Genomic DNA, 72,089 nt, shown 5'->3' on the forward strand with positions numbered 1-72,089 from the left:
TTTTTAAAAGGTTTGAGGTTGGCCTTTAATAATATCTTTTTTAGGGAAAATCTATCAGGTAATAAATGATAAAGATGTGAGAAAGAATGTGTGAGTGGTGAACCTGTCCACCAGATTGAGTCTGAAGCTTTACATTATGATTCCAGGTGAGGCTCTGGTTTCCAAGGTGCAGAAAAGTCATCTGACAATATTTTTTTTCTCATTTTGGAAAACTAAAAAACAGCCCCAGGAATTCCCTGGTGGTTCGGTGGTTAGGACTTTGGGCCTCCACTGTCAGGAGCGCAGGTTCCATCCCTGGTCAGGGGAACTAAGATTCCACATGCCATGTGCCGTGGCTGAAAAAGCAAACAAACAATAAAAAAACCCCAAACAGAAATCCCAAATTCAAATGCCCAAATCTTCAGAGAATCATGTGCTTGGAGCACTTTAAATATAACTGCCCCCTTGTCGTCTGCTGTTTCGGAGGAACCACAACTTTCTTTCTGAAGCTGATTCTTCATCAGCTTCCTCCCCTGTTCCTGAGTGATCTGAGCCAGCCACTGTTGTATTCTGCTGGTCTGGGGGTGCTGCAGGGAGTGGCTGGCAGGAAAGATGATCAAGGATAGTCTGTCCAGCCCACGTGGTATGTCTGGACTCCAGGGTCAGTCACTAGAAGTAGGGGGGGGTCCCTGCCCCGTGAGAGGCCACTAGGATCCAGCTGAAGACCAAGTTGGGTCAGTCAGGCCCAGCTCTCAGGGGCTGTCACTGGATAGATCAAAGCAGCTCCAAGAGTACAGAAGAGGCAGCTCCCCCTAGTTGGGTAGAAGGATAGCAAGAAAACAGTTCAGTTCAGTTGCTCAGTTGTGTCTGATTCTTTGCGACCCCATGGACCGCAGCATGCCAGGCTTCCCTGTCCATCATCAACTCCCGGAGCTTGCTCAAACTCATGTCCATCGAGTTGGTGATGACATCCAGCCATCTCATGCTCTGTTGTCCCCTTCTCCTCCTGCCTTCAATCTTCCCCAGCATCATGGTCTTTTCCAATGAGTCAGTTTTTCTTATCAGGTGACCAAAGTATTGGAGTTTCAGCTTCAGCATCAGTCCTTCCAATGAATATTCAGGACTGAATTCCTTTAAGATGGACTGCTTGGATCTCCTTGCAGTCCAAAGGACTCTCAAGAGTCTTCTCCAACACTACAGTTCAAAAGCATCAATTCTTCATCACTCAGCTTTCTTTATAGCCCGACTCTCACATCCATACATGACTACTGGAAAAACCATAACTTGGACTAGATGGAGCTTTGTTGGCAAAGTAATGTCTCAGCTTTTTAATATGCTGTCGAGAATGGTCATAACTTTCCTTCCAAGGAGCAAGCGTCTTTTAACTTCATGGCTGCAGTCACCATCTGCAGTGATTTTGGAACCAAAAAAAAATAAAGTCTGTCACTGTTTCCTTTGTTTCCCCATCCATTTGTCAGGAAGTGATAGGACCAGATGCCATGATCTTAGTTTTCTGAATGCTGAGTTTTAAGCCAGCTTTTTCACTCTCCTCTTTCACCTTCAACAAGAGACTCTTTTATTCCTGTTCGTTTTCTGTCATAAGGGTGGTATCATCTGCGTATCTGAGGTTATTGATATTTCTCCGAGCAGTCGATTCCAGCATGTGTTTCATCCCTGCCCAGCATTTCTCATGCTGTATTCTGCATATAAGTCAAATAAGCAGGGTGACAATATACACCCTTGATGTACTCCTTTCCCGATTTGGAACCAGTCTGTTGTTCCATGTCCAGTTCTAACTGTTGCTTCTTGATCTGCATACAGTTTTCTCAGAAGGCAGATAAGGTGGTCTGGTATTTCCATCTCTTTAAAAATTTGCCACAGTTTGTTGTGATCCACACAGTGAAAGGCTTTGGAGTAGTCAATAAAGCAGGAAAACAGCCCTGGAAGAAGTGTCCTAGGGTCTCACCTGAGGAGAGGACTGAGTGGAGATCTTCAGGAAGAGAAAAGTGTCCCTAAAAGGCCTTGGCTGTGAGGGGGCAGGGCTGAGAGGCTGTCTGCGAAGAAGAAAGGCTGGTCTCTAGTTGGGTGGAGGGCTTAGATAACCAATTATCAGGGAGATCAGCTGAGGCAGAAGAAGATGCTTGCAGGAAAGTCCCTGAGGAGCATGAAGGAACCACTAAATTCCCCACAGATAGCTTTTCACATGTTACCTGGAGGCCACCATTGGGAGGCTTTGAAAGAAGATACTGGATTACCCCACACAAGCACTTGCCAAGCCAGGTGACCCATTGAGAGAAGCTGCTAATTGTACTGAGGCAAAATGTTATCTGTGCTAAGTTTATAACAGTTTTCCAGGGGGAAATAAGGACAGGCCAATGCAGCCAAAAAGAGTTGGTTGTTGGCTTTGCAGAAAGTTACAACTGACAAAGAGGGTTGCCAGGTGTCCTGTACTGAACCAGACAGTGTGGTATTTTAGTTCCTGGTGTATTAAAATGCAGCAAATAGTTGTTTTCTTTTTAATCACTATTATTTCAGATGTACTTTTTCTTACATTTCGATTGATTTTTTAATCAGCAGAGGTTTGTAATTTCACCTTTTATTTACTCTTTCTGCTAAATATTAAATGGACAGCACTGCTTAAAGGAGAATTATGAGCCGTTTGAGATATGAGGAATTCTTCTGGGTATCTGTGTGCAAGTAAACTGTTCCAACACTAATGCTAAGTATTCTGTTAAATAAATATCTGTCTCTTGGGAGGGGAGGGTACACTCTACAAAACAATTTTTTTTCCCCCTCAGTCTCTGTGGGGTGGATATTTTTTACAGTCCTAGGAAATGCTTATCTTTAAGGCAATAAAAGAGCTAACATTTACTGAGGGTTTACCAAATGCTGTGTGAGCCATCAACATCCTCTATTTTTTCTCACAGTAATCCCAACACAGAGATGCTCTAATTATCCTCACATTACAGAAGAGGAAACAGGCTCAGGAAGATTAAGTATTGAGGCCAAAAACCTAGATGTTATCCTCAGTTCCTCTCCCCTCCCCCAGACCCTCATTATTAACAAGTTCTGCCATCTGTAACACCAAAATATATCTAAAAATCTGACCTTTTTTTCACCCTAACTCAAGTCCTCATTATCTTTCTTGCTTGGATGTTGCATTAGCCTCTGACTACCCCTAGGCCACTCTTACCCCTGTTATAATCTTTCTTCCACACTACAGCCAGCATGGTCTTTTTAATTAATTTATTTTATTTTTATTTTTTGGCCACACCCCAAGGCGTTCGGGATCTTAGTTCCCCAGCTCCCCAGCCAGGGATCTAACCCATGCCCTCTGCACTGGAAGCTCGAAGTCTTAACCACTGGACCACCAGGGATGTCCTAGAGTAATTTTTTTAAACTGTAAGTCAGAGCATATACTCTCCAATGACTTGTCCTTCACATTTAAGATAAAGTGGAGGACTTACAAGGCCCTACATGATCCGGTTCCTGGTTGCCTTTGTGCAAAGTCTTATTTAATTAACAAAGAATTATTGAGGGCTTCCCTGGTTGCTCAACAGTAAGGAATCAGCCTGCAATGCAGGAGCCACAGGAGACATCGGTTTGACCCCTGGGTCAGGAAGATCCCCTGTAGAGGGGCATAGCAAACCACTCCCGTATTCTTGCCTGGAGAATCCCTTGGACAGAGGAGTCTAGCAGGTTACAGTCCATAGGGTTGCAAAGAGTCGGACATGACTGAAGCGACTTAGCACGCACTACATACGTGCCAGGCACTATTCTAAACGCTGGGTGAATTGTTTCTGTCCAGAGCTTACAATGATCAAGGAAATATGTAGGATGATACGCATTATTTTGTAATAACCTATAATGGAGCATAATCTGCAAAAATACCAAAACACTATGCTATACACCTGGCAACCTACTCCAGTGTTCTTGCCTAGAGAATTCCAGGGACGAAGGAGCCTGGTGGGCTGCCGTCTATGGAGTCGCACAGAGTCAGACACGACTGAAGCGACTTAGCAACAGCAGCAGCAAGCTGTACACCTGAAGCTAACAGGATATTATAACTCAACCAAACTTTAATTAAAAAAAAAAAAAAGAAATATGTAGGCTAGCGGATAGTGGATAGGAAAACAGAAGGACTACAACAAACCAGTAACAATGTACAAGGTACAGGTCTGAAATTGGGGTACTGATCGAAGTTCATCTGTTATTTTTCAAAGAAAATGCATTAAGGCAATGCTTTTGCTAGGACTTCCCTGGTGGCTCAGTGGCTAAGACTCGGAGCTCCCCATGCAGGGGGCCTGGGTTTGATCCTTGGTGTGGGAACAAGAACCCACATGCCACAACTATGACCTGGTGCAGCCAAATAAATAAGTATATACGTGTATATTTTAAAAGGCAGTGCTTTAGAATTGAAAATGAAAAAAATACCCATTTTTTTAAAAAAGAAAAAAGAAAGGAAAACTGCAGGCAATCTGGAGGTGAAAGCAAAGGGTGCAAGTTTAAGTTGTCTTTTCTGGGAGAGCAACTGGTTTATAAGATTAAACTACGCACATGTAAAGCAAAGATTTTGAACCATTTTCTGGGTTACACTTACATCTTTAGTTTCACGAAGGATGACTTGAAGCAGCCACGTTTGTGATGTAAAGCTTATTCTTCAGTGTTATTTTCCATTTGCAAATTGGTTGGGTCCACTTGAGTCAAACTGTGCTTTTGTGGATGTCATTGCTGCTTTTGGACGTGTTCTCTCAAATTAGGTTACAGAAACAAGAGCTGAATCATACACACAGCTGCAGAAATAGATTTCTACTTGCAAGTGTAAGATGGAAAATAGGAAACTTGAGAGAGCTCCTTTAGTGCTGAAACCAATCGACCAACTTTCTGGGTAAAGTTCTGTTTCTTAACACGTTCAGAAATCGGTGGGTGGGTGTCCACATGGCCTGAGGAGGCAAGCAGTCCCCTTTTAGAGCATAAGCTGGGGTCACACAGATAGATGTTTGAATCCAGTTCTGCTCTTCCTAGTTGGATGACCCTGGTCAAGTCATTTAACCCTGTTACTTTCCTCATCTGCAAAAACCCCTGTGCCCAGAGCTCCCTCATGGGGTGGCTGTGAAGATTAACTGAGATGACTGAGTGATTTGCTTGATAAATGGAAGTCATTGTAAACTGTTAGCAGACTCCTTCTTGCTTTCATGCACTTGTGTTTTTGTTCTTGCTCTGTTCACAGGCAGCATGAACATGGAATTTATCATCCACACTGGGGCCCTTTTGAATATAAAGGCGGACACTAAACCTGAGAAGACTCCGGGCTCTTAGGAGTAGGTTGGGACTCTCACAGGCAAACAAAGATGTAGGGTCACCCTCCCGAAGACTGAGAAGCTTGTAGGAGGGGGCAGCTGCCACCACCAGGCGCCTGCTGGAGGGACAGAGAAGAAGGGGAGGAGGTAGGCAATATTAGTTGCCCAGTCGTGTCCAACTCTTTATCACCACCTGTCCTGTAGCCTTCTGGGCTCCTCTGTCCAAGGTATTATCCAGGTAAGAATACTGGAGTGGGTTGCCATTTCCTTCTCCAGGGGATCTTCCCAACCCAGGGATCAAACCCGGGTCTCCTGCACTGCAGGCAGATTCTTTACCTGCTGAGCAACCAGGGAAACCCAAGGTAGGCAAGGACGGGCCTTGTCTGGATTGGTGTGCTGGTTAGGAACTAATAGTCAGTTCGAAACAGATTAAGAACAGATGAAGCCCCATTTCCGTCCTCTCCTGCCACTTTATAATTTTGGCAACGAACCTCTCTCTGTTGTGCCCAGATTGGGCTGGAGATTAAGCCAGCACGTGCCAAGATAGCATCAGACCACAGAGGCAGGGTGAGGACCCCCAGCATGTTTATGAGTAAGCCTTTTCTTGTGAGCCGAACCATGGGGATTTATGCTACTGTGCTTATTTCTCTTTGTTACTTGCCAGTACAGTGATACACAAAACTGCCAGAATTTAAGGATAACTGACTTTATTTCCAGCTACCCGCTCCCATCCTCCACCAACATAGACCTGAATCCAAATCTCTTGACGTTCTGTATATTTAAATGAGAGTCTGGGACAGTTTCTGTGACCGGCAAGGTCAGGAAACATTGCTCTTGCCTTGAGAAAAGCCATTTAAACTTTCTGGCTTTGACTTTGCCTTTTGTCATCTCACGTCTGGGCCTCAGCTATCAAAGGAGGGATGGATCCAAGGAGGCTCTGATGGAGCAAAGACAATCAGGGTGAGATTTCCAATACAGACACATTTCCAGGACAGGGGTTAGGGTTCTGTGGTCTGTCTGCTTCTGGCCCTGCCCTCACTGGGATCTTTTTCAATGCAACTTAGGAGGAAGTGAGCCCTATGCATGCTGTGTGTGCTAAGTCACTTCAGTCGTCTTCAATTCTGTGTGACCCTATGGTCTGTAGCCTGCCAGGCTCCTCCATCCATGGAATTTTCCAGGCAAGAATACTGAAATGGGTTGGCATGCCTTCCTCCAAGGGATCTTACTGACCCAGGAATCAAACCCATGTCTCTTATATCTCCTGAATTGGCAGGCAGGTTCTTTACCACTAGAGCCACCTAGGAAGCCCCAGTGAGGCCTATATTTATTATTAAAAAGCAATGATTACGTGTCCCTACGCTCTATTTAGTTATTGCTCTTTCTCTTCTTTCCCCATCCTGCTTCCAGAAAGAATTGTTCATACCTCCTGAATGCACTTCCTTACTTCTCATTCACTCCCGACTACGGTGGGGTGAAGCCTGGCCTAGGCGATCTGCTCTGTGTGGCCCTGAGCAGGTCAGTGAACCACTCCAGCCTCGGTTTCTCCACTACACCTTCTACATGAGGTAAGGCACTTTACTCTCTTCCTACCCACCTCTCCCCCTCATCCAGAGGTGAACCTTCTTTTCCTGAAAGCATTAGAAACCTAATTGTAAGGTTTGATGGTTATTTTTCAGAGCTCAACTTGCTTTTCTTGTCAAGAGTTATGACTATATTCAGTTCTTTAGATTCTTTTTTTTCCCTTCCATCTATGTTCCTTTTCCTGGTTTTTGCCTCCTGGTTCTTTTTCCTTTCATAAACTCAACAGTTAGGTGTATTAATGGAATTATGCAGCCATCAGAAAGTATCTATAAAACTGTGGAAAGATGACAAAATGATTACCTGAACATCTTAAGTATCAATAGAAAGAGTGCAATGCAAAATACTACAAGTTAAAAATAAGTAAGGTGGGACTTCCCTGGTGATCCAGTGGTTAAGAATGCACCTGTCAATGCAGGGGACATGGGTTTGATCCCTGTTCTGGGAAGATCCCATATGCCTTGGGGCAACTAAACGTGTCTGAGCCTGCACTCTAGAGCCATGCTCTGCAAGAAGAGAAGCCACTGCAATGAGAAGCCAACTAGAGAATTGCCCCCACTCGCCACAACTAGCAAAAGCCCAGGAGCAACAATGAAGACCTAGCACAGCTAAGAATAAAAGTAAATAATAAAGGAAAAAAAAAGGTAAGGTGCTTATGCTCTTAAGAAGGCACTATGGCCACATGACCAGAGAAAACAGTGTATTAGCCTAGACTGCGGCCACACCCACACTCACACGCAAGGGCCACCAGGGACAAAGGGAACATCACAAATGAGCAAGTGTCATTTGCTATGAGCACCCTGGCAAGCTGGGTCTGAGCCCTGCTTTGGGTTTCAGATCTGAAGACTTCCTCTATCTTCCAGGCATAAATAAACTCTTACCTCTGCAGGAGCCTGTCAGATAGGTATGTCTAGTCCTCTGCCTGAGATGAATCAGATCCTAGTTTCAGCAGTGAACAAAGAGGCAGCAGAAAAGATGATAAATTCTCTTTTGGGTGTGTTGAAGCAGGCTCATAGGACTTGAGAACTGATTCTGATAACTCTCCCCAATTCTTCTCAATTCTGATAACTCTTCCCAATGTGAGTTCACTGAACTCACATTGACAGCTTAAAATCAGCCATAATGGGAGAATTTACAACATGGAAAATGGCCAACAGTACAAAGTATGGCTCTCCATGCACCGCTCCCGCCCCCAACCTTGCCCAAAGCTGAATGTTAACTGTTCATCAGCACACCATAGGAGAGGGCAGAAAACCCGTCAGCCTCCCCTACTCTGAGCTGGCCCTGGTTATATGTAACACTTTCATTATAGGAAGAGACAGGGATGTCTAGATTCATATTTGCAATAATAAAGATGACAACAATGATGATAAACGCTAACTGAACACATCTGGGCACTGTGCTTCACTGTACTAGCCAAGTGCTTCCCAGGCATGGCCTTAATTTACACTCAAATGACTTTATGAAATAGGGATTGTGATTACCTCTGTTTCACATATGAGGAAATTGAAGATCAGAATAAGTGATGTGTTAAATGTGCCACTGCTGGTGATTAGAAGATTCTGGATTCCAGGAGAGGCAAGGCCTCTCAAGTGTCTCAGCTCTCACCCTTCATCATAATCCCTTCCTGGGGAAAGGAGGAAGACAGATTGGAAAGTTTCATCCCCAACTAGCAGTTGACAGCATGTATTTCTACAATTGAAACGTTATATTAAAAAATATGCATCCTTGTATATTGTGATACAACTTAAAAAAAATTTTGTTTTTAAAAATGTTGGCTATGCTGGGTTTTCATTGCTGCGAGGGCTTTTCTCTAGTTGTGGTGAGCGAGGGCTACTCTAGTTGCCGTGCTCGGGTTCTCGTCACGGTAGCTTCTCTTGTGGAGGAACCCCCACTCTGCAATGGAGAGTAATGCTTGCTTGCTGCAACTGAGAGAAAGCCCGTGTGCCTCAATGAAGACCCTGTGCAGCCAAAAATAAGTAAATTTGATTAAAAAAAAAAAAGAGGGATCTGACATTGGCCTGGAAAATCTTGGAGAGCTAACCTGGGATGTGCCAGTTGTGCTGTGCTTGAAGGATGAGGACAAGGAGGAGGAATGTGGGGCCCAGCGAGGGGCGTTTGTTAGGGAGACAAGGAACTGTGGGAGCAACAGGAGGAACCTTGAGCAACACAAGGGCTGACTCAAACACTTGCAGAGAGGAGGACTGTGGGAGAGGAAAAAGGGCCACGCCTCCCTAAAGTGTACATAAACTTAAGAACGATGAGACTGAGGGTTATCGGTTTGTGATCTCTGCTTGGCGGGGAATGTGAGTCATTAGGTGATCAGCTGAAGTCTGGAGAGTGTCCTGAACCTGAATGTTCAAAGGATTCTAGAACTTACATTCTGGATACAAAAGGACAACCCAGCAGGAGTCCCTGAACCCGGAAAAGAAAAACTGGGTGTGAACGTGATGTTACTAAAGGCCAGGGAAAGAGGGCTTTTTAAGGAAGAGTCAGTGAGAACTGCCAAGAGACCAAAGCAAATGAAAACTGAAAAAACTGTCCGTTGAATTTTACAGCCCAGAGGTCAGTGACCTTCCCCAAATGCCCGCCCTGGGCTCATACTGTTTGACAAGTCTCTAGCATCTTCTGGATAGTGTGTCTTTTGCCGTGACTGGGAGGAGCGTGGGCTGCTTTAGATCCAGCGCAAGCTCCCGGAGACCTGGCCACCTTCTCGCCGCAACCAGGATAGTGTTGTAAACAACAAGACCATTATAAGATAAATATATATATATATCTTTAAAAAATAATTTCATTTGTTTGGTTTTGGCTGTGCCGGGTCTTCGTCGCTGCGCGGGCTCCTCTCTAGCTGCGGCGCGCGGGCTTCTCGTTGCGGTGGCTTCTCTTGTTGCAGAGCACGGGCTCCAGGGCATGTGGGCTTCAGCAGCTGTGGTTCCCGGGCTCTGGAGCGCAGGCTCAGCGGTTGTGGCACAAGGGCTCAGTTGCTCCACGGCATGTGGGATCTTTCTGATTCAGGGCTCGAGCCCCTGTCTCCCGCATTGACAGGTGGATTCTTTACCACTGAGCCACTAGGGAAACCCCGATAAGATAAATACATTTTTGACAAGGCATTTATTACCACATGCTTTGATATCAGAGAGACTCAACTGGACTCATTAAAAAACAGAAGCATATATTTCTCATGCAGTGCTGTATAGGTAGGTATCTGATACATTTAGATCTTCAGAGCCAAAGTTCTATGATGTACTACTGCCTTTACTTGAGATAAAGAAAGTGTGTTGGAAGTATAGAAATCCACCAGTTATTTAAAACTACGATATAAAACTATTGTACCCTTATTTGTGGAAGAAATATTCTAAAAATGTCTCATAGAACAGGGTGAGAGTAGTTTCCTAAATTGAAATTTAAAAATTTCTTATTATAACTGACATTTTCAAGAGAAAACTAGAGCACATGATGATTAATGAACTCAACACAAAAATTCCAAACTGAACAGTTTCTGCAAATCAAGTTCTCTTAAAAACTGCAAATATTTACCTGAATGAATCATTTCTTAAGGCCCCCATAAAATAACTCATCAAAAAAATTCTACATGTATGGGAATTAAATTTAGAAAAGATTAACATAATTGAATGTAATCATCATTAAAATATCAAAATAGAGCATTATGCTTCAAAGTAATTTTTAAAGCTCTAATGTGGAATACTCTAAAGTATAATTAATATTTAAGCAATATATTAACATTAGTCATATATGGTAAGATAAATTATATAGAATTGATATATAAATATAAATATATATATATATATACACACACACACACATATAATTTCCCCTCAGAGGACTTTAGGAGGATATTTGTCATGGTTAGTTCTTCTTCCATTTTATTTACAAATTGAGAACTTAAATAAGCAATATATTTGAAATTAAATGGTTCAATGGGATTTAACCTAGGCACACATGTTGTACTTTTTAAAAAAAATATACGTTGTACTTTTATATACATTGTTGTTGTTGTTTAGTCATTCAGTTGTACCCGACTGCATTTTTTAAAAATCTATAATTTTCAATAACCTCAAAAGTATTAAAATAAAGGAAACTTCTACCTTAGGTCTTGGCTCCTGTTACCAGATGGGTCTTCCTACAATTCTGTTTTCATCTTGTTAGTGCCATATACTATTATCCAGTGGCTTCCCGTTTCCTACAGAATGAAGTTCAACTCTGACATCAAAACATTGCACAATTTGGCCTCAGAATTTTTTTTTTTCCCTGAAACTAAGCCATGCCCCTCACTGACTTAGTATCAGTGAAGTTCATTCCCACCCTGAACTGTGTTCCTTACCTCTAATGCTCTTATTCTTTCTCATCTTCAAATCCTGTGATCTTTAAAGGTTCTGTTGGACTCCCACCTCCCCTCTGAGATCTTTGTGATGCTTCCAGGCCTTCCTCTGATCTTGTTTTCACCACTTACATTGGCTCTTAAGGAGCCACTATTACTATACTAGTTCATGCTTTTAAGAGTTGTGTCTTCAACCAATGGGAAATTCCTCATTTACTGTCTTTGGTGCCCAGCACAGTCCTGAGTATAAAATTATAAAGTGAAAGTTGTTCACTTTCTGACTCTTTACAACCCCATGGACTATACAGTCCATGGAATTCTCTAGGCCAGAATATTGGAGTGGGTGAAGAAGTGAAGTTGCTCAGTCGTGTCCAACTCTTTGCGACCCCATGGACGGTAGCCTATCAGGCTGTCCATGGGATTTTCCAAGCAAGAATACCGGAGTGGGCTGCCATTTCCTTCTCCAGGGGGTCTTCCCAACCCAGGGATCAAACCCAGGTCTCCTGCATTGCAGACAGATGCTTTACCGTCTGAGCCACCAGGAAAGCCAAAGAATATTGGAGTGGGTAGCCTATCCCCTCTCCAGCAGATCTTCCCAAGCCAGGAATCAAACCGGGGTCTCCTGCATTGCAGGCAGATTCTTTACCAATTGAGCTTACCAGGGAAGACCATAAATGTTAATATCATCTTAATTACCTCTGACATTTTACTTTATTCTTATAAATTATCTTTCCATCTAAAGAAATGGCACAACTAAAGGCTAAGTTTACTGTTGCTTAAGTATCTCTCATTCTCTCCCAAAGCTAACTGGTCTTGCTGTTTGCTCCATTTAATGTACCATCTTCACTGTGCAGTTGAAATACATGGAGCCTGGAATTCTCTTCCAACCAAGGACTAATTCCTTTAATTTCACCCAAGTCTTAGGTAAGTTTCTGTCTTTGGTGATACATGTATGTTTACAGGTTGATTTTTTTTTTCTTTTTAATGGAATGTTTTGGATGTTCCAACCATTTCACTGAAATTGTAAAGCTTTAAAAACCATTGCAAAGTCTTCCTTTCATTAAGTGAGATGTTTTTTTCTTTTTCTTCTTTCCCTAAGCACAAAGAAGAAGATAAAGAAGATACAGCAGTAGAAGGATCTGTGCCTTTAAAAGGCCACCCTGGACTGTAAAAAAGCAGAAATTATGGTGCCAGCTTCCTCAAAGAGTTGGATACGACTGAGCAACTAACGCTTTACTTTCCTCTACTGTATAGGTAGTTTACCTCTGCTTAAGATTGTTGTGCTTGATGCTCACAAATCCAAAGTATCTGTTATTCAAAACTGGCATGGTTTTCTTCTTCCATATGGCAGTAGCAGCTGTTTATTAAGCACCTCTTATATGTCAGATACCATGCTGGTTGCTTTGTACATTATCTAATTTTCCCAATCAAGTGAAACATGACCCCATTTTATAGAAGAGAAAACTGAGGCTTAGAGATGCTTAGTAATTTGAACAACTTGTATATGGCAGAGCTCGAGTTTGGATGCAGAACTGATTCCAAAGTCACTGCCCTTTTTGCTACACCGTGCGATGTCAGTGCCTTGTACTGCCAGGAATTCTTGCTGGGGAATATTGGGGCTTGCGTTCATGACTTTGGCGGCTGCTGGGAAGGGAAGGATAGAATAGTAATGAAATGTTCCAGTATATCCAGGGAGGCTCACCAGCGCCCCTCTCCTGCACATAATTGCTCCAGTCTTAATTGTTAGATGTTCCCAACTCTTGACAGTTTACACTTCGGTGTACACCAAATTTGGTGCTGTCCCTTTTGTTATCTAACATGGGATCACTTGTCTTGATAGGTGTAAGGAATGCTGGTGAATTTTAACTTCGTCAAGGCTCAGGACAAAAGCAACAGCATGAAATAAATCACAAAAAATAGGAATATTTATATATTTCAAATATATAACATTAGAAACTCTAGGGACTTCTCTGGTGGTCCAGTGCTTAAGAATCCACGTGCCAATGCAGGGGACATGGGTTTGAGCCCTGGTCTGGGAAGACCTCACGTGCTGCAGGGCACCTAGTCCCATGCACCACAGCTACCAAGCCCGTGTGCCTACAGCCCCAGCTCCACAACAAGCGAAGCCACTGCAGGCCTGCACACCACAACTAGAGAGTAGCTCCCACTCAACTGCAATGAGAGAAAGCCCATGCAGCAACGATGATCCAAAAAGTAAATATAAATAAAAATTCTAAAAAAAAAGGCAGAAAGGAATTCTACCTGTAAAAATACTTTTTTTTCATGAAAGATCAACCTACATAAGACTCTATCTTACTGCTTTGCTAACATAAGAATTCCAATATTAAGCTTAGTCTATTTATTTGAAGAATAGTCAATAGAAGGAAATTCCAGTGTGACAAGCATTTTGACAATCCCTTAGTGCTATCTCCAGTGGGATCTAGTTACACTGTGCTCTTCCAGGAAAGACAGTGCTATCTATGTATGTAGGTTTTAATCCAACAGTAATTCTCTTTTGCTAGTAGTACTGTGCGTGGTGATTGTCTGATTGTCTATTTTACAAAATTAGGGCCTTGGGAGGGAAAATAGGTCATTCTTCCTTCCCTATTTTTCTACACTTGAGAGTTTAATACACAACGTTTTCATAGAGGTTAATTTTAAAAACAATCTAAGCATTTCTACACAGATTTAACCAATGTATTCATTTAGTTGGTCAGAAGTTTATTTATTAATATCTACCACCAAGCAGAGAGATTACCTCACAGCTCAGTTTGTAAAGAATCTGCTTGCAATGCAGGAGACCCAGGTTCGATTCCTGGGTGGGAAAGATCCCCTGGAGAAGGAAATGGCAACCCACTCTAATATTCTTGCCTGGAGAATCCTAAGGACAGAGGAGCTTTGTGGGCTACAGTCCATGGGGTCGCAAGAGTCAGAGATGACTTAGCGACTAAATCACCACCACCACCAACCAGATACACATGAGTATCATATAATTACATAAGGATAATTTCTGATTTATGAATTAATAACTTTCCCCTCTTTTATCATTTTAATATTAGGGTAATTCAAAATGTTTGTACAAACAGGTGTTTTTTAAATAACACTTATTTGGTAGGCAACTGGGGTGCAGTTTTTGTACTGACAGTTACCTTGCTATAGAAAGACTGTGTACTTGGAATATGACTTCAGAGACTCAGTTCTGCCTGTTTTTTGTCTTGGAATTATCACTTCATCTGCTTCCTCATCTATAGGTTGCAGATCACAACAGCCATTCCACAGTGTTCTTATGAAGACAAAATGCCATAAATATAGGAACTCTTTGAGAAATGGAGTATTTCCTGCCATATCAATAAACAAGGATGTCACAGTTATCAGTGATTCCAGCCATCCGGGGCAACCAGGAAGGAAAATAATACCTGCTGCAGGGCAGCCATTAGGTTGCAGCTATTCCCTATCCCTATGGTGAGCACTGAGAAAAAACAGGATGTGGCCCCAGATAGCTGAGATGCATATGAAAAGAATGATTTCAGTGAGCCCAGACACTTGCATCTTTTGGTACATAGAAAACACTAAATTCCTTGGTTTTCTTTAATTCACGATTCTTTTGATGTTCAGACTACCTGGCCCTTGTTGCAAACTTCTATAACTTGATCTCCCTACCCAGCCCTACCCCCAGCAGTTCTTTCAGGGTCGCTTGAGATGCTGTCTCCCAGGCTTGAAGTCCTAAAAATTCCCACTGAATAAATCATATTTCTCAACTTTCAGATTGTGACTATATTTGACGGCAACATATTCTTCAAAGGCAAAATTGGGTTTAACAGATACACACAAAACTGGGTTTTATGGGACCTAAGCATGGTCAGGAACTGGACATCTTAGAAGGGAGTGGGGAGGAGCTTTTTACAGCGATTGAGCTAAGCAGTGTTAGTTACTGGGCCCAAGCACCAATCCTTTTCTCCAGGAATTCTACTTCCAAAGCACAGACTTCCTGTGCACAGACAGACTCAAACCCAGGGAATATTCTGTGATTTTCCTGTACTTGCTTCACATCCCTCAAGGCTGCAAGTTTGGGAGAAGCCATTCTTTCACATTTGTAATCTTGTAATTGCTCGTTTGTAAGTGCTTAACGCCTTTGCTATTAGAGAATGTCCCTATACAGGGGGCTGGACGTCAGAATACAGAGTCAGGCTAGCGGCTAATTGTATTTAAGTTCTTTCTCTCCGAAGGAAAGGGCAGTGGTGTTTTCCCTAAAAAGAAACCTTGAATTGGGTCCCTCGTGTTCAGTCTAAAGCCTGCAAAGAAACAGATGGGGAGGACGGGGGCGGCAATAGTTAACTATTTTGACTGTGCTCTGGCTGGAGCCCTTGGCTACAGCCTGGCGCTGGTCTCTGCGCAAGTGCCCGTCCCACCCACCCCGGGTTGTGGGTGCAGGCGGACAGCCGTCTCAGTCTCCCCCAAGCCGCTGAGGCGAGCTTCTGGTCGTGAGAGATGCAGATGAAGCGGTGTGAAGGGTTGGGCTTTTTTTTTTGTTCCTAAAAATGCAACGAACAAAAAAAAAAGTACAACAATCCAAACCCAACCATCTCGTCGTGCGCCGGCTTCCTTCCCAGGCGGCTCCACCGGGGACCACGCCGCCTCCTGTCGCCCGCGCTCGGCCCGGGTCCAGCCCGCGGGTCCGCGCGATCCGCGTCCCCGGCCCGGCGCCCCGGACACGGCGCCCCGCGGGCGCGCGCAGCCCTCACGAAGCAAGCGGAGCGCGCCGCCGGGAGCCCGCCCCTCGGCCCCGCGCGCCGCGCGCGCCGGCGGTTGCAGGCGGCGGTTGGAGATACCGGAAGGGCTCCCGCCTCCCCTCACCCGCGGCCTCCCTCCCCGGGGGAAAGGCGAGCCCCGGGAGGCGGAACAAAGGCGCGGCTCGGCGGGGGAGGCGGACCGAAGTGCCGGGGGAAGGAGGGCGTCGGGGCGGGGCCCGTCGGCGCCGCGAGTCCATTTTGCAGCCGTTCCCGCCTCGTAAACGCGCGGTACCCGCGGCCGGAGAACTGGCGGCTGCGCGGCTCCCGGCGGCTTCCCCTCCACCGACCCCGGAGGTCCGAGATAAGTACGCGCCGGCCGGCCTCTCCTGGGGAAGCGGGGTGGGGACTTGTCCTGGCTGGGCGGGCACCTGCGTGCGTGGGGGCTGGCGGAGAGCTCAGTCTGAGCTCTGGTCTCCGCGGAGAGCAGCCGGGCCCGGTTACCGGAGGTGGGGGGAATGGCGTGCGGGTGGGCGGCCGGGGCCGGGCCAGCGCGGCCGGGCTGCAGGAAACCTGCTCCGCTACCAAGCGCTCCTGGCTTCACCGCCGGCTCCTCGGGGTCGCCTACAAAAGAAGACGCGACCATGAACCAGAGTCGGAGCGCGCGACCACCACCCTCTGGCACTAGGCGTGGGGAGGCTGCCTGGTGCCGGGGGAGGGCGCCCTAGCCGTGAAGCTCCTTAGCACAAAAGATCGCCAGGCTCTCCCATGCTCCTGGCTTTTTCACCAGGTCCTTGCCGGCTGGCTTTATTTGTGGGGGAATGATTGGAAAAAAAAAATTAAGGGTCAAGACTAAGGATCCTGTGCAGATAAATGCATAACACTCTTCTTTGTTCTTTCTTTGCAATAGCCTCGTTTTGATTACCAGTCACGACCTGAAGAAAAAACAAACCAAAACCTGATTGCTTTGCCTTGGGAACCAGTAACCCTGACCAATACTCCTGGCTTGCAAGTGACAGAGGTAAACTATTTTTCCCTACATTAAGCAAAAAAGCACCCAATTTCTTCAGGCCCAGAACCTTTCAAAATCGAACTCTGTCGAGATTATGTGTTCCCACCCTCATAAATGGTCTTTGTTCTTTTCATATTTTGTCAAAACCCAGAAAAATAGATTCAATACTTAGACATTCTTTAAATGACAGTTATTTGAAACATAATCCAAAGATTTGTATTGCAAAGGAAGAGAGGCTACAACAACTTTTGGTTTTAAATAGGGTTTGTCTTTTTTTTTTCATTTCCTGTGTCACTGCTGCTTGGGTTTGTACAACAGGGCTTGAGTTTTCTGACCCTATAATAGGTATTTTAAAAGCAGAATTTCTTTTACATAACCAGTCCCTGTGGTAGAACTTGATGGAGTTGTTGATTAACTGGTTATACTTCTGTCTTGCACAGTAAGAAGATATATTTCTTCATACTCTCCTGTCTTTCCCTAAAAATACTGTCTGTTTTTTTTTTTTTTTTGCACCAGCTGACATACTAAGCCTCTCTGGCAAGTCTTTCTGTAACACCAGGTTATTTTTATTCTCTACATGTATTGGTTACCTGGCCCTACTGCCACAGCTGTTAAGCTATGCCCATCTCCACCAATGGTGCTTTGCACCTGGTATGCTATGTAACACTTTGCCCTCCCTTGAAATTATAGTTCAAGAGAGTCCAACTGTCTTAGGACTTTTCTTGGTTAATACACTATGCTCTAACTCACTCATGCTCACTGTAAATGTGTAGTTACAGTTTTTACAGTATCTCTACACATATGTTAATTAAATCACCTTACAATGATGTAGGTCAATAGTTTACAAGATTGTCACACATTACTTAATCTTTCCAAGAACATGAGGTAGGTATAAAAGTCCTGATGCCATAAAGGGTAGAGCTAGTGCTTGGAAAGCTAGGTAGTTAGATGCAGTTTCAGTGCTCTTTACCCTTCTTCACTGGAGAATCTGTTACAACCTACTTTGTAAAAATTATAGCATTTTAGAAGGGATTTAGAGAACTCCTGATTATATGTCTCCATTTAACAAGTGAGGATCCTGAATTCTTGACCCACTTTTCGGATAGTGCTGCTGCTGCTGCTAAGTCACTTCAGTCTTGTCTGACTCTGTGCGGCCCCATAGACGGAAGCCCACCAGGCTTCTCGGTCCATGGGATTTTCCAGGCAAGAGTACTGGAGTGGGGTGCCATTGCCTTCTCCGTCGGATAGTGCTGAGGTCTCATAATTGGGCAACTCAGGTCCTATGCCTTGCTTGCTGTGTACAGTTTGCAGGGTGGGGTGGGGCTCAGTGTTTTCACTTGTAAAGTTAGGTGTTTAGCTAAATGATCGCTAAGAGCTAAAATGTTTTTAAGCCCAGTATTTTATTCTTACCCCATAACTTTTAGCACCATATACTATATATTGGTGATATGCAGACACATACTAATATTAACTGCCTTAAACTTTAAACTTAGGTAGGTATGGTAAAATATGCCTTTTTCTTCTTCTTCTTTTTTTTTTTTTTTTACTAAGTTCTATAAAAGTATGGTTCTGTTGTAAAGTCAGGAACTACTTGGAGAGGTGGAGCACCATCATACATCATTGGTCAGAGTGCAGAAAGTGGTATACTCTTTTCTAGAGGGAAACTTGACAGTTTTTTCAGGAGCCTTGAGAATGTTTCTACTCTTTGACTCACCTGACAATACACTTAAAGGAACCATTTAAGGAAATAATTAGAGTGTTGGACTAAGACTTTGCTACATTGTTCATTAAAATGTTATAATCCCCCCAAAATAAACAGTAGGAAATAGCATATCCATAAGATGATCATGTTTTAAACAAACAGGGGAACAATAGGGGAAATGCAAGTAATAAAATAAGTGGGAAAAGTGGACACACAGTTCTGTTATGCTACCAGTTCTGTTAAAATATGGTGTGCATACACACAAGATTGGAAGAAATATGCCAAATAATGTTAGAAGAAATACACCAAAATAATAATAATGGTTATTTCTTGGCAATGTGACCATGGCTAATTTTTTCCCCTATATTTCCTGAATTTTCTGTAATCACAAATTATAATTTTAGAAAAACAAAATCCACTTGTATGGATAACCTCTCCAACATTAGTATGGTGTCAGCTTTCTATGTCCTTTTGTAAGGCATTTCTTACATCTTGTATGATAATACCTCTGTAAACGTGCTATATTTTGGAATTTAGGGCAGGAACGGATTTTTTACTATTTCATCTTTTAAAACAGCATTAGATGGTTGGATTGTCCATTTTTGTATTCATGAAAGACACTGCTGCTCTCATTACCTTGCCTTGAAACTCTCAGGTACTAGAGGAATAGCACCCCTAACAGGTAACCAAAAACAGGTGTCCTTTGACATGGAGAATAGTTACACTCTAGTCAAGCCCTTGAGGGAATCCAAGCAGATTCCCTTAATGAGGATGCTTTCTAATTCATTTGCATTATAGATGTAGATACATTTCTAAGGAAAAGTGGAACTGAAAATTTTTGCCGATAGTTTAAATCGTCTTTCCTGTGGAATAAGCACCACAAGTGTATCCTATTTGGCAATAGCCTGGCCAACCCTTCAAAATTCCCAGAGGAGCTCTTTCTTTGTTCCCCCGAATATGTGCAGATACTGAATAGGAGGGTGGAGTGTCAGCATAGTGAATAGACTATAGCCAACCTGGAAACTGCTTAAAGTTTAGCATAATCAGCTTTCTATTTGAAATATTTTCTAGATGAGTTTTACTTAGAATAAAATGTGTATGTAATTCTACACTGAACAAAGGGAACTTGGTTCAGACCAATTTTATTGGTAGGTAGTACTGATCAGTTGGCCACAGAATAACCTTTTTCTCTTGGCGCAGTATTACACACTAAGTGATTTCACTTACCAGATAGATCTAGCTTGCTGTGTACTGAATTGACAGTACTTTTCTGAAAGCTGGTATTAACCTCAAATGCAGGGCTAGATGATGAAAACTTTCAATAGATACCAATCTGTTGGGGATAATAATTTAGGCTAGTGATTGCCAAGTTTATTGTTGCAAAAGAAGATTTGTTCTAAAATTTTTTTCACCTTCATTTAAACCTCTTTACATTTATTTGGGAGATAAGAAACCAGACACGTCTGGTTCATAACCAGTTTATGTCTGTTGGTAGTTCCAATTTAAGTTAATTTTAACTCTTAACAGGTAAAGATAAATAATCTGAATCTGGTTGGTACCAGACTAGGAGAATAATTTAGGCCATATGTTATGTTTCCTTGAAATTCAGACCCTCATTTTATTCTAATTGATTGCATCTGGGTGGGAGAGAATGGGATTTCATACCATTAGATATCCTCATAGATTTCTAAATAGTTGTTCATAAATAGGATAGTGATACCTGATCTAGCTCATAATCCTAGAACTATTGATTTAATGCTACTGATTAACAGGATTACAGAATATCTTGGGTGACTATCAGGTGAGAGACAGAAGGTGTGAGATAAGGAGGGAATAAGAGGAAATCAAAAAGATTATGTTTCTTGAAGTAGAATGGGGAACATGAGATAAAAGAATAAACAAGAGTCAAGGAAAAAGAGTGGCATAGAGAAGAGAATGAAGGCAAGGAAAAAACTAATTTTTCCCAAGTTTGTCTAGACTATGAAGGTAATGACGTAGTTTTTGGTTTTTGAGATGTCATTTTAGTCCAAAAACTTGTGAACTTTTGGAGTAGGTAGGGCTTCTAAGCTGCTAGACCTTCTGTACTAGGTTTATTTTGCCCTAATCAGGAATTCTATTAGAAATACAGTGGGGGAAATTTTACCTATTATTACTTATTTACTTATTACTGCCACTTATTCTAGGACAGTGCCAGAAAAGGTAGGTTACTTATGTCTTATATGGCCACAAAGGTAAATTATATGGTGTTTGCAAGGGCCATGTAACAATTAGATAAGCTATTTTAGATACTATACGTGGTATATTTTCATATTCCTTTTTTAAGTTATCAGAAATTTTGTTTTTTTCTTAATCTCACATTATCCTGTTTGGATCATGTTTTGGCACAGTCTCTAAAAGCCAGAATGAAGTGTTAATAACATACTGATAAAGAGTACTTTGAAAAAAAACAACTTGGTAAATAGTTTTCATATATTATTAGATAACTTTCAAAACAGTTTTTCAATGAGGAGAAAAACTAACATGTGTAAGTGGTTTGTCCAAGGTCATAGATTGAGAGCAAAATGAGTATGTCAATCTACTCATACGCCTGGATCCAGAGATTTCCAGTAAGATACTTTTTATTTTATAAAAGATAAAAAAATTTATGAAGCTTATCATTGTCAGCTAGTATTTCTGAAGTTTTACCTTTTTAGCTCAATATGATTTTCTTATAACTGGTCTCACTTGATTTTTTTTTTCCCAACTTTTGTGAAAATTTTCAAATATACTAAAAATTAAAAGTACACTACAATAGATATCCTTATATCCTCCACCTAGATTCAATTATTATTAATACATCTTTAGTAAGTTTCAAGAAACCATTTAGTGGATCTCATACTAAATTATCAGTATACTACTTGAAAATAAGATTAACTAGTGGGATGAGAGGATATGAGTTTTTTAAAAGGTGAGCTCTTTTATTCTATACTTTGTTTCAAAATAAGGTTGATTGATGACTGGCTGTTTAGTAGAGTTCCCATAATTTAGTTTTGTCTGTGAAGTGAGTTTCAGTATTTTCTATCTAGTTACTTGTTAGGTATTTAGATACTGCTTTGAAATTTCTGAATTCAAAGATCAAAGCAGGATGGAAATCAGGTTTAAATTTCTAAGATACAAGGTATAATCTTTTTATTCTCTAATGGGATTTGGAAAAAAAATATTGGATATTATTTTGAACTTTATATTGCTGTCAACTAATGAAGTGCCAAGATTTAATAGGAAAGGTTCTTTTAATTAAAAGGTTTTATTAAAATTATCTTTTAAGTGAATAAAATGAACACCTCTTCATTTATAATCATTTTGAGTTGATCATATAAAAACAAAAAGGCTCCCAGGAGGGAGAAGTCAACTTTTACTTGTGTTTTATGACTGCTTTCCTTTGGGTTGTGTTAGTCCTCAGTCATGCCCGACTCTTGGGACCCCATAGACTGTAGCCCGCCAGGTTCCCCTGTCCATGGGATTCTCCAGGCAGGAGTGCTGGAGTGGGTAGCCATTCCCTTCTCCAGAGGATCTTCCTGACCCAGGGATCGAACCTGGGCTTCCTACACTGCAGGCAGATTCTTCACTGTCTGAGCCATCAGGGAAGCCTGTAACTGTTAGCTTTTCTGTCTTTTAAAATATTCTGATTGTTGTATTAAATACTCTTGTTGCTATTAATATATACCCACTCAAGGTAGTATTAATCAAACAGTTTCTATAGTCTTCCTTGAGTGGATATTTTGAAAGTTTGCTTGAAAATAAATCTGTGGTGGTGTTATACAACTGCATTTGTCAAAACTCATAGAATTATGTACCAAAAGGAGTCTTATTCTCTGCAAATTAAAAAATATTTTAAAGTATAAATACAGTAGACAAATGAAGTTGAAAACCAGAGGAGGTGGTAGGTAACTAGTTATATATTCAGCTATTTTCTTTGTTGGTATAGAACTTGGGAGATTTTTTGGAATTCCTTGGCAGTGTGATGGTTAGGACTCTGCGATTTCCTTACTACATGCCCAGGTTCAATTCCTAGTCAGGGAACTAAGATCCCACAAGCTGTGTGGAGCAGCCAAAATAAACAGAACTTGGGAAGTTTTTGATTCAAAATAAGAAATGAATCTTGGAAGACTTGTTTGCCTTTGTATACCTAGTTTGAGATTGGTTAAGTTGAAATTTTATGACTGGTGTACAGAAATTTTGTTCACATAATAAAGTTTCTTGACATCTATATTTGTCCCCCCCAAAAGGGGACGTATATTTTAGTTTCGTCTAAGAAGTAAGCTCAGGTGATTTATTTAGATTTTTATGTTAGCATACTTTTAAGAAAAGAATCTGTAAGTTCCTTTACTGTGAAGCATACCCTTCTCTTAGTGAGGCTAAAACCCTTATTGTTTTCCTTTAAAACTTCAAAGGCAGCAAACTTGCCATGGTTTCTTGGGTTGTTAGGCTAATATATCTCAGTTTTCTCTAAAAGTCAGCTAGGGAATTGGTCACAGAGTTTTGACATAAGGTTTTGAGTATAAAGCTAAGAAAATAAAATTGTTTTAATGTGGATTAAAATGAAAGTCTTTAAATTATGAACTAAAATTTATAAGTTGTATCACTAAAAGTGGAACAACAGGATCTACTATGGTTTTGATGCAATTTTTTTAGAAAAGGGACTTTCCAAATTATGTTTTTCTCTGGTTCATTTTAAGAGCTGTAAATTGATTGTGGCTTTGGGATGACTGTTATTTCTAAATTTTCCTGTGTGTGACATTTTCCTTTTTTCTTTTTGATACTTGATTGCCTTAAAATTCTTCTTGGCCGCTATTTCAGTATCCTCAGTTTTCTTCAAAGTTTCTTTGTCTTGGGTGCCTTTCTCTCCTCCTCATGACAAAACCTGGTCTCCTTTGTTCTTCCTGTTAGTTGTTTAACGTGCTTAGATAGGATTCTCTGGAAATACTAACCTGGCAAGGAAGAGTAAATTAGGTTTATCTAATTCTAGGTGAAACATGTTAGAGAGCAGGGGAGGTGACAGAACCAGGACTAGTGGTGGAAGATCATGAAAAGTTTTCTTTCTTTGCTCTAAAGAGAGTGTTCTATAACTGCTTGATAACCTTTCAGCACACTAACCTCAGTCTCGGAAGCCATTCTCTTTCCAGTGCTTTTCGAAGATTATTTGATTTGTCATGTCACAAAAGATTCTTCAGAAAATAAGCTCATCACCATTTTTGCCATAAAACACTAAAGTCTGGCAGAATACTCTACTTCAGTTCTACATTGTTGTTTAGTTGCTAAGTCATGTCTGACTCTTTGCGACCCATGGACTGTAGCCCACCAGGCACCTCTGTCCATTGGATTTCACAGTCAAGAATACTGCAGTGGGTTACCATTTCCTTCTCCAGGGGATCTTCCCGATCCAGAGATCAAACCACTGAGCCACCAAGGAAGCCCCAATTCCACATATATATGTATTATATATTTATTATACATATATCTCTCACAGCCTAAGACCATAAACTAGTTAGTCCTGCAAGTTCAGCTTATCTTTTAAGTCTTCTACATTGTAGGTCCAATTGTGATTCTTTAAATCACTGTCAAAAGGTTTACTTACTTTTGGTTATAAGATGACATAGAGATTAGTAGACCCTATTTTATTTATTTATTTATAAATTTTATTACTTTGGTGGTCATATAAATACTGAAGGATATATTTATCTTAGTAAACTGAATGGGGACATATTTAGTGCTATTTTTGTTTCTAAAACTTTAGGGATAAAAGTTTTAAGATATACATTTTTAAAAGAATAAACTTGAATTGAGAATTAGTATTCTCTAGTTCAGAGGTCTCAAATATTTTGGTCTCAGGACCCCTTTACACTTGAAAGCTGAGGCTCCCAAGAGCTTTTATTTACATGTGTATTTGAAATTAAAACTGAGAAAAAATTTAAGGTAATTCATTTAAAATTATGATAAACCTATCATGTTAACATAATTTGTGAAAAATAACTTGTCAGAACAATTGTGAGAAGGGTGGCCTTGTTTTACATATTTAGAGATCTCTGTCAAGAATCGCCATTTAGTAGACAACAGTAGGAATCTTTTCTGTATCTCTGCATTACATCTGTTACAATCAGTTATTTTGGTTGAAATATACAAAGAAAATCCAATTTGGCTTGGCACAGATACGTAGTTGGTGAAAGGAGGAATATTTTAATGCCCTTTTTGGAAAACTATCACTCTTCTTTGATACTATACCAAAACTCAACAAGGGGTAGTTTCTTAAAAGTTAGTTGAAGTATGAAATCTGAAATCATATTTTTTTAAACATAATTGGTCTTTTGATCTTTTACCCAGGCATGACCTGTAACATGCATTGGTGATTTGAACCAGTTAATTTGCTGTGTAGTGTAGATCTCCAATGCACGCATGCATGCATGCTAAGTCGCTTCAGTCGTGTCTGACTCTGTGACCCTATGGACAGCAGCCCACCAGGCTCCTGCGTCCACAGGATTCTCTGGACAAGAATAGTGGAGTGGGTTGCCATTTCCTTCTCCAGTAAATCTCCAAACAGTGACATATTTCATTATACAAAGATCTCTGTCGTAAAACAATACGCATGTTAATATTACCACTTGTTTCATTAGAAAAGTCTTCAATTAATGGTAAGCTATCAAGCTCTTTTAAGTGGCAACTATGTTTGCCAGAATCCAGTTTTCACTTAAAAATTCAACTTTTTATCATTGGCGAGAAACACTGTCATTTGTTTGCCTTGAAGTGATGGGCTCATTTTGTTTGTTTTCAGAAAAATGTCTGCCAGATACTTAAGTCTCTATACCCATAGTTTGTCATTCATTGTTTCAAGTATAAAAATGGTGTTCCCTGAAAAAAGCAGCTGATTAGCTTGTGGCTAAATTGCCTAATTGCTTTTCCTCCAGACAGTGTCTGCTGGTATGCAATAGAAATACTTTGTGGTTACTTCATATTTTGTTATATGAAAGATTTAAAAAGACATGTACACAAGGATTAAGATTTAGTACAATGAATAATTTTTACTGTTTCAAGAACATTCTAAAATGAAACTGGCTGCCCTCACCTTTGCCCAGCTGTGGGTATGTGGTGGTGAATACATTAGGAATCCAGTTTGGGGCTACCTGTGGTCTTGTTTGGTTCCTGCTAAGGCCCCAGCTGTGTCTGCTTACCATTGCTTTTTTAATGGTGCAGTGTCAACACTGCCAAAGGTAAACAGCATCTCAGTATTACTATGAAAATAGTATTGTCCTCACAGGTGCCTTGGAAGAGCTTTAGGGAGCCCAGGTTTCTCCCCATTGCATCTTGAGAACTGATTGCTCCAGACAGTGCAAACAGCTTTGATTACTGTCCCAGTGGTTTTAAAAAATACCCATTTAATTCTCTAGGGAAGAATGAATTGCAGCTCTCTCATTTTATGTTTTTACCCCTGATTTTAATAATTGTAATCTTGCCTTTGAAATAGGAAAATGTGCCAGTTTTTAATAAAAGTCTCCATGAGAGAACATGCTTGGATTTATATCTCTGCTTCTTTCTTTAAATAGCATACCATTTTATGATTGTGGGCCCAGACTAAAGAGCTCATTCTGCTCAGACACTGAGTGGCTTTGTTTCTGACAGCTAGTAGTCAGCTCTGCTTTAAAGCAAGCATTTGGGCCCCGCTGGCTCCACTTGCAGTTGTCCCAGCCCTCGCCCTGTCTCAGCCAATGCCTGCTGTTGGAGAGCCCACACAAAGGCCTTGTGTACCGGGAGCCCCACTGATAAGGAGTGTGTTCTAGTCCCAGCAGATGAAATCTGCTTTGGTGTGCATTCCCGTCCCAAATTTCTCTTATTTTCTTTGTTTGACCAGTTATTTCTGTGACAAGAGCATTTTTTAATGGCTGTGAAGATAGTTTCTTCTAATTATTTCATAGTCCAAATGGAGGGGATTCCTGATGTAAAATAAAGTGTTTCTCTCTCTCTGGTAGGAGATGTGATGGAGCTGCTTGAAGAAGACCTCACGTGCCCAATCTGTTGCAGTCTGTTTGATGATCCCCGGGTTTTGCCTTGCTCACACAACTTTTGCAAAAAGTGCTTAGAAGGGATCTTAGAGGGGAATGTGCGGAATTCCCTGTGGAGATCCTCTCCATTTAAGTGCCCCACGTGCCGGAAGGAAACTTCAGCAACGGGAGTCAATAGCCTGCAGGTTAATTACTCCCTGAAGGGTATTGTGGAAAAGTATAACAAGATTAAGATCTCTCCCAAAATGCCAGTGTGCAAAGGACACTTGGGACAGCCTCTCAACATTTTCTGCCTGACTGACATGCAGCTGATCTGTGGCATCTGTGCGACTCGGGGTGAGCACACCAAGCACGTCTTCTGTTCTATCGAAGATGCCTATGCTCAGGAAAGGGACGCCTTTGAGTCCCTCTTCCAGAGCTTTGAGACCTGGCGTCGGGGAGATGCCCTTTCTCGCTTGGATACCTTGGAAACTAGCAAAAGGAAGTCTCTACAGTTGCTGACTAAAGATTCAGATAAAGTGAAGGAGTTTTTTGAGAAGTTACAACACACGTTAGATCAAAAGAAGAATGAAATCCTGTCTGACTTTGAGACCATGAAACTTGCAGTGATGCAGGCCTATGACCCAGAGATCAACAAACTCAACACCATCTTGCAGGAACAGCGAATGGCCTTTAACATTGCTGAGGCTTTCAAAGATGTGTCAGAACCCATCATATTTCTGCAGCAGATGCAGGAGTTCAGGGAGAAAATAAAAGTCATCAAGGAAACTCCTTTGCCTCCCTCAAATTTGCCCTCAAGCCCTTTGATGAAGAACTTTGATACCAGTCAGTGGGAAGACATAAAACTAGTGGATGTGGATAAACTTTCTTTGCCTCAAGACACTGGCACGTTCATTAGCAAGATTCCCTGGAGACTTTATCCGTTATTTGTGGTGGTCATTCTACTTGGCCTTCTCATTTTCTTCAGTCCCACCATGTTCCTAGAATGGTCCCTATTTGACGAAATCGCAACTTGGAGAGAGAATCTTTCAAACTTTAGTTCCTACCTGCCTAGATCAGCTGATTTTGTAGAACAATCAGTTTTTTACTGGGAACAGTTGACAGATGGGCTTTTCATTTTCAGTGAAAGATTGAAGAGTTTTACTTTGGTGGTGCTGAATAATGTGGCAGAATTTGTGTGTAAATATAAACTATTATAAAATCTGTTTCAAGTACATAGTTCTGTGTCTTTTGTTAGAAATTGTTAGAATAGAGTGATAGTTCAGATTTGGTTAAGATTCCAGTCAGATATTGCCCTCTAAAAGTATTCCTTTCAAAAATAATGTCTTATACATGTTGAAATTAGGTAGCATAAAGATAAAAGTGAAATTTAATAGTTTAGTCTCCAGCCCTCCTTCCTTTTTAAGGTGCTTTTGAAATTAGCATCCTATCCCCAGTATCGGTTATGTTTGTGCTATGAAAGGAGGGGGTAAGAGAGTACATGATTTAATATTGTATTGATGAGGTAGTGTAATAATGATTGTTTTTAAGCATGTAATAAAGACTACTCTTGTAAAGCAGCTGTTTTTTGTTTTTTGAGAGTGAGCATTCTTTTAAAAAGGAATAAAATAAGATGGATTGAATTTGCAGCTTTTTCTGCAGAGGGTTGAGTTCCTTTTTCAATACAATGTAAATCTCATGTAAACAAAAACTGGCATTTTCTTATGCTAAGCTGACATTTTTAGGAGGGTGGAGATTTATTTCAGCTTGCCTTTTATCTGCTTTTAGGTTTTGTAAATTTATCACCAAAGGAATTTGGTGGTAAACTACAGAAGTGTTAGTGACTGTAAGCCAAGGCATGGGTTAAAAAGGACACATGGCAAAAGCAGGAAGTGAGAAGGCCTCCTTTTTACTGGCAACTAAGTGTTGTTCCAAAATATAATGGCAACTGTATAACCAACCAATCCATTTGTTTAAAAGAACTTTAGTAAGACTCATTTGACAGTAGATGAAGCAGTCTATCAGCTATTACAAAGTACAAAGTAATCAGCTAAACACTAGTACTGTCCCGTCTGCTCACATGAGATAAAGATGCCCTATCTCCCACAGAACAAAAATACATACTTTTTTCACCTTCTTTAGGCTTCAGATGAAAACAGGAAGTGACTTAGAACCTCTTTCAGTCAAACTTATTTCTGTTATGGGGCAAGACATTCCTTGACAGCCCAGAGGGTGTTTACCCCAGTACATTAATTTGGTTAAGAGGAGGTAATACAAGCAGGGATGGGAAAAAAAGGGTAACTAAATTTCAAGTACAGAAGAATCTTTGCAGTTATGAGAAGAGTACTCAACTCAAGCTGCTGGTTGAGGTCAACTGTCAATCTAGGATTTAGCCACTAAATTTCTAAAGGGGTCATAAGAAATTAAGACATTTCTCTAGAAATAGTGTCTCTGCCATGAGGACTCGAGTAGGTACAAGGTGTGGTGAGGCTGAATGGTTTTCTGGTTCCAGAATATATTTTAATACATATTTACAAGAGGTTTTTATGAAGGATTTTTCTTTTTAAATGGGATACTGTAACTGTTCCCTGTTCTCAGACCTATTGGCAGTTTCCTTAAACTATCCCGTTTCTCACCTGTTGCTTTTTCACTTTGTATACTGCAGGTTCCCAAGCAACTCTCAAATTTGTAAACCCAGCTATGGACACACTGTTTGCTTTAACAGTAGTTACCTGGAAATCTAGGTCTCTGTTTTTGTTATTTTCCCCTCCCCTGGATTTCTTAATCATATATAACTAACACTGTGGTTAAGGTTGATGTACAGGTTCCTAAGGCTGTGTCTGATGGTTTGTGGCCTTTAGTTGGAAGCAAGAGAAGAATGAGTGGTCAGGAACTGGTCACTTTGAATGTGGGAGGGAAGGTATTCACCACAAGGTCTTCCACCTTAAAGCAATTTCCTGGCTCTCGGTTGGTACGAATGTTAGATGGCAGAGACAAAGAATTCAAGGTGGTTGGTGGCCAGATTTTTGTGGACAGAGATGGTGTTTTATTTAGTTTCATCTTAGATTTTTTGAGAACTCACCAGCTTCTACTACCCACTGACTTTTCAGATCATCTTAGACTTCAGAGAGAGGCTCTATTCTATGAACTCAATCCTCTGGTGGATCTCTTAAACCAAGAACACATGTTACAGCCAAGACCTGCTCTTGTGGAGGTACATTTCCTAAGCCGAAATACTCAGACTTTCTTCAGGGTGTTTGGCTCTTGCAGCAAAACAATTGAGATGCTAACTGGGAGGATTACAGTGTTTATAGAACAACCTTCTGCACCAGCCTCGAGTAGTAACTCTTTCCCTCAGATGACCTTACTTCCACTGCCTCTACAAAGACCATCTTACCATGACCTGGTTTTCCAATGCGGCTCTGACAGCACTACTGATAACCAAACAGGAATCAGGTATTTTGTACTTTGAAGCCTCTATTCTATACCAGTTCCTAATGTTTCCCCTCAAAACTGAAATTTTCTCATGCCTGAATTTTCTTAGAAAAAATAATGACTGAAAATAATTTTTTTTGGAGTGGGGGAAGGAATCAGTAGAGTTGGGTGGAATGACCAGATAATTATTGTCCAGATTGGGGTACTTTTCAGAGTGAAAGAAAGAATTTTTATTACATGGGACAACAGGAATAAATCAGAATAGTCCAGGGAAAACTGGGTCTATGGTCATTCAAGTTGTAGGAGGAAATAATTTCATAGATTATGTTCCACTCCCATGGAATGAGATGCCTTTTTCTTCCCTAAAGGTTTCTTTTGGTTGCTGGGATATAGTAAAGGCTCAACAATTTGTCCTGATTTCCTTACACTATGTATATTTGTTCTTTCAGCCATTCTGATTTGGCTACTAATTTTTCTCTATTCCACTTTCTGTCTTAAACACCATTAAGGCAGATATATCCCATGGCAAATCTGGTCTCCTGTTACATCGCTGGCACTCTTGCACAACTCAAAATACTGGGATAGGCTGTCAGTATATTAAGGATAGTTGCTTCTGAGTCAGTTATTCACTTTCTCCCCGTTATTCTTGGCTGGATCCTCAGGCTGATTTTAACTCTACTGTCACGGACACTTCATTTCCCCCTTAAAAATGTCTTAATGCGGTCCCACTATTATTTTACTAACTGTGAAAGCTGGCTTTAATTTTCAGGAGGGAAAAAACGTCTGTATATGTTCTTTACTCATAGTATTTAAATAAAATATACTTTCTTGGGGGTAAAGGTAGACATATTTTGGGATATTAACTTTTGCAGTAGACACCAGGAGTGAACGTTTACCTCTCCCACAGCATACCCCGTGGTCCTGCATACCAGCTTAAAAACCCTGGGCAGTATGACAGTTCTTAAGTTTTCACACTTTATAATCTCCTGTCTTTCATGAAATGTCATTTTGGGGAAAGGGATCCAGTTAAATTAACATGCTGATTGTGGAGAAAACCTAAGACCCTATCTTCACCTCAAAATGTTTTAAGATACCTCTGTGCACAACTGGTAGGACACTAAAATAAACAGAAGGGGAATTACCAGTTTTTATTTTTAAATTTGCATGATTAAGATCTTTGGGGATACCTTTCTAAAAAGTTAAAAACATAAGGAAAAATGGTATAATTGATTTCAAGAAGAAACATACAAGGTAAAGAGATAACCTGGAAATACTAAATGACCTTTAAAAACTACACATTTGGAGAAAATGTAATCTTGAAATGTAATCTTTTTATAATCTTGAAAAACAGAAACAAGTTGGGATATTTGTATGTGTACAATGACAGTACTTTCCCCTTTCTTGTTTAGTGTTTGTGTTTTACAAATCAGATTGTTTTCATCTTAATAAGAGGATGGCATTATACTTAAATTCCAAAATAGATAACTCTAAAACTAGAAGCGATTTTTAAAATTAGATTTTTTTAATGCATCACCAAATAGTATTCTTTTCAGTGTTTGAAGTTTAGAATTTTTTCAGCTGATAAGTAGTTCGTGATTTTTTTTTTTCTATAACCCCAATTTCTAAGTAGAGGTAGATAACCCAAGACTGAAGGCAGGAGGAGAAGGGGACAACAGAGGATGAGATGGTTAAATGGCGTCACTGACTCGGACATGAGTTTGAGCAAGCTCTGGGCGTTGGTGATGGACAGGGACGCCTGGCTGCAGTCCATGGGGTCACAAAGAGTTGGACACAACTGATTGAACTGAACTGAACTGAACAGAGATAACCCAAATCCCGTGACATTATTGGGAGTTTAGGTCATCGGATGAAACTTCTTGGTCTTAAGAGGCCCACCTTAGGTATATCCCACTTAGCTGGCAATCATTTTTATTTCCTGCTCACTCCTTGGTCTGAATCTGTCCATTCAGATGTGTTTTTTTGAAGGTGAAAAGTGGATAAGTAAGCCTGAATGGCTCCTTAGAGCCTGATATATCATCCAGCTGTTCAGTTATGTTCTACTAATATGATTTATCACTTTGAGGTCTTGGTAACCTAGCAAGTTGCTCAGTTATTATCTCTTAAGTTCACAGTACTAAAAATATTTGGCATGCATCTTGCAGAGGGCCATTCATATGATACCACATTATCAAGCTCAAGTTATGGTCACAGGACTCTAGAATCTTAGACATATATGTCTCAGACATATTCTATCTGTCTTTTCCTTTTTAAATTAGCTCAAATGGAGACGTGTAGTTGCCTTTTAAGTTTTTAAAAGAAGTTTTGATTTTCCATTTCCCATTGGTTTCTTTTCTCTTTTTCTTGTGCCTTGAAATCTTCCATTTCTCAATTTGGCATCTTAGGGAATCTGATATTTAGGCCCAGTGATTTCTTGCAAGTACATTCCACCTGGCTCAGTGATAAACCCACCTACCAATTCAGGGGACATGAGTTTGATACCTGGGTCAGGAAGATCCCCTGGAGAAGGAAATGGCAACCCACTCCAGTATTCTTGTTTGGAAAATCCCATGGACAGAGGAGCCTGGAGGGCTACAGTCCATGGGGTTGCAAAAGAGTTGGGCACAACTTAGAAACTGAACAACAATACTACTTGCATCTTAATTTTGTCAGATGTTCTGTAACATTTTTTCTTTGACAAATGTTTCTAGGCTCTACAATCAAGATCTGGGGCTTGTGGGTAGATGAAATCATTTACTAATGTTAAAAATTTGCTGTATTAAACATAAACATTTTTTGGTTATGTACTTTGTAGTTTCATAATTCTTACATTTTATTATTGAATTCTTTTGTCTAGAATGAGTTTCTAAATGTGAACTACAATAACCAGTCTATCAATCATAATTAAAAGGCTAGGGGTGTCCCCAAGGCTCTTTTTATCCCATAAAACCACAGACAGTTTAGGTGGCAGCCTGGAACTAATTTAAGTTAGCCTTTCCCCCCCCCCCCCCCCACATTTCATAAACAAATGGTGGGAGGACAGTTCAGTCACTCACTTGCGTCCTACTCTTTGCGACCCCATGGACTGCAGCATGCCAGGCTTCCCTGTCTATCACCAACTCCCGGAGCTTGTTCAGACTCATGTCATATGGGAGGACACAAAGACATAAAAAACATCCTGGATGGTAGATAAAGAAGGGGCAATATAGCTGTATCTTTGTGGATATTATTATGTTGACATTATTAAAGCAATCTTCCCTGGTGGCTTAGGTGCTAAAGAATCCGCCTGCAGTGCACGAGACCCAGTTCGATTCCTGGGTTGGGACGATCCCCTGGAGGAGGGCATGGCAACCCACTCCAGAATTCTTGCCTGGAGAATCCCCATGGACAGAGGAGCCTGGCAGGCTATAGTCCATGGGGTCACAATGAGTCAGACACGACTGAGTGACTAAGCACAGCACAGTCAATCTGAAAAGTTAAGGTATATATTTTTTCTTGATTTATGTGTATTGGTTTTATTGAGTTTTCTAGGAAATAGGAAGTTTTGTCATTTTGACTCTAGAGTCCTTTTAGATCCTTTGTTTTGCTCTTCAGCTATGGATAGTTATTGAGAAAAATTGACAATAAAATCTTGACATTTAAAATCTGCAAAACCTCACCTGAAAAAAATGTTTTCGATAACAGAAAGTCATAGGAGAAAATTTGTAATGTCAATGCTGATAATGAGTAAAATTAAATCTAGGGCGAAACTGTAAAAGGATCAAGTGTTCATTGAAATGACTGAATCAATTAATTAAAACAATATTTGGCAAGTCAAAAAGAAAAATTGTAAATAGTTATATTATATAACAATCAAAAGCTGATTTAATTGATTGCTCCAGAAAATAATTGTTTAGTGAGACTTCATCAGTGTTAGCTATATTCCTAAATGTGGAATTAAAATGACTTTGGAGATTACAGTAGGGTCTCTATTTTCAGTAGCCTGAAATTACTGGCTTAGATTTATAAGTGAAGTCTTTAAAAAAACCTGATAAAAGTGGTATTATGCCTTTATCTGAAGTTATAAATCAAATTTATATATTTAGTTTTGCTAGTTATTAAAGGGATGTTTCGTAACTGAACATTTTTGTGTGTCCTAGGTATGTCTCCATAAAACCTGATAACCGAAAACTGGCCAACGGAACTAATGTTCTTGGCTTACTGATTGACACTTTACTGATGGAAGGCTTCCATCTGGTTGGCACCAGAACAGTATCCTCTGAAGACAGAACTGAATGCTATAGTTTCGAAAGGATAAAAAAGCCTGCCGCTCTTGCCATGAACAAAACACTGAAATCAGAGCAATAGCCATCTTCCCGTTTGGAAGTTCCATATATAGGGAATATATGTTAGTCAAATATGTACTCAGTCTATCTTTCTGGCCTTCCACCATGCCATCGTTGGGCAACTGCACCTTAATGCTCAAGCCACAGTGACTACTTGCTGCTCTCTAAACAGCATCGTGCCGTTGGTGCTTTGGTGTATGTTCTTTCTATCTTCAGTGCCTCTTTTCCCTTTCTCTTCATGAACACATAAAGCATTCAAGAAGGGGCTATTGAGGGACTTCCTTGGTGGTCCAGTGGTTAAGAATTCGCCTGCCAATGCAGGGGACATGGGTTTGATCCCTGGTTCCGGAAGATCCCATATGTCATAGAGCAACTAAGCCCACGCAGCACAACTACTGAGCCTGTGTTCCATACTGGGAAGCCTGTACACCACAAGTAGAGAGTAGCCCCCACTCACTGCAACTAGAGAAAGCCCATGTGCAGCAATGAAGACCCAATGTAGAAAAAAAAAAAAATGGGGCTATGGAATCAGACTGCTTGATGTCTTCCCCCACAAATATCTGGGTTTATTGAGGGGATGGGGGTCTGCAGGGGAGCCCCAGGTGCCTGTGGGGAAGGCCTGTCATCAGCCTGAAGGGCAGCAGCCCAGCAGCAGCTGAAGATAGGATCTTCAAAACATGGGTCTACTTGAAAGAGTGGCTCTCAGCTCCACTGTGCCCAAAGCCTTTGGGTCCAAACATGGCTGTGTAGCAGGGGTGGTTGCCATAGGGCTTGCCTTCATGCTGTGCATGACTCCCCGAGGTCAGTGTCTTTCCACATTCTCACACTTCAGGCAAGGCTGATGTCAGTCCTTCTCCAGGGAGGTCACCCACTCACTAAAGTATACCTCCATGTCACACTTGGGGCACATGGGCATGGAGGTGCTGAGTCTCGGGCAGGTGGCTGGGTGGGAACAGACCAGAACGCTGGACTAGACTGCTTGATTTCTAATTCCAACTAAGTCACTAGCTACATGGCTTGGGCAAGTCACTCTCTGTGCCTCAGCTTTTTTTAATCTATCAAATGAGGATAATAAATAAATATCCTTTATAGGATAATATATTTCCCTTATAGGATATGTGAAAATTAAAGGAGATAATGTAAAATACTCAGCACATTGCCTGGCACATGGAAGTCACTCCATAACTATCAGTGATGATAATGATGGAAAATGGGTGACCCACTTTCAATTGCACCTCTTCTTGGAGGCACATGTGCTAAATACTTGGTAAGAAATAGCTTTGTTAACAATTAGCACCTACTCTGGTGAAAAGCTTTTGAATATAACTTCTATTAATCCTAACATTCAATATTCATATATTATTTTGATTTAATGAGTCCTCTTGTAGGAATCCTCATATATATATGTCACTTAAAATATTAGGATAAACATCTAGAAAGGAAATCATTAAATGAAAGAGCACAGAATAAAGAGAGTGGATTGGTTCAAGATGGCAGAGTAGAAGAACGTGCACTTATCTCCTCCTATGAGAGCACTAAAATTGTAACTAGCTGTTGAACAACCATCAACAGGAGGACACTGGAACCCATCTAAAAACATAGCCCCCATTCAAAGACAAAGGAGAAGCCACAATGAGACAGGAGGGGTGCAATGAAAATCAAATCAAATCCCATAATCCTCTGAGTGGGCAACTCACAAACTGGGTAACAATAATACCAAATTAGCTCTCCCACTGTTGTGAAGGTTCTGAACCCTACATCAGGCTTCCCAGCCTGGGGATCCAGCGAAATGCCTAGGAATCCCCAAGGAATCTGACTTTGCAGGCCAGCAGGATTTGGTCACAAGATTTCCACAGGACTGTGAAAACAGAGACTCCACTCTTGCAGGACAAAAACAAAATCTTGCATGCACCGGGGCCCATGGAGAAAGGAGCAGTGACCCCACAGGAGACTGAGCATACCTCCCTGCTAGTGTCTGAGGGTCTCCTGTGGAGGTGTGGGTTGGCAGTGGCTCACCACAGAGACTGGGGCACTGGCAGCAGCAGTCCTTGGAAGTGCTGCCCCTGGCCTGATCCCTCTTGGAGGTCACCATTAACTCTTCAGTAGGGCCTGTAGACTCCAGGGCTGGGTCTCCTCAGACTAAACAACTAATAGGGAGGCAGCACAGACCCAGCAGACAATCAGACTACAGTTTCACTGAGCACACCCTGCCCACCAGAGCAAGACCAGTTTTTCCCACTGCTAGTCCCTCCCATCAGGAAGCTTACACAAGCCTGTTAGCCTAGTCCTCTGGAGGTCAGACAAAAGAAGTAGGAAGAACTATAATCCTGCCGCCAGCCAGAACAAAAACCGTATCACAGAGGGTTAATCAAAATGAAAAGGCAGAGGGTTATGTCCCAGATGAAGAGACAAGATAAAGCCCCAGAAAAACAACTAAATGAAGTAGAGATAGACAACCTTCCAGAAAAAGAATTCAGAATAATGATGGTGAAGAAGATCCAGGATCTCAAAAACAGAATAGAGAAGATGCATGAGATGTTTACCAAAGACCTAGAGGAACTTTTTTAGTTCGTAGAGGAACTAAAAAACAAACAAACAGAGATGAACAATATACTAGAAGGAATCAAGAGCAGAATAACTGAGGCAACAGAATAGACAAGTGACCTGGAAGACAGAATGGTGGAAATCACTGCCACAAAATAGAATATAGAAAAAAGAATGAAAAAAACCTGAAGACAGTCTAACAGTCCTCTGGGACCACATAAAATGTATTAACATTCACACTGTAGGAGTCCTAGAAATAGAAGAGAGAGAGAAAGGACCTGATAAAATATTTTAAGAAATAATAGCTGAAATTGTCCCTAACACGGGAAAGGAAATAGTCAACCAAGTCCAGGAAGCACAGAGAGTCCTAGGCAGGATAAACCCAAAAAGAAACACACCGAGACACATAATAATCAAACTGACAAAAATTAAAGACAAAGATAAAATATTAAAAGCAACAAAGGAAAAATGATAATATACAAGGGAAGTCCCAAAAGGTTATAAGCTGATTTCTTGAAAGAAACTGTAAAAGACAAGGAAATGGCATGATATATTTAAAGTGATGAAAAGGAACCAGAATACTACAACCAAGAATACTCTACCCATCAAGATTCTTATTCAGATTTGATGGAGAAATCAAAAGCTTTCCAGACAAGCCAAAGTTAAGAAAATTCAGCACCACTGAACCAGCTTTCCAGCAAATGCTAAAGGAACTTCTGTAGGCAGGAAACACAAGAGAAGGAAGAGACCTACAAAAAATAAACAGAACAATTAAGAAAATTGTAATAAAATCATCCATATATATAATTACCTTAATGTAAATGGAATAAATGTACCAACCAAAAGACATAGACTGGCTGGGCAGGTGCATGTATGCACTTTCAGTCATCACATCACTCTACTTAACTCCCTAAATTGTTTGTAATTATTTTATGTTGTTAGGTTAATCATGCTTCCATTATGGCTTCCAATTGCAATTATTTTAATTTTTTGTCTGGCCATTGATTGAAAATTGATAAACATCTTTTACTATTGTGATTATGTAACTATTATTCGTCTTAATACCACTGTATCATGATTGGTCAACAGAAAGTAGTAGAATTCTATCTCACTAAAGCTACCGTTTAATAGAAAAACCTGTAATCATTTTTTAAAAATCCAGATGCACATTAGAATTATCTTGGAATTTTTTTAAAAAATACAAATGCCCAGGTATTGTTTTTTTTCCCCAAAGCTCTAGATGTGATTCTAAGGAACAGCCATGTTTAAAAACAACTAGACTGTATGATTTTTTATCTAGTTTGTTTCACTTTTCTATTTCAGTGCTCCCATATAATTTAGTTTATGTTTTCTAACTTCTCCATCTCTTGTTCTTTCTCAAGCCTTTATCAAGTATAGTAGAAAAGCTCTTTTGTATATATATAAAATATATATACATTATATAATATATATATATTTTTAAAAACTTATGAATTTATGAGTTTATGACATTTTGGTTCCAATTGTTTGAATAACTATGAATAGAATGCTAGGTTTCTAATTTATATTCACTCAAAGGTTGGATAGTTCCATTTATTCTGGTGTCTAGTACTACGGCTAAAAGCCTAGAAAGTTTACTATGTTAGTGATTTAAAAATTTTTTTTGAATGAGGCTTAAACTTCTAATTCAATTCTGAGAATATAAAGAAATACTATGTTGTATAAAACACCCAGGAAATTAACATGTGATACAGTATTATTAACTAAAGTACAGATTTTGTTTAAATTTTACAAAATTTTATGCTAATGTTCATTATTTTTTTCATTCCTTAGTCAAGATTCCACATTGTATTTAGTTGCATTGAGCAGCTTCAGTTGCATGCAACAAATTCTCTTTTCATTTTTATTCTGTTACACATATTTTCTAATTTTCCTTGGTATGGCTTCTTAGATACACTCATCCTTTAAAAGTGGACATTTATTTTCCAAATACATGGAGTTATCAAAGTATATTTGATATATTAATTATTCATTTTGCTATTAATTTCTCATTTAAATGCTTTCTTCTCTGCAATCACCTTCTGTGTTTTTTCAGTCTTTTAACTTTATTGAGGCTTTCAATGGCTAAGTCAAAGATCTCTCTTGGTAACTGTTACATTACACTTGAAAATATGGGGGTTATTTTCAAATATCTTTTGATATAGATTTCTAATATAATTCTGCAGTGGTAAGAGAACAGACTCTATGATTTCAATACTTTTAGACCATTACATTTTTCCACCTTGTTTTGTATCCCTGAATATGTTCCAGTGTCTCCTGGTTTATAGTCTATGGGAACTTGAATAGAATTTGTATCCTGCTGTTGTGTGAAAATTGTATAAATCTTAATTATGTTGAACTGGTTCATATTATTTCTCAGGTCTACTATATCCTTCTACTTTTCTGTCTGTTCATTCTATTAATTTTTGAGAGTTTGATACTGAAGCTCCAACTAAAAATCTTAATTATCTACTTAAAAGAATAATTATAACATATAGTGGAACTATATGTAACTTTGGAAAATTCTTAAAGAGATGGGAATACCAGACCACTTTACCTGCCTCCTGAGAAATCTTCATGCAGGTCAGGAAGCAACAGTTAGAACTGGACATGGAACAACAGGCTGGTTCCATGTAGGAAAAGGAGTACGTCAAGACTGTATATTGTCACCCTGTTTATTTAACTTATATGCAGAGTACATCATGTGAAATGCCAGGCTGGATGAAGCAAACGCTGGAATCAAGACTGCTGGGAGAAATATCAATAACCTCAGATACGCAGATGACACCACTCTTATGGCAGAAAGCAAAGAACTAAAGAGCTTCTTGATGAAAGTGAAAGAGGAGAGTGAAAAAGCTGGCATAAAACTCAACATTCAGAAAACTGAAATCATGGCATCCGGTCCCATCACTTCATGGCAAATAGATGGAAAAACAATGGAAACAGTGACAGACTACTTTTTCACTCAGATGGTGACTGCAGCCATGAAATTAAAAGATGCTTGCTCCTTGGAAAAAAAGCTATGACCAACGTACACAGCATATTAAAAAGCAGAGACATTACTTTACCAACAAAGGTCCATCTAGTCCAAGCTATGGTTTTTCCAGTGGTCATGTATGGATGTGAGAGTTGGACTATAAAGAAAGCTGAGCACCGAAGAACTGATGCTTTTGAACTGTGGTGTTGGAGAAGACTCTTGAGAAGTCCCTTGGACTGCAAGGAGATCCAACTAGTCCATACTAAAGGAATTCAGTCCTGAATATTCATTGGAATGACTGATGCTGAAGCTGAAACTCCAATATTTTGATGCAAAGAACTGAATCATTGGAAAAAACCCTGATGCTGGGAAAGATTGAAGGCAGAAGGAGATGGGGATGACAGAGGGTGAGATAGTTGGACGGCATCACTGACTCAATGGTCATGAGCTTGAGCAAGCTCCCGGAGCTGGTGAAGGACAGGGAAGCTGGCATGCTGCAGTTCATGGAGTCTCAGAGAGTAGGACATGACTGAGCAACTGAACTGAATTGATATGTCACTGTTCTTTTTCCAAGTCTCCTGTAAATGTGTCATACTTTCATAATTTAAACACTAAAAAAAAAAAAAAAACCTAAAAAATAGAGCACCAAGTACTTTGCACATAAAAGGGTTAAAAAATGTTGAGTGGAAGCACCATTTTAAAAAGTACAAACTCATTCATTCAAAAACATCTGTTGAACATTTGCTGGACACTAAGTTTTCAGATTTAAAACAAGGGTAAAACAAAAATCCTTATTCTTAATGAACTTACATTCAAGTGAGAAACTGTATCATCATAACAGCAAAAATTAGAAATAAACTCAAAGTTCATCAATAGAGAATGGATAAATTCTGGGCCACAGTGAAATGCTGTGCAGCCTTTAAAATGAATGAGACAGCAATTTATAAACTAAGAAGGAAGGATTGTCAAACATTTATAAGTTGAAAAGCAAGGTGTAAGACAATATATAAAGTGAAAAAAAATATTTTTACTTTATGTACAGTATGTAGTTTCCATTTGTAGAAAAATATATTTTATATATATATATATATATACACACACACACACACACACATATATGTTCAGGAATTTTCAGCAAAGATATGGTCACCTGTGGAGAAAGAACTAAGTGAATGCGGTTTAAATGTGGGAGGAAGACTTACTTTTCACCAGACCAGGTAGGTCTTTTTTAAAGAGGGAAGAAGAAGCCATGCCTCAAAGATTATGTGTATGTGCCAGGGTTAGGGGACTGCTTTGGCATTGGATAGCCTATTATCTCATTTTGATCCAAATTTTACCCTACCATCTTTCCTGTGAAATCCTTACACTTAGCAAAGGAATTACATTCCAGAAATTTCTAGTAATTATTTATAGATTTGTGTACTAAGCTATAGGGAAGAAAGATCTTTTCAAAAGTCTCCTAGTAGTACCTTAAGAGGTTATGTATAATGGAAAAGAGAAAAATACTTCAAGACTAGTAATGTCAAAGTTAGGAACTGAAAATAATGACCCAAATAAGAAAAAAAAGCCTTATGAATGAGTGTTGTGTTTTTGGTAGCACTCTTCTTCTCTTTACCGCAGAAAAGTCAACTTTGTTTTAGTCTGCCATCTTAGTTTTGGGGACATGTCTGGTCTGGTTTTCTCACTAGCATCATACTCTAGGGTACAATATTTCCATTCTGCTAAGTTTTGGGCAGTGTGTGATTTAACTAGCTGAGTAAAGTTGGCATGGTTATATATGTAACACTGTTTAATTCTCTATAGTGCTTTGCTGAGAAGATCATTAAAGACTGATAACTGGTTAAAAGAATAGTGAAGCAAAAATACTGTAACTACAGATTGGCAAAGAATAAGACAGGGAATGTTTAAATTGTTATTAATGTGTTCTTAGTCATTAAACTTGTAGAAACTAGCTTGAGATGAGAAATAAAATGTTCTTTTTAGCTGAAACTCCAATACTTTGGGAGTAGGCAATGGCACCCCACTCTAGTACTCTTGCCTGGAAAATCCCATGGATGGAAGGAGCCTGGTGGGCTGCAGTCCATGGGGTCGCTAAGAGTCGGGCATGACTAAGTGACTTCACTTTCGCTTTTCACTTTCATGCATTGGAGAAGGAAATGGCAACCCACTCCAGTGTTCTTACCTGGAGAATCCCAGGGACGGCGGAGCCTGGTGGGCTGCAGTCTACGGGGTCGCACAGAGTCGGACATGACTGAAGCGACTTAGTAGCAGCAGCAGCAGCAGCAGCCAATACTTTGGCCACCTCATGTGAAGAGTTGACTCATTGGAAAAGACTTTGATGCTGGGAGGGATTGGGGGCAGGAGGAGAAGGAGACGACAGAGAATGAGATGGCCGGATGGCATCACTGACTCGATGGATGTGAGTCTGAGTGAACTCCGGGAGTTGGTGATGGACAGGGAGGCCTGGAGTGCTGCAATTCATGGGGTCGCAAAGAGTCGGACATGACTAAGCGACTGAACTGAACTGAACAGAAACATTACCCATGGAAACATGTAATATACATATATTTAATTAATTCAGTCAGAAAATATTTATTGGCATTGTATGCTAAATACTCTTCCAGACACTGAGGATACTGCAAGGAACAAAATCAGGTCTTCCTTCCTAGAGCTTACTACAAATACAATTCATAATATTGATGATGGGTTTAAATTAACTTAGGTTTTTAATTAAATAGTTCCTCAAAAGACATGGGCTCACAATCCAGAGGTTTTTAGAATGAGATAAATTATCAAAATTTAAAAATTATATATTATTGACTAGGAAAAGTGTACTTTCAGAGTGGATTGAGTTTCTTATTTTAGTAAATATTTTAAAGATGATATCTGGAGCCACGTCTGTCAAGATTATCTCAGTGAGTCTCTTGTCTTCACTCCAACAAAGAGTGGGGTATGATGAGTGAGACATCAACATGCACAAAAAACTGGGTCTTGTTTTAGAAAGGGAGGCAGGCATATGGCTGGAAGCAAACAGGGATGTGTTAGATGAACCACAGACAAATTCAAACTCTTGCCTGATTTAGGGAAAATAGAAGACTTTAACATATTCATATGGGTATCACTCAACTTCTTGACCAAATTGCTCTTAAGAAAATCATAAGAAATTATAAGAAAATAATGGCAGAAGTTTGTGTTGGTCAACCAAACTGAAAACTCTGGCGATCAAATCACAGACTCATAATCGTCCATCTCAGATACATAGGGAGGAATCATCACCAAGCATGGTTTGTCCATCTAGTTGGGCTTCCCTTATTCTCCCACTTGCCTTTGTTTCAGCCTCTTTCTATCACCTAAAGTTTCATTTCTGATAAGGCACTAAGGATTTTAGCTTATTCTTGAATCTCAACAATATAAACTTTTAAGTGGCTGGAAGTTCTTCCTAAAAAGATTTTCTGAAAAGGAGCTGTAGTGTTGAATTTTATTCTTGAATTTAACATACAAGTCATAATTGCAAAGAATTCTGAGTTATGTTAAAGTCAAACTTAATTTGAGCTGCTTCCCTAATAGCTCAGTTGGTAAAGAATCCGCCTGCAGTGCAGGAGACCCTGGTTTGATTCCTGGGTTGGGAAGATCCCTTGGAGAAGGGAAAGGCTACCCACTCTAGTATTTTGGCCTGGAGAATTCTATGGACTGTAAAGTCCATGGCATCGCAAAGAATCGGACATGACTGAGTGACTTTCACTTCAAAATCTACTTGAAATCAGGAGTCTGAAGTAATATAAATGGTCAAGGGAAAGCAGTTTGAGAAGTATATGACTTAGGGAATTGTAAGCTGTTTCTAATTTGTCTTGTATACTGTTTCTATCTAACAAATGTCAGCTCAGTTATATACATCTTTGTATTGGTTCTCTATCATGAACAACAGAAATGGTCACATTGCCAGAGATCTTGCTGGAAGAATAAGACTTGCTAAGACTTTTAAATATCCCATATTCTACTGTTATTTTTATTCTGTGTTGGGAAGTTGACCCTGTAAGAGCACATTAAGCAATGCAGAAGGCACTAAGAGGAAATTTTTAAAAGGAAGTTTGGGAAATTTTATTACCTTCCTGGAGCTATTGAACCCATGGGAAACACTAGTGTAACATCAAACTTAGTGTTTTAAGCAAAAGTTTAAGAAGTAAAGAGATGAGATGAAAATATATTACTAAAAATTACTTAATTTCTGGAATATCAACAATATCATAAAGACATAATTGCTCACCAGCTTTGTCCCAGAACTACACTTTTTGAATTGTTAGGTCTTCTATTGGATCTATTAGAGATAAAAAGTTTTGTACAAATTTCACCAAAAGACTCATCATCTCAAAATTATTAAGCTTGGAAAAATGCCTTAATATTTATCTAAGCAATGAGGTCAATCCAACCCCTCAAATATTTTAATAGATAAAAAGCTAACCCCTTACATGGTGAATGGGAAATGAGTATTAAGCATGGCACACAATAAATAAGCAACAAAATACAGTAGAATTAACAGGACTTTACTCCCCAAACTGAAATGTGCCTAAGACTTAATCAGAGTTTTCTATACCTTCAGGTTTCACACCAACACCTCAAATCCAGAATTCATAGTTTTAAGGTGGCTTTTTTTTTTTTTAACTCTGCCAGTTGAGTAAAACACACCAACTACCAAGTGTTTCTATTTCATGTTACTTTTCTCATTTCACACTCTGGTAAGAATTTGAATACCTTTGGGTTCCCAAGTTGGAAGCCAAACAGGAGAGGTTTATCTTACCCTTCTTGTAAAAACGCCCCAAGAAAGTCTGGTTGCAATGTCTGCGGTTCCATGAATTCTTTTAAGATGAGGACTGGGATTGTGCTTCATACTGGTCTTTATATTCCCCCACAGTGCCAAACAGTGGAAGTGAATATACAGTGGAGGTGATGAATAGATTCAGGGGATTAGATCCAGTGAACAGAGTCCCTGAAGAACGATGGACAGAGGCTTGTAATATTGTACAGGAGGCAGCTAACAAAAGTCCCATGGGGTTGCAAAGACTCGTACATGACTTGGCAACTGAACAGCAGTGCTAGACATCTAACAGTCTTACTGAACTGAAGTGAAAAATTTGGAACTCTATAGTCTCAGAAAACATCCACTTAGAAAAACAAGAATTACAGTAGATTCAAAGACAAATGATACTTTACATGAAGAGTCTGAATGAGTTGATTCAAATTAAAAACTACAGAAAGAAACCCATGGTATTTGTCTATGAGAAGTTTATATGGGTAACCACACAAAAATCGAGATAAAACATAGATGTATATAGAAATACTAAGTAGTTGAAAGTTATGCAAAATTATACATTTAAAATAGCCAAGCCAAACTACAATATACCATAATATGCTAATGAAAGTGTAATGCTACAAGAATGCTTAGTAATTAAATATTAAAGGAATACAAATTCAGAATGAATGTTACATGACTGTAGTCAATATTAAATCTTGACTTACCTCCATAATTTAGAAGTCATGAAAAGATAGTAGAAGTCATCAGACCTGGCACGTAAGTCAGATGTAACTAGGATGGAAACATAGAAACAAATGTTCCCAGTTCTGGATAACTTGACTTGAAGACATAGGTTCACTGAATTTGGATTAATCAAACGGTCCAAAGATTTAGGTAAAAGAGTCTAAAAGATTCTATTATATTCAGAAGACATATTACTGAGTTTTTAAAAGGCTATTTTGGAAGCACAGATTAATACTTTAGGTTTTCTTACATATCATTAAAGTAGAATATATTAGAAATTTAAAATGTAGAGTAATATGGTATTTCTGTCTCATGATGGACATGTAATTACTAGGGAAACCAATCAAGATACTTTGACTTTCTAAACAGGAATCCTATAAAGCAAGGTCTAACTCCTAGAAAACCAGATTACTACTTTCAATTAATTAAAAAAATTTTTTTGCTTGGTCAACTTTTAAAATTTCTGGGTATAATTTAAGCAGTACTGAATCTCTATTTGATTTTTTGGGGCTAACGCTTTTCTTCAGAAGCAAACCCAATTTAGGGTGAAAAAGAGAAAATGTTTTCAACCTCTTAGACAGCTTAATCTTTTCTTAACTGTTTTTCTCCATCAAAAACAAGTATTTAAATAAGGAATCTCAATTATCTAAACCTATTTTGACCATCTTCCAGAATTTCTTGTTATACCTCTTTTGAAATGCCGCAGTTGCTTTCTTGGAAAACTCGTCTTCCTGGTTTTCACATTTCTGTTTATTATTACAATTCTTCAGCCAGAATGCCAGGCCTTTGTGCTGCACTGTTTCTTGAAATTGGAGACCAGCACATTTCCCACAATTTAATTACATGCTTTTCCATTTGAGAAATTAAAGTTATGTGTCAATTTTACAGTTTTAACTGACTGAATTGTTTGGACTTTAAGTTCTCAATTTCATTCCTTAGGTGTAACAGTGGGAAAGATTTTGTTTAGTGAATAGAAGCAAAGGGAAGGTTCAAGAATATGAACACATTTTAGTTATTGACTTTCATAACTGATACAAATGTAGGAATTTTCCTAAAGGCAGAAGCTTGAGATATGACACTCTAAGAAAAAAAAGGTTTGAATTCCATTTTGGAAATGTTTATTTAAGACTACATACCCAAATAATTTTTTTACACTCTTGCCTGGAAAATTCCATGGATGGAGGAGCTGGTAGACGGCAGTCCATGGGGTCGCTAAGAGTCGGGCACGACTGAGCGACTTCACTTTCGCTTTTCACTTTCATGCATTGGAGAAGGAAATGGCAACCCACTCCAGTGTTCTTGTCTGGAGAATCCCAGAGACAGAGAAGCCTGGTGGGCTGCCATCTATGGGGTCGCACAGAGTTGGACACGACTGAAGTGACTTAGCAGCAGCAGCAGCAGCAGCAGGTGTTTATGTACTTCTTTTTAAAAGAAAGGGATATATTGTCTTTAATAAAGATCTTTAGTTAGCTTGTCTACCCATATCAGCTTTGAATGGGTAACTGACACTGCCTCTCCAGCCAGACTTTTACATAGAATTCCAGTTCTGTATATTCAGTGACTTTTAATCAAAGCAATTCCAAAAGAACACCTGGATATCATTTAAATTCAATATTACAAAAATGGGACTCAATATCTTTCCTTCTCAAAGTAGTTTTTCTTAACTCTCTTCTTTCAGTGATACTATTATTGTCTTCCAGGACAGAAAATGTTACTTTTGACACCCACTTTTATTCAACTCATTATGATGTTGTGCAATTTTTTTCTTTTGAAATATCTTAAATTTATTCTCTTATCTCAGTTTTCATTGTCACTATTCTGTTCAGGTTTTCTTCACTCCTAGATCACCACAGTAGTCACATGCCCAGTTTTGTTGCCAACAGACTTTCTTAGAATCCTTCTGTACATAGTATAGCTGCATTTAATTTCCAAAAATTCCATTATTTTATGTTATTATTTTGGTTTCAAGAGGCCATAACATCTCTCTATTCCTTGCTCTATCAAGACTAAATTCTCCTAATCTGCCTAATATCTAGGCAAAGGCCCAATGACTTAGTTCTAACCTAGTTATCTAAATTCATGTGACCTTTGCCTTGGGTCTTAAGGCAAAGGTCCCAAGTTACTTTTGGGGGAATACTACATTCTATTTTGGCTTAGGATCTTACCCACAAACCAGAAAAGTCCAGTACTTGACAACTCAAAGCATCTTAATTTACAAGCGTACAGGCCACAAATTACAAAATAAGACATTTTTTTACTGAGTCAGCAGAGACATTTGTCTAACGCCCCTGCAGTTCCCTAGTTACTTACAGTTTTGAACTGAGGAGATCATCACATGTGGCATTTATTGCCTTTTACTAGAACGAGCTGTTGTCTGGCACTTTGCTCTGTATGGACAATGTCTGTTTTCTGCTTCTGGTCTCAGTCCTTTCTCCCCATGGTCTAGGTACACAAGATATATATATATATTTTTTGATGGGGGCAGTGGTGATGTCAAAACAAGTGCCTAGAAAACAGGTCATAAAGCAAATCAGTATAGAGGGGAAACTGCTTCACTATGGGAATCATTATTTAATTGCTGGTTGAATTCCTGACTTCTGGCTAAATATGTCTGGCAAATATGTCAACCTCCCTCAAAGCCAAATCAAACCCAACAGCAACATTAGACTTTTCAAAAAATGTAATTTATATATAGGTTCTGGAAATCAGACAAAAATGTCCTATAGATTTTATATAAAAGCTCTAAGGGTACATAAAAACAAATCCTTATCACATTATAACTTAAATGTCCTAGCAGAAAACAAAAGTTCCATATTTGATCCACAATTTTTTCTTTTCTTTCTGAAAGCTTTTTTTCAAGTGACTTGGATAGTCTTTTATAAAACTGTCCAAGAAAGTTTATAAGAAAACCCATTTCAGTCACTAAGGTAGCTCTAGTAAGCAGAGGGATTCAGAAGCATGCCATTAACTCTAGTCACTTTAAAGCATTGTAGCAGATGTTCCATAGTTATTTTTGTGATTATAGTAATGATGGCTCTTGGAATTTTTTTTTCTGAAAAGTATTTTTTAATGTAAGGACTTCTCATTCTACTTGCATCTCCCATCTCCTCAGGGTGTGCATATGTGCTTAGTGGCTCAGTCCTGTGTCCTACTCTTTTAAGGCCCCATGGACTGTAGCCCGCCAGGCTTCTGTCCATGGGATTTCCCAGGCAAGAATACTGGAGTGGGTTGCCATTTCCTTCTCCAGGGGGTCTTCCTGACCCAGGGATCAAACCTGCATCTCATGCATTACAGGAGAATTATTTGCTGCTGAGCCACTGGGAGAGCCTCATCTCCTCAGCGAAGCGAAAGCTGCTCAGTCGTGTCTGACTCTTTGCAACCCCATGGACTAGTTCCTGGAATTCTCCAGGCCAGAATACTGGAGTGGGTAGCTGTTCCCTTCTCCAGGGGATCTTCCCAACCCAGGGGTGGAACCCAGGTCTCCTGCATTGCAGGCGGATTCTTTACCAGCTGAGCCACCAGGGAAGTCCATCTCCTCAGAGAGACAACAAATAAAAGCCAACAGGAGACAGTTAAACTATACTTTCTTGGAAAGTTTTAGATGATCAGCTAGATCACTAATAGCCTCAAAATTTCATAGGCTTTCCAACTATTCATTCTCCTATGCATAGGTTTCTGGCTTTGATTAAAATTTTAAGAAGAAATTTCTTCAAGGTAGTTACTTAATGCCTCAATGTTAATAGGCAGCATAGAACAGAGGCGCTCTGATATGTGAAACAATTAAAGATGGAGAACTTCTAAATTACCAGGTAAGAGCCTGGGCATTTTTATATTTATGCAGCTGGTATTCAGCCTTTCCAGAACATAGTCTCCAAATTACTACTGATTTTCAGCAATCAATTGCCATTTATCAAGCATCTTGCAGAGTATATAATGAAAAGTAAAATAGATGGACCTTCCCATGATCAGATTTCATTCGAATCACTTCTTAGGCATTTTAACTGGGTTAGGATGTTACCTGGGAGAGGTGCCAAATAAACTAATCTGTGCTAATGTGTTAAAAACAAAACAAAACGAAAAAGCCTCTGCCCATAAAGAAGGGTGTATTAATTGTTCTAGAGCAGGTATAGGAGCACAGAAGAGAGAAACAATATTTCTGGATGAGGAAAAGTGAACTGGGAAAATTTCAAGCAGGGGCTAGATACCCTAAAAATATTTAGATAGCTAAAGATGAGGGAAAGCACACCCTAAGAGTAAATAATTTGAGCTAAGGGTGGATGAAATTAGAGGTTTGGAAAAGGACTAATGTTTTTATTTGGCTTAACAACAGTACTACAGTATTAATTCATAATCATTTCTGTAGTGGTAAGGTCAATCTCAATTGGGCAAAAAGTATCCCTGACAATAGGCTTTGGCCATGCAACCCCTTCCTCTCAAGATTTCTCACTTGATTTGCTGAGTTAAAGGCCTAGAGTGCCCAATGTTTAGCCTAACTTAAGCCTAGGCTTCCTTCTAATATTTCTTACAACTCATGTTTTATTTTCCTTCAGATCATCACATTTTGATTTTTCAAGAGACTGCAGGCAATCTGAAAATACTAACATTTTCTTCAATTAGAAATTAGGGCACATTATACAGAGGAAGGAAAACAATCTCAAACATGTACACTTATTTCCCTACCATCTCCCCAAGACCAATCTGTTTTAAAACTTTAACTACTCTTCCTTACCTGATCGTGACTTTCTTCATGTTTTCTGCACTAAGTCTCCAATTCTTTCATTTCTTTGAGTTAATCCTATCTACTTTTTCAATAGATAGCTTATTTTCCACATCCTCTAAGAAGTCTTTTCTGTTGTCTAGATCTACATTTTCTTTGAGATTCTACTGCGCACTTCAAGTCCGTAAGACAGACTTTACACTCCACTCTTCTCTAGTTGTTTCTTGTAAGTCAGTACAATATTACCAGTTAGGAAAATTCTTTGCGGACAGTGACCATCTTTTTTAGACTATTGTGAAGTACTGGGCACAGAATAGGTCTTTAATAATAAAAGACCATCTCACTTGAAAAATGTAAACAGAAAACTTTTAAGGCATTTTAAGAATTATTTTAATAGCTTTTTGATAGGATGAAATTATATTCACTCTCATTTATAGACCTCACGGAGAAGGCAATGGGAGCCCACTCCAGTACTCTTGCCTGGAAAATCCCATGGACGGAGGAGCCTGGTGGGCTGCAATCCATGGGGTCACTAGGAGTCGGACATGACTGAGCGACTTCACTTTCACTTTTCACTTTGATGCATTGGAGAAGGAAATGGCAACCCACTCCAGTGTTCTTGCCTGGAGAATCCCAGGGACGGGGGACCCTGGTGGGCTGCCGTCTACGGGGTCACACAGAGTTGGACACGACTGAAGCGACTTAACAACAGCAGCAGTGTAGACCTCAAATTATCACCATGTCAGATTTTTACACTATTCAAAACAGATTTGCATATGAATAAACTGTCCTGCTCTACTTTGGTAAGGTATATAACATACATAAATATGTTATGTACATAACCATGATCAAAACCAGTCGCCGTTCTTGGGATTTCCCTGGTGGTCCAGTGCTTTTGACTCTGCTTCCACTACAGGCGGCACAGGTTTGATCCATGGGTTCCCTGATTGGGGAAATAAGATCCTTCATGCCACACAGCCCAGAGCAAAACAAAACGTAGCAGCCATTCTTGATAATCCAATCCCTTCTGATACAATTTCTGGAAATAGGAGAGATTTACAAGTATTAATACTTGGTTGTGGCCTTGCTTGCCCGCCAATAGATTATAATTGAAAGGTTTGAAATTTGAATCCTTTAGACTGTACACATTTCAAGTGTGTTGTCAAATTACGAATACAATATAATTTTGTTCAGTTTGAAATAAAGTGAAATTTTGCTTAAAGGAAACTGGAATTCTTCAAATTGAATCCACCTGTATTTGTCTCTTGCACTCTACTTCAAGAAAAAAGTAAACTTTAAGAAAAATTATAACCAAACACTCTTTGGACATTATGGCTTAAAACACATTAAATACTACTCTTGAAAGTTCTATACCTATTATAATATTTTATATGACCTGATCCTTACATAAAATTTAACATTTAGCATATTGCTTAAGACAAAGTATACTGAAATTTTGTAAGTTTTATTACTGCTTTACAAAATATTCAAACAAGGTTTAAGGTCATTGTAAACTCCAGTTGACTAAATATCCAATACTTCACACTGTTCCATTAATTCAATTAAATGCTTTATCTGATAAACATTAAAATTTTTTCTTATTTTTCAAAAATAAGAATGAGTGCATGCCTCTCGTTCTCCAAGTTTCCATGGAGCTGTTTTTCTCTCTGTTGGCTATGTTTCATATAGTCAAGGTTACAATCTGACAAAAGCGTGGGAAAAAAATCTAAAATTTTTTCTAGAATGGAAAAGGTAAATATGTAATATTCAAAATTCTAAGGTGATAACTGAGGTTTCCACCTAAGTCTGCAAGATTAAAGAGTAACATGCCAGTATACAGAATTATTTATAAAATAAATACATTGTAGACTGACTCTGTCCTAGGATGATAAAAATTTAGGACAAGACAGACCTTTTACTTACAATTTACAGTGAGACTTGAAGAGAGCAATTTACTTAAGGTCACACAACTTTAACCCAAGCCAATTTTAAGTATTTGAATATGACATTTAACTTCTCTAGGATAGGACAGTTTAAGCTTCTGTTTACATTGTCATTTCCCTGGCAAAATAACCAAGCGGTACTAAACACTTCTTTAGGACAACATTCACAAATAGGAACTTAATTATACTAAATTATAACTTTTTGTTCTGCTTCATTTCATGATCTTCTAAATCAGTGGGAAAACTTATGTTTCTCCTACATGCTTAATTGTTATCTAAATCAAATTCATTTTGATGACACTGAAGAGACTAGTATCAGAGGCAAATGACTCTGAACAAAATAACTTGTTGAATGAATAAATAGCTGTACATACATTACCGAATCAGATTCAAGTGATGGAGGTTTCATTGTTTGAGACTTAAAAATGAGGACAAAGTGAGAGAAAATAACTTACAGATTCTCATGTCTAGAATCATCAAATTAATCTAATGGACATTTTCACTCCTAATTTCTTTATTTTTTGGAGGAACTGGTTCTTTATTTCAAAAAGACATTTATCAATTTTCAGTATCAAAACAGTTACACTACTGTTTTTTTTTTTTTTTCTCCCAGTTGGTCCCCAAAGAGACCACACCAAAGGAGAGAACATTTTAAGCCAATTAAGCTGCAGGTTGCACACCTAGCAGACCTCACTGAAACCTCATCAAAAAAGGGGGATTGGGTAGGGAAAGAAACTTGAAAAGATCAGCACACGGCTAGCCCACAGACTGTAGAAAGCTCTCACAGGCAGAGGGGTGACCAGTGTGCCTCAACCCCAAAGAAGCAAAGTTCCAAAATAATAGAAAAATTTTAAAGGTTTGTACATATGCTTTTCAAGATTTCTCCAGCACTAACCGATACAAAGCACAATGAGATGGCATTTTTAGAGACAGCAGCTTCAGACCCAGAAAAGGGTGATGAGATGAGTTTCATATGGCTAAATCAGTGGCAAAACATAACTTTCTTTCCTTTCTTTCAAGGAGGCAGAAGAGCAAATAAGTGGTCACTTCAACATAAGCGGCACATGATCCATTCTGTGAGCAGTTGGGAACAGGGTAGAGCTGGGACAAAGATTTGGTCTCAGAGGTTTCACCATTTTAATTGTTTGGTCATCCTAATTTATTTCTTGATTTTCTACATTATTCTTAATTCTTATAGGAATCCTAATCCTGAATTATTTCTTTTTAGAAAGACCTATATTATTGCAATTTCTTTTCCTTAGGAGCCAGTAACAGAACCAAACACATAGTCTAAAAAGATTTACTCTAGAAAAATTTTGTTTCTAGAAGTTTCATATTTTTCAACTATGAGAAATTAAATACAAAACTATTGAATATTAAAAGTAAACATTTCAAAAACAGAGGTTGTAAAGTTGTAAGACTGTTGATAACAGAATTCTAAAAATTCTGACTTACCACCATGTTAAATAAATCAGATTGATTCAATATTAATTTAAATGTTTATGGGAAATCTACTCCATGTCAGGTATGTTTTCAGTTTAAAGTTCTTATATGCATAAGGAAATTGTTACTTGAAATACATCAGATATCACAAATAATAAAGTTACAAATTTCTACACATGAACAAATGAAAACTACAAAAATTTAAGTAGCAGTTTCATATAAAAAGGTTATCATACTAAGACGAAATGAAACAAGATGAAAAGTAAACTTTGCCAAAATAAGGAATTTTCATACTAGATTGAAGACAAGGTTATAGGCTGATTTCATCATTCCCATGCTTCCTTTCACAGGTCTCTGGATAAATTCCATTGAGCAATTATCTATTTAAAGGCAACTAACTGTTGCCATGTGTTGTATTTAGAATCTTGATGTCAAAATCCTAAACTAATGCAACAGTATCTTAGGCTTTTTCCTTATTTAAAAATGAGGGTATTATTGGCAGTAAGCAATTCATTTTAGAAAACATCTTAAAAATAAAAACAATCTCAGACTGCAGATCTATCAGGAATATTATCAATGAACAGGTCTGTTAATTATAAAACACCCAAATATTTGGTAGGGCATGCCTAGTTTGGAAGGCATTTTAACTATAAGAGCAAGAGAGACCATCATGCGAAATCAATCTGAGAGCAAGCAGAGTATTATAAGGCTAGAACTTCAGTTAATTTGGGAATATATTTAGGTCCTCCAAACGTAAGTAGAGTCCAGAAGTCAGATGATTTCCCAGTTCAGGGTCAACCAGCTGCATGCCATGAATTTAGGCAGGCAACATTTAAAGGCTGGGTACTGTGTGTTCAGGAAGCTGGTTAAAGTTACAGTCGGAGATCAGCAAGAAAAGAACACGAAGACAGTGCTAGGAAAAAAGGTCACACCCTATGACCTCAGTGGCAAAGATGAAAGTGAAAACTGTTTCTTGATGAGAAACAGAGACAGTCATAAATAGTTGTTCTGGCTGAATTCTTACATACAAGCTAATATAATTTCATTGGTCTAAGCAAGGTTGATTTGGATTTGGCTGTCTTAAGCAATGGAGCGTAGGGTCAGTCAGGTGAATGATAAAGTGGGGAAAATAGCCATCAAATCATTTTAATACTTTTAAAAATACTTAATATTTTATAAAACCCCAAATCTTGAGATGGAAACAGAGCTAACTGGAATTCCTGACCTCCATAATGCTTTCTTGTAACATTTCAGGAAAAACATCTCAGAAGCCACTTCAACCTACCACAGTTTTCCTAAGACTTACATCAGGTATACTGTCAGTTTGTCTGTTACCTACAAGATAAAACATGCTCTGTGAAATTCTTTATGCCTTAACTAATGCATCATCTCAGTAATAGATAAAGAGCCTTCACAGACTTTCTTTATGTATAAAATATAAAACTTGCTATTAGCTGGGAAGAACTATTTCATGTTTCTCATTTCTCTTTCCCTGTGATCCTTCAATGAAACTGTGATACTGTTGATCTGGAAATAGATTTGATCTAATTGATCTTAGGAGAATTCTACCGAAAGGATCTAACTTCTGGCTATCTAACAAGCCAGTTGTTTTGAGTGGTCATCCTAATATTGGTATCAATGTATTATTGGTATCAATGTATTCAACAGTCATGAAGGGAATTAACCTGATAGAATGCACCATGAGATTATGGGCTCACCAAATGGGCTAAGACAGTCTGGGCTCAAGCCTATTAGGCTTACAGGATAATCATAGAGAAATAAGGAAAATAATCACAATATGATGTAACATAAGCAATAATGAAATGACTATAGGGATGACAACAGAAAAGGGAGTTGTTAATTTTGTGTGTGTGTATGTTAAGAGGGTGGGAGGAGGTTGCCCTTCTGAGACAATACCCCCGAGTATTTCTGAAGGCTCAGTGAGAACCTGCTATCCTGCCTAGAATTGCTCTATAGGACAGAATGAAGTTAATGATGATAAAGCCGGCCAGAAGCCCTTTAAATTGACATGAAATACAAACAAAATGTATGTTTCACAGCTTAGGGTAATCTGCAAAATAAGTTTACAATTTAAATGTATAATTTTTCTGCAGCCTTCTAGTTACAAAAAAGTTCTATTTTCTCTTAGATTTTGATTAGCTTCTAAAGAGACACATGAAGTGAGATAACAATGCTGTTTGATGCTAAGATGCCTTAAAAGCAGTACAACCAAATTTGACCTATAGACTTGTAGACTTGCTCTGAACAGTTAGGTGCTAGGGCAGTTTTCTCAGGGGCGAACACTGCTACTAAGGGCTGACACACATCAACACTCAGGACCAGTGTTACCAGAACACCATTCTCAGAGCATGTCTCCTTGCAGTCTGATAGTAGCAGCATCATGGAGTACTTCAGAAGTTAATTTGTGCTTAGTATAGTACTTCCACATACAAATCTATCAACATTCTTTGGAAAGTGTAACTATCATTTTGAGCCTTTTAGGGCTTAATTTCCACTTTGTCTCCTCTCTTAACTATGACAGAGGTTATAGCTCATTAAGTATGAGCTCTGCCATCAAACTGAGCTTCAGTTCTGACTCCCCTTTTACTAGTTATGTGACAGTAGGCAATCTATTCGGAGAAGGCAATGGCGCCCCACTCCAGTACTCTTGCCTGGCAAATCCCATGGACAGAGGAGCCTGGTAGGCTGCAGTCCATGGGGTCACTAGGAGTCGGACATGACTGAGCGACTTCACTTTCATTTTTCACTTTGATGCACTGGAGAAGGAAATGGCAACCCACTCCAGTGTTCTTGCCTGGAGAATCCCAGGGATGGTAGAGCCTGGTGGGCTACCATCTCTGGGGTCGCAGAGTCAGACACAACTGAAGCGACTTAGCAGCAGCAGGCAATCTATTTCCCTGTGACTCAGTTTCCTTACAACATGGGAGTAACAATGTGTCTCCTCCATTAGGTGATTTATGAGAATTGAAAGGATTTTTAAATGTAAGTTTCTGGCAAAGGATAAAAGCAATGTGTCAGCAGTAACTTGTCACTATTAGCACCTAAAGCTTGAGTGGTTTCCATATGCAGTTAAAAAGAAATCATATCCACAACCCAAGGGGTAGATATTGCAATGTTCTGATTTGATTTGGATTACTTTTACTAAAATGACCATTCAAAATAAAAATTTACTGGTCTATTTCCCAGAGGGACAAATAAACATTAAGAAGTGTGCAAGGGCTGATGTTCCTTATTGTATTAACTATGAAGAATCTCTATAAATTTGGAAGAGAACCATAGTAGTCTGTAAGCTAACTGAGTTGTAAAAACTAAGCCAGCATTAAAAGATGTAGAAATCATCTCAGCCAATTCATAGCACTATTTACTCAAGCCTCAACTATGACGTGGGCTCAAGACTAGCAAATATATTACAGAATTGTTTCCTGTATGTTTGATGACAGATGACAACTCAATCCAGTGCCAATTTGAGTGAGACTGATCTTCCTAGGAACACACCACTTAATAACTGAGCACCTACTATGTGTCTGGCAAGGTAATAAAATCTCCAGTTGAAGCTACATATATAGAATTCCAAAAGCAGTGATTCTAAGCCCAAGTTATGGCTCTACAGTCTTATGAAAAATCCAAGCACCCTAGAAAATAAACATCAAAGAACGTCCCATTGACACTATGACTTAACTGCCCTCTCAAAACTGTGATTAAGAATTTCTCTAGAGTTGGCCCCTTCTTGTTTATCCAACATCTTCAACTTTATCCTCCTTTGAGGTTTTAAGAGGAAAATGAAAACTTAATGATCCAGTTCTATACTGGATTCAACAGCCTTGATAAAGTAATCCTTCTTGAAAATAAATGCCAACTTGTTTTTAGTATTTAAAATTTATGTTCCAACTTTACTAGCTCATTATTAACATTTTCAGTTTTAAGACAAGTGACACATATTTCTCTAAACCTTGATCTTCAACTTTTCTTATATACTCGGTTCTTTTAAAATAATGGTTTTCAGTAAAACCTGTCCTAAAAAGAATCCAGAAATTTCCCTAGTGTCCTTTAGTCAGATAGCACATGTGCTCTTAAAGGCAAGTTTGTTCAAGCTGATGTACTGATTTTCTTCATCTCAAATGTTATGTTTAAATCTTACTCCTCCCTCAAATTTCATCCCTCGTGGGGTCTCCGGTAAAGCAGCCCATTTCTATAATGTACACTTCAACAGTCGGTAGAGATCCCTTATTTAAGAGTTTACATTTGCACCCCTGAAACTCCATCTCCTCAGTTTTGCCCTTCTGTATTTTGCAATACAGAATAAAAAGGTCTCAATATTGTTCTTTTTCAAGCAAGCTTCTCAATACCTTCAAGAACCCCTTAGGACATTTGCCATCTCCAATTTTTTCAGCTCTCTGAAAGCCCTCTAATTGGTTCACATCCATAATCTGCATGAGGCCTACACAAGTCACACACACCAGGACTTTCAATCAACAGTGGTTTGGGGGAGTGTTTATTAACATATAGCAATAAATTATAAGCCTAAATGAATAATTTTCATGCTAGTTCTGAAACTTGTTGGACCTTTGCCTAAATTCCAAATCATCTAATTTGGTTACCCCCAAAAAACATTTGCAATTCCTTTTATTACTGTCTTAAAGGAATTTAATATCTTAAGAAATAGAGAAGTAAACTCATCACGAATGTTTTCTGAAGAGTGTAACTATGTAGAAATTTAGTCATCAATTTTAAAAAATCCAAATTCCTTGAGTTTTATAACTAAATACACCTAAAGAGTTATATTTTAAAAAATGATCTGAGGGCTTATGATGAACTTGAGCATTTTGGGGTGCTTTCCCTTTTTTCAAAGATACAATGGCCAACTAAAATGGTGACAAAACTAGCGAGAGCGCATCTAACTTGGCACCTGCACCACAGGCGAGTTCTGGTGACAAACACCCCTCCTCTCAGAGTCAGATTTTAAACTCCCAAGTTTAGTTGATTAGCTAAATTGTCGTATTCTAAATCTAAACTACTTTTAAGAGTTTTAAATTATAAAATACTGAAATGTGAGAAAAACAGATTGAGACTTGCTCTCTAAATGGGTTGCTGTAACAGGTCATACATTATGAATTTATGTCATGTCATGTTTCAATCCAAATTACTTAGTGAATGTTTTTTGAATATCGAATGTGAGTCCCATAATTTTTGAACACTGGCTCAGCTTTTTGATAAATTTGATGTAATTACTGAGGTACAAACAAAGCACAGGATTTAATCACTATACTAGTTTTAGACTTTCTTCAGCAAATCTTGAACAGTACATTTTCAGTAATTATTTCTCTCTCCCAATTAAAATCCTTCAATGACCTCCCCTGTCTCAGAAAGGCTCTCAAACAATGGAAAGGTACTGGAGATGACAGGCAGGTGTGGAAGAGAAGGCAAGATGGCAAACAAGATGCATTTTCTCCTCAAATATCTTGAGGAAGTTCAAAAACTTAAGCATTTTTACAGTAAACTATTATGGAACAGATGATATAATTAGTGGTTTTTACCTATATAGTTCTCTCTTGATCAACAAGCGGGTTAGGGAAGCTGACCCACCTTGTAGCTGAAAATCCATGTAAAGCTTTACGTGCTCGTGTGCTAAGCCACTTGTCGTGTCCAACTCTTTGCAACCCCATGGACTGTAGCCCACCAAGCTCCTCTCTCTGTCCATGGGTTTTCCAGGTAAGAATACTGGAGTGTTGCCATGCCCTTCTCCAGGGGATCTTCCTGACCCAAGGATGAAACCCACGTCTCTCACGTCTCCTGCACCGGCAGACAGGTTCTTTACCACCAGTGCCCCCTGTGTAACTTTAGTCGGCCTCTACACCCACGGTTCTGCATCCTCAGATTCAATCAACTGTAGGTCGTGTAATACCATAGCATGTATTTATTGAGAAAAATAAAAGACTCCCACAGTTCAAACCCACATTGTTTGGGGGTCAACTGTATTTTAGATAAACGTCAAGAAAAACTTTCTGAGCCAGCAGCATGTCTCGTCTCTCTTCTAGAGGGTGATGTTTTTTCCAGCTCCTGGCATAGTTATAGATTAGGAAATAAATTTGCTAATCCAACTATACATTTAGAAGGAAATAACATACTGTTAATAATAGTAACTCTCATTGGATGATAAAAATATAATTTTTAAACAGAATTTTTTTGTCTTTTTTGAGGTTTCTATGCCTATACATTAGTTCTATGGTGGGAGAAAAACTTTTAAAAAGACAAAATCCTTTTAAGATCAGAAAGTCAGTTTCGCTGTGCTATTAAATCTCTATAAACCAGATTTTTCTTTAGTTTATTAATATAGTTCCAAAATTAAAATACACAGCCACTCCTTTTCTTATACTTACCTTTTTAGGTTTTGGGGGCTGGAAGATGGGAGAAATGACAGCAAAACTTTTCAACAAAGAATTCAAGAAGTGACTCTTGAATTCCTTCTCAACCCTCCTTTAAGAAACAGAGTAGACTGCTCCCCCAAGGTGGATTTTAAACTTATTTGATTTTTGAAATTACCTGTTTAGTTTCCCAAATAGTTAATTCTTCATTATCACTTCTCAAGTTCCTGAACCCGTAAGAACTTAGGTTTTCCATTTATGGACTTCCAAAGGAGGTGATTAAGTGGTAAGGCTGCTTCAAGTATTTTGATTTTTCAAGGATCTTTTCCCAACCACCCCCCAAATCATACGTTTATTTGTAATATAAAAAAATAAGATTTACTTCACACCATAGTACACCAGTAGTAACATTTTAGCATATGTATTCTTCTAATGATTCATACTATGTGGTAATGTTTTTCACATAACCAGGAATTTTCTAGCTTATTAAATACTCATTACATTATTTTAAATAGCTGCACAGTATTCCACTCAGCATGTTAATCAGGTTATTACTGGACACTTTAAAACCTCTCCCAATCCTCTAATATTATAAACAATACTATAATAAACACATGGATTACTTCTTAAATGGCTCTATTTGTCAACAGCACTTACTTGAAATAGAGAATCCATACTTTTAAGAATTCTTTAATTCTTCTAGTGTGCTAAAATCCTAGAAATATGACTAGTCCACACTCTATGTGGTATAAATATTTTCACATAACTGAGAAAAAAATCAGCTGTATCATTTGTCAGCATAAAATTAATATTTGAACTTTGGGTGTTCTAAAATTCTGGATGTTTTAGTCTACCTGCTTTTTGTTTTGTTTCTTAAGTTTAAATATTTTTCTTCATATTGTCAATATTTATAAAAGGTAAATATACACGAATAAATGAGGTGAAATTAATGATAGAAATGCTGTATTTCTTTTTTAAGTGAGAGAAAAAGGTTAAGAGCTACAGGGATAGATTTTTTGTAAAATGGGAAGGAGGGATAAGACCAAACTATTAAACTCATGGAACATTCAGCATAGTGCATTTAAAAACTGTACAGGAATAAATTGGGGAAGAATTGGGGTGGTGAAACGGTATAAATAAGGGCACTGAAATTAGAAAAACAGATGGAGCAGGACTTTTGAAAAAACTGGAAAAACCTCAAGAAGGTTAGGGCAAGATCATGAGGTACAGGAAGTCTGAATTTTATCCTATATGCAAAAGCAGTGCATTAGCAAGATTAAATTAGTGGGACATACCATAAGGGATGAACGCTTTCAGCAAGTGTTCTTAGCTAAAATGGTAACGGAGTTGGAATAAGTGAGAAAAATGGTGGCAATTACTAGAATGGAGGAATCAGACAATTTTGGTTCTTTTGAGTAAATTACAAATGTGTCATTTACTCATTTAGCTAGCTTTGACTAGGCTAAACTGAGCAAGTAAAAACAATTTTCAGAGCCATCAAAACACAATTCATAAAAACCTGATCATCACACATATACCTATTAACCAACCATTTAAACATTTTACATTCTAAATGGTCTCAGATGGACGTTCTGAGTCAGATCTAAAAAAAATACTCTTATCTACAAAGGTCAAATAGGCTGAGGCTTACACAACTCTCAAGGTAGTTTTAAAGAAGGAAGGAAAATTAAATCTGTGTTAAGCCAAGAGCTTAAATAGCCGTAAAATCTGGCTCCTAGAAACTTTAATTTATGAGCTATTATTCTCTCTTGTATATTTGATGATAGCCATCCAAACTTTCTTGCTGCTCTTTTTGGTAAACACCAAAAATGTTTCAGCCTCAAGGTCTCTGTAGGTGTTATTTCATCTGCTCGAAAGGCTCTTCTCCCAGAAACCTAGCGGTTTGCTCCTTTAGTTTTTAAGTCTTCATTTAAATGTTATCTTTGTGAGGAATTTTCTGACCACACTATTGAAAAACACATCTGCCTGCCTGCCTTCCAGACCCGTTTAACCCATTCCTCCCACTTCCCTTGCTTTATTTTTCTTCATAGAACTTACCACCACCTGACATACCACATATTAGCACCTATCCATTTTTGTGTATTCTATTACCCATGCCTCACTCCCAAAATTTTAAGCTCTATGAGGGCTGGAATTTATCTGCTTTGTTCAGTGCTGATCCTCAGTGCCTGTAATAAAATTTGTAGTCCTCTCTATATAAATGCTTCAAATCTATTTAATGCTCTTTGTTAAACATAAGACAGAAAAGACATTTATGGAAATACAATCTAAAAATCTGCATAGACTATGTGAAAATGTACAAATTATCTTAAGAAATGATGTACCTACACTTTCTTTAGTTCTAACTATGGGGCAACGCTTTGTTGTTTCACACTAAATTGGCATTTAAGTGATCACATGAAAACTTAAAAAAAAAATTATCCTATAGTTTACTAGCATATGTATTAAAGTCCAAAGGAAAAAAAAAGTTCTAGTGGTGCTGTTAAGAATTAATATCCCTGAAAATGTTACTTTCATAAATATAAGCATTTCTAAAGATTATAAAATAGTGAGATATGGAAATAAGAAAACTTTGAAGTGATTTAAAAATTTCTACTACTTCCTAAAGATTAATTAATGCTAAGTGGTTAAATTATAAAATGATATACAGAATAACTTTAATAACAAGTTAATTAAATTGAAGAACATTTAGTATAAAGGTGGCTTACATTTTTTTCTCAGAATAATTTCTCAAAATCTAACCCTATAGCATAAACAAGATTCTCTAGGCAGTTTACATTTTTGCAAAACATGAATGTAATCATAAGAATATAGTAATATAATTCTTAATAAATAATATATTCTTATAATAAGAATATAGTATCAGATTATTGAAGTTAAACAGAATTAAGGGGAACCTGTACTCATCAGTATGCTAATGTATTATTCATGTATTTTTATATGAATCCCATGTATTAATAATCAAGAAACAGACCCATACAGAAGTTATAAATGTTGAATTTAGTTTCAGTATAATACAAACAAAAACTCATCAACTAATTTATCACACTGCACAGTAATTTTAACATAGCAAGTTTAAACTTATTTATTTTGCCAACATTTTTTTCACTGCAAATAGCCTAAAAAAAACAAACAAACAAGATATCAGAAATCTCTGGGATACATTTTATAAATAAGCAAGGTAAGAACATAAATTCTTAAATTCTACTGGAGAAATAAATTCTCCATTAAAGGGGCTCACACAAAAATAAGAAATCCCTGTTAAGAGGTAAGAAAAGAAAATTTTAGCTGGAAATGTACTGATGATGGTGTTCCAGACATGCAAGTGTTTGGGTTGGCCAAAAAAGTTCCTTCAGTTTCAAAGTAAAATGACACATCTTTCATTTCTCCAAGAACTTTACTCAACAATGTATTCCTCATTTTGTTCCACTACCTTCTGCCATTTTTCAGGCAACTTCATCATTTCATCTTCCCCAATTTTTAAAAAATCTTTTTCAGCAAAGATCTGTTCCAGGTCTCTTTCATAGCCTTTCAGGGAACTGAAATTTTATTAACAGAATTTTGTAAAAACCTTAAATGGAAAACAAAAAGGTGCAATATCTGGTGAATACAGCAGATAAATCAAAACCTTCCAGCCAAACTGCAAGTTTTTGCCTGGTCATCAAAGAAACATGCAGTCTTGCAGTATCCTGATGAAAAACTACGCATTTTCTGTTGACTAATTCTGGACATTTTTCATTGACTGCTGCTTTCAGTTGGTTTAACTAGCAATAGTACTTGGAATTAATTGTTTGGTTTTCTGGAAGCAGCTCATAATAGAGGACTCCCATCCAATCCCACCATATACACATCACCTCTGGATGACTGGCCTTTGGTGTAGTTGGTGATGGTTCATTTCACTTGTCCCATGATCTCTTACATTGCACATTATTGTACAGTATCCACTTTTTAATCACTCATCACAATTTGTTTTAAAAATAAACAGTGTTCATTATGTTTCAGTAGAGAATCGCGCATGTCAAAATATGGTCAAGCAGGTTTTTCTCTCAATTTATGTGGAACTCAAACATCAAAACGATTAACATAACCAAGCTGGTGCTAATGATTTTCAATGCTTGATTTGGATATTTTCAGGATGTTGGCTATCTCCTGCATGGTATAACACTGATTGTTCTCAATTTGATCACTATCAACTTCAACTGGTCTACCTGAACGTGGAGCATCGTCCAGTGAGAAAATCTACAGTATGACCTTCACAAACTTTTAACACATTCAGTCTGTCTTAGCACTTTCTCCACACAGTGCACAAATCTTTGTTTTTCAGTTGCATTTTTACCTTTTTTGAAATAAGCATAACATGCTGAAAATGTTGTTTTCTTCCATCTTCAATATTAAAATAGCTACACAAAAATTGCCAATTTTGATTAAGTTTATTTTCAAATGTACTCTGATGTGACAATTGTATACAATACAATCTAGGGAAGTTATTTCAAATGAAGTTTGGAAAAAACCGAACGAACTTTCTGGCCAACCCAATAAATGGTCTAAGTATTACTTACTAGAGCCAAATCTAATCTCAAAAGATTAGGATACTAATTTTTCTCCTTTTTGCTAATACTCAATGAGAAACAAGGCTTAGCATAAAACTTTTTCCATGAATAAGGGCTAGTAATATCCACCTGCAAAAGGAAAAAAAAAATGATTTAGAATGTCAACTTCTAAATAAATACAAACAGTTAGAGGTCAAAGTTTATTGAAGTATAATCCTGCTAATCCAGTTATGACTAACCAAGGATACCACTAATGATACTTGGTGGTTTAAAAACACTTCTAATTCTCTAACAATTAAAAGGACATATGACTAACTGAAGAAACTCTTTACTGTTAAATATGATATTTAGTCTATGATCAAATTTTCAATTCTGTCACGTATATGTGATCTTAAGATATCTGAATTTGAACACAGTATGTGAAATGAATTGTTCACCTACTAAAATATCCCTCTGGCTATCTCCTGAATACTTGCCTGTAGTCCTCTGAGTTAGCACCAAACTCAATCCATACTCCAAGTAACAGATTTAAGATGCTCAATACTGGAATTATTTGGCATCAACTTAAACTTGAATGAAAAAGATTAGACGTTTTTTCCAAAGAAGACGGAAAAAATGAAATCTTAATATACACCCATATATAACTATTTCTTCTCTGCAAAATAAATGGCCATATTAAGACTAACATGAAAGGGTATAACGTTCATTTTACCATTCGCTCTTTGTATTCCAAAATTACACAAAGACAGAAGTATATTAACCCTTATAAATAAGACTTTAAGTCCTGTTGAGTTACCTAAATGAGTGTTTCATTAGGTATCGACAGGCTATTTCCTGTTCTCTATTAAAGAGACTGGAAAGGAGCTGCATACTGTTATAATAAATTTCAATGCAACAGTTTTTTTTATACTTTCTTACTCTTCCAATATTTCAATTTTTTCTTTAATCCATTCTCAGGATTCAAGTTTTTATTTAGCCCCAAATGATCCTTTTTCACATCTTGAGCACCTAAAGGTTTACTTAGTAAAAGTAAAATGCATTTAGAAGGCAGATTAGACAAAATACAATTTTCTAAAATCTGACTTCAAAATCAAAATCAAAATAGAAATCTAATTCCGGGGTTGTTCTGTAAAATACTGGAGAAACTCTGCAACTCATTCAATAAATATTTCTAAGTATCTACATATCAGTTTCTGAAATATTTTTAATGGAATCAAAAATTATATATTTGTAACAGTCTTTCATGAAATGGCTGAGATGAAATAAGGGAAACAGGTTAAAAGCTTGATAAATGATTTTTAAAAGCCCTAAGGCAGTATTACTTCCTTGTAAAAGCTGGCATTTGATTCTAGCCAATATAGTGTATTACTTCTTTATTCTGGGGGAAAATTTTGCTGAGAAAGAGTGAGAATCTTCTTAAAAATGAGAACTCTCTTGCAGTAAGTAATTTTCTTTACCTTGAAATTATAATTTAAATAGAAGATGCTCAAACAAAACTCCTTAAGTTACATCTGAAATACTTTAAGAGTTTCCAAAATAGACAATGAAAATTGAAATGATTTTCTAAGAACTGCTTGTATTTTATAGATTTTCTGCTGGGTTACAATTTAAAGGAGTGAGATATTTCTTGTAGAAAATAAGACCAGGAGTATGGTACACTACACAAACACACTCTTATCCTGAACATCAATTTTTAGTTTAATGACTTATTAAACAAATAAGGAACAGAAGGTAAAGAAAACATTTTCCTTCAAATTTTAATTAAAATTTTGATTGTTTGCATCTATAAAATTAGTAACTATAATAATTTTTGTAGGTCTTATGCTAAAGTTAAATACTAGATATTAAAAAGACCAAACAAGGCCTTCATGTTTTTTATTTTACTTACAAACAAGAATCTGTGGCTAAGGATAAACAAAATTTTTTAGTAAAAACAAGAAAAAACCAATATGACAGTATAAAGTCAGAAGACACAGGTTTAATATCTTAATCTGCAAGTGTAGCAAATTACTTGAGTTTTCATTTCTTGAACTATCCAACAAATATACTGGTCATTTGTAAGGTCTTTCCTACCTTTAAAGTTATGATTAAGTGCATCTTTGAAACACAGGATTTCAGGAATTTAATTCACATATTTTGATTCTTTCCCCTTTCCCTTATAATAAAATATTTAGAAATATTACTAAAAATTATCCTCTAAGTTCTGTTCAAAATGTATATTTTACAATATATATTTATCTGTGAGATAAACAAATGTCTTAATTTCACTTAAGTAGAGAAAGGGAAAAGTATTATTTCTGTTCTGAAGTAAAAACTGAATATTTCAACTGAATATAAATATACATTAAAATAAATTTATTGGATGCTGTATGAGCTTTCAATAAACTTGATGGCATTCAACACAATTATTAAATTACAATACACAATTTTAATACATATCTAAAAGTTAGTACTAACTTACTTTTATTCAATCATATGAAAATAAGACTATAATACTGAAAATTAATTATCAAGAAAGCTGAAAATACATTGGTAATATTAATATACACTGAAATATGACAGTAGAGTATGGCCAACCTTACTTCAGCAGCACAGTTAATACTGGAGATAATTTTAGAATCTTAACTCCAATATTTACGTGCTGCTAAGGCACTGCTGACATTGCTATCATAAAAGCTATGAATAAAAAGAAATATATTTTCTTCAGAAGATCAGATCCTTGTATTTTTGAGGCAGCACAATATGGCCTGCACCTTTTCAAAATCCACAAACCATTATGTGCTGCTACTTTACTCCAAGGTTTTGTTTTTTTAAACACATGAGCACCTAAAGATACGAAAAATTTTTTCTTTCAGAAAAAGAGGATAAATACATTTAAAAAGCCATGTTTAAAGATTCTAACATTAACATAGCAGATATAAATAGTTATTTCTTGGATGCTTTTGAGCAGCATAATAAAACTTATTCCTACACGGAATATTTAAGGAAAGCCTAATACGTGCAAAGCACACTGCTGTAAGTTAGGAACACAGAGATGTATAATATGAGAAATAGAAAATCATTTTTTTTTCTGTGTCAACTTACTAAGTCAATACAGTTAAACAAATTTTTTAATGCATTAAAATATATGAAATTACATTTTTCTTTTACAAACAAAAAGGGAATTTGTAAAATTTGGTCTTTACCTTTGTAAAAGCATTATTTACAAACAGCATTTAACTCCTTGCAGTACACCTCTCAAACGACATCTTCATCAAGTAGGTAAGATTTCATGTCAAAGGAAAAATAAGAAATGACACACAAAAGCTAAGCTTCATTAAACTTAAGCTAGTCAAACGCAAATATACTTTTAAAGAGAAAAAAGGAGATCATGTGAAATATTTTAATAATACAGTAAAAATATACAGGAGGCCTAAAACTAACTTTCTTTTGTTTAAAAAACCCAAATATTATTTTACCCTGAATATTTATCTATTAGCTATTTTGTTAGAGTTGAATAACACTTTATATAGGAAATAACTTTAATAAATGAAGTTTTGGAAAAATGAGTTCATTTTGTATCCAGAGATGAGAAATAAAACAGGAAACCTGTGGTTGTTGATTTTCTTATTCTCTGGTTCTCACTCTTCACCAGATAAGGAAGTATACTCCTGAACAGTTTCCACATACATATGAAATTACTTCTCTCAAAAAGATACCAGAAAACTATCACCACTCTAGCTCAAGGTCTGCCAACTTCTTTTACTCCACTCTTCTAATCACTAAAATGTCTATGCTAAAGCCATACTACATCTATTCTGGACAAGTGATGTGCACTTGAAATGTGCCCCTCCCTAATAATATCTAATTGTATATACAAAGCATAACAGTCACATATTTCACATTTTTTGGGAGTCTTTTCCCATTAAAAGTATATGTAGCTAATTTCTTCTTTCTGGCCTGCACATGGCTTATGAGATCTTAGTTCAGGGAGTGAACCCGGGGCCTCATCAGTGAGAGCACAGAGTCCTAACCCCTAGACTGCCAGGGAATTCCCCTAAAACTATGTATTTGAAACTAAACCAGGTGTGCCAAACTTGAAAAACATAGTGTGAATACTGCAAAATGTAAAGTTTTACAAACCTTTTAAAAAACTTCAGTTAGAATGTCTTCACTTATTATTTTTAAAAATTGCTTTTAAATATAAATTCTACCATTTTACTTCTGTGGCATTAAGTACATTCACTTTGTTGTGCAACTATCACACCATCCATCTCCAGAACCTTTTCATCCAGAACCAACTGAAACTGTACCCACTGAACACTGCTCACTTCTCTATTACCTCAGCCCCTGGAAACTACACTCTGCTTTTTGACTCTCTCAATTTGCCTATTCTAGGTACTCTGTATAAAAGGAATCATACAGTATTTGCCCTTTAGTGTCTGACTTAACAAGGTTCATCCATATTGCATATATTAGACTTTATATCCTTCTTATGGGTGAGTAGATTCAATTGGGTAAATGCTACAGTTTATTTATCCACTAATCTGGGAAATAGATGGGGAATCAGTGGCAACAGTCTCAGACTTTATTTTGGGGGGCTCCAAAATCACTGCAGATGGTGACTGCAGCCATGAAATTAAAAGATGCTTACTCCTTGGAAGGAAAGTTATGACCAACCTAGATAGCATATTAAAAAGCAGAGACATTACTTTGCCAACAAAGGTCCATCTAGTCAAAGCTATGGTTTTTCCAGTGGTCATGTATGAATGTGAGAGTTGGACTATAAAGAAAGCTGAGCGCTGAAGAATTGATGCTTTTGAACTGCGGTGTTGGAGAAGACTCTTGAGAGTCCCTTGGACTGCAAGGAGATCCAACCAGTCCATTCTAAAGGAGATCAGCCCTGGGTGTTCTCTGGAAGGACTGATGCTAAAGCTGAAAAACTCCAATACTTTGGCCACCTCATGCGAAGAGGTGACTCACTGGAAAAGACTCTGATGCTGGGACTGGCGGCAGAAAGGGACGACAGAGGATGAGATGGCTGGATGGCACCACTGACTCAATGGACATGAGTCTGAGTGAACTCCGGGAGTTTGTGATGGACAGGGAGGCCTGGCGTGCTGCAATTCTTGGGTCGCAAAGAGTCGGACACGACTGAGCGACTGAACTGAACTGAATCTATGGATATTTGCTTTGTTTGATCTTCTGGTTATTGCGATAAATGTTGCTATGAACACGGTATATAAATATCTATTTGAGTTCAATTCTGTTGGGTATATACCCCATTATATATTTCTGGATCATATAGCAATTCTTATTTTTTAAGGACCTGCCATACTGTCTTCCATAGTGCTGTACCATTTTACACTTCCATCAGCACTGTACAAAAGTTCCAATTTCTCTACATCTTTGCCAACACATATCACATCTCTTCAAGTCTTTTGCTCATTTTTTAACTGAGGTTTTTGTTTTTCTTTTTGGTTGCAGAAGCTCTTGATATATTCTGGATATTTAACCCTTATCAGACACATGACTTGCAATTATTTTCTATTTTGTCAGTTGCCTTTTCACTCTATAGACAGTTATCTTTTAACACACAGAAGTTCTAAATTTTGATCAAAGTTCAATTTAGTTTTTGCACGAGGCCTGCGTTTTTGGGGTCACATCCAAGAAATACAAGTCCAATGTCATGAAGCTTTCCCCGTTTTCTTCTAAGAGTTTTATTGTTTTAGTTTTAACATTTAGTCTTTGATCCATTTTAAGTTAATTTTTGTATATTTTGTGAGGTATCTAATTTTTCTTTAGGGTATCCAGTTTTGCCAAAACCATTTGTTGAAAAGACTGCCCTTTTCCCATTTAGAGGTCTCAGCACATTTGTTGAAAATCACCTGAACATATGTGTACAAGGGGTCTGGGGCTCCTAGTTTACTTTTAGGGGTTTCTCTAGTTTATTCCAATTGGTCTATATGTCTGACTTTATAGCAGTACCATACTGCTTGGTTACCATAGCTTTATATTAAGTTTTGAAATCAGGAACTCTGAGAGTGTCAACATTGTTCTTTTTTCCTAAGATTCTTTTGGCTATTCCCCTTCTGCAAAGAATGTCATTGAGATTTTGATACACATGGCACTGAATCTGTAGATCACTTTGGGTAGTATTTCATCTTAACAAAATTAAGACTCCCAATATATGAACATGGGATATCTTTTATTTATATTTCTTTAATTTCTTTTAGCAATGTTATATAGTTCGCAGTACACAAGTCTTTTATTATTGGAGTTAATTTTATTCCTAAGCATTTTATGCTTTTTGATGTTACTGTAAATGAAACTGTTTTCTTAATTTCCTTTCTGGATTATTCATTGTTAGTGCATAGCAATGCAACTGATTTTTTAATGCTGATTTTGCTTATTACAACAGGTTTGTGTGTGTGTGTGTTATGAGCACGGTTTTTCTACATATATCATGTCATCTGTGAACAGAAATAATTTTACTTTCCAAATTCTTTATACCTAAAATTGGTTCACAGCTACCTGGTAATCTTGGTCCTTTTGTTCTTCTAGAAAAACATCAGACAGGTGTCTCGTCTCTCCCTTCAAACCTCCAACATCTCCCTTTCATCCTCACTTTCATTCAGAAAACAGGAACTATCAGAAGAGAATTTCTGCCAATTTCCACCACAGCAATACACATATATGTGCCTGTGCCCATGTAACTCTTTCTTCTTTGTATTATGGATGAACAATCACTGTTCATATGACCAATCCTGCCCCTTTCAATAGATTTTATCCTCTGTTGATAACTTCCTCTGTTGATAACTTAAAGATATTCCTGTAGCACTCTCCCTTACATCTTTAATTTTTTTCTCTATTGGATCATTCCTATCAGCAAACCAACTTTGCAATTTCTCTCAATTTCACCTCTTAAAATTACTACTTTTCTGTGAAAATACTGCAGTTTTATCACTGATGTTTTAATAAACACAAAGATCTTTTCCTATTTTTAATTCTGAGATAATTAAAAACCACAGCTTTCTATTTGAAAGCCTGGAAAACTTAAAATATTAGAAAACCTTTCCACATGCCAGAAAAATATGGAAATCCTTTATTTAAACATATTAACGAAGTTAAAGATTCCAGTGAAGCAATTCCAGCAAGGGAAGGTACATGTCTCTTTACTTGTGTTCAACATCAACAATAATTTCTTAGGCTGATAAGCTCTGATTTTTTTCCTTTCCATTTATAATAACTGCTGCCTACTTTTGGGTGCCAAAGTAAGTTTTTTATTATGCCTTCAAGAAAGGGTTACTTTAAATTCAAAATTTCTTTGACTCTATAGACAGTGTCTATTGTCACGTTAGGGACATTCAGATGCTAATACATGTCATGGAAATATTTATACTACTTTGTTGTTTATACATATATCCTTTATGTGTTACTAAAATACTTTAGATTTTTCAAACAGTTCTACTTTTAATCTGGTATTAACATAATTTATAATAGTAATTACTTCAAGTATGCTTCAAATTATGCATATAAACCTCTAAGGAGCTAGTGATACATAGTCCCTCGGGCACA

The 72,089-nt window shown here is 38.0% G+C and overlaps 3 protein-coding genes and 1 pseudogene across 4 annotated transcripts; 3 read left to right on the forward strand and 1 right to left on the reverse strand.

Annotated features, from left to right (window-relative positions):
- Positions 1 to 15,734: 15,734 nt before the first annotated feature.
- LOC138089344 (putative HTLV-1-related endogenous sequence) lies at positions 15,735 to 16,571 on the forward strand. Its single transcript, XM_068984771.1, has one exon. The coding sequence runs from the start codon at positions 15,735 to 15,737 to the stop codon at positions 16,569 to 16,571; it is 837 nt and encodes a 278-aa protein (XP_068840872.1).
- Positions 16,207 to 28,160, forward strand: TRIM13 (tripartite motif containing 13). Of its 2 annotated transcripts, none has more exons than XM_068984562.1 (3): positions 16,207 to 16,291; positions 16,834 to 16,944; positions 26,635 to 28,160. In XM_068984562.1, exon 3 carries the CDS (start codon positions 26,643 to 26,645, stop codon positions 27,864 to 27,866), a length of 1,224 nt encoding a protein of 407 aa, XP_068840663.1. In that variant the 5' UTR covers positions 16,207 to 16,291; positions 16,834 to 16,944; positions 26,635 to 26,642; the 3' UTR covers positions 27,867 to 28,160. The 2 variants fall into 2 exon arrangements, with proteins under 2 accessions (XP_068840663.1, XP_068840664.1); XM_068984563.1 differs by having other exon boundaries at positions 16,207 to 16,280.
- A 1,364-nt stretch (positions 28,161 to 29,524) lies between these two features.
- Positions 29,525 to 34,425, forward strand: KCNRG (potassium channel regulator). Its single transcript, XM_068984772.1, has 2 exons — positions 29,525 to 30,102; positions 34,218 to 34,425. The coding sequence occupies exons 1-2, from the start codon at positions 29,525 to 29,527 to the stop codon at positions 34,423 to 34,425; spliced, it is 786 nt and encodes a 261-aa protein (XP_068840873.1).
- A 661-nt stretch (positions 34,426 to 35,086) lies between these two features.
- On the reverse strand, positions 35,087 to 35,319 carry LOC138089275 (cysteine-rich protein 1 pseudogene; annotated as a pseudogene).
- Positions 35,320 to 72,089: the final 36,770 nt, after the last annotated feature.

Source organism: Capricornis sumatraensis, chromosome 12 (genome assembly GCF_032405125.1).
Source record: "Capricornis sumatraensis isolate serow.1 chromosome 12, serow.2, whole genome shotgun sequence".
Taxonomy (NCBI): Eukaryota; Metazoa; Chordata; class Mammalia; order Artiodactyla; family Bovidae; genus Capricornis; species Capricornis sumatraensis.

Excerpts from the sequence above, each read along its gene's own strand:
- LOC138089344 (XM_068984771.1), top strand. The coding sequence starts at position 15,735 with ATGCAACGAACAAAAAAAAAAGTACAACAATCCAAACCCAACCATCTC.
- TRIM13 (XM_068984562.1), top strand. The coding sequence starts at position 26,643 with ATGGAGCTGCTTGAAGAAGACCTCACGTGCCCAATCTGTTGCAGTCTG.
- KCNRG (XM_068984772.1), top strand. The coding sequence starts at position 29,525 with ATGAGTGGTCAGGAACTGGTCACTTTGAATGTGGGAGGGAAGGTATTC. Across the intron at positions 30,103-34,217 it reads GATAACCAAACAGGAATCAG|GTATGTCTCCATAAAACCTG; the intron begins GTATTTTGTACT and ends TGTGTGTCCTAG.